General features: G+C 35.1%; 5 protein-coding genes and 2 long non-coding RNA genes across 20 annotated transcripts in view; 4 read left to right on the top strand and 3 right to left on the bottom strand.

Annotated features, from left to right (window-relative positions):
• LOC123889988 overlaps positions 1-3,479 on the top strand; it is a 5,423-nt gene extending 1,944 nt beyond the window's left edge. The window contains exons 3-4 of the mRNA XM_045939527.1: positions 1-1,755; positions 1,855-3,479. The exon at positions 1-1,755 is cut by the window's left edge and continues 503 nt beyond it. Coding sequence (XP_045795483.1) covers positions 1-1,755; positions 1,855-3,479 — 3,380 coding nt within the window. The remainder of the gene's footprint in view (positions 1,756-1,854) is intronic.
• Positions 3,480-11,958: 8,479 nt separating this feature from the next.
• LOC123902602 lies at positions 11,959-12,875 on the top strand. The gene is made up of 2 exons (XR_006807668.1): positions 11,959-12,086; positions 12,381-12,875. It is a non-coding gene; the product is annotated as an uncharacterized LOC123902602 (long non-coding RNA).
• A 7,882-nt stretch (positions 12,876-20,757) lies between these two features.
• On the top strand, positions 20,758-21,730 carry LOC123896615 (transcription repressor OFP12-like). The gene has a single exon (XM_045946988.1). It carries the CDS (start codon positions 20,798-20,800, stop codon positions 21,509-21,511), a length of 714 nt encoding a protein of 237 aa, XP_045802944.1. The 5' UTR covers positions 20,758-20,797; the 3' UTR covers positions 21,512-21,730.
• A 4,301-nt stretch (positions 21,731-26,031) lies between these two features.
• On the bottom strand, positions 26,032-37,184 carry LOC123918469. Of its 3 annotated transcripts, XM_045970548.1 has the most exons (10): positions 36,932-37,130; positions 36,387-36,838; positions 33,894-36,338; positions 33,210-33,351; positions 32,960-33,105; positions 32,487-32,722; positions 31,632-31,718; positions 28,756-28,855; positions 27,910-28,123; positions 26,032-27,789 (listed from the first exon to the last, which is right to left on the bottom strand). In XM_045970548.1, the coding sequence occupies exons 2-10, from the start codon at positions 36,675-36,677 to the stop codon at positions 26,339-26,341; spliced, it is 5,112 nt and encodes a 1,703-aa protein (XP_045826504.1). In that variant the 5' UTR covers positions 36,678-36,838; positions 36,932-37,130; the 3' UTR covers positions 26,032-26,338. The 3 variants fall into 3 exon arrangements, with proteins under 3 accessions (XP_045826504.1, XP_045826490.1, XP_045826496.1); XM_045970534.1 differs by having other exon boundaries at positions 33,894-36,838; positions 36,932-37,184; XM_045970540.1 differs by having other exon boundaries at positions 33,894-36,838; positions 36,937-37,144.
• Positions 37,185-41,763: 4,579 nt separating this feature from the next.
• Positions 41,764-44,043, bottom strand: LOC123902958 (COMPASS-like H3K4 histone methylase component WDR5B). The gene is made up of 2 exons (XM_045952801.1): positions 43,214-44,043; positions 41,764-42,224 (listed from the first exon to the last, which is right to left on the bottom strand). Exons 1-2 carry the CDS (start codon positions 43,871-43,873, stop codon positions 41,934-41,936), a joined length of 951 nt encoding a protein of 316 aa, XP_045808757.1. The 5' UTR covers positions 43,874-44,043; the 3' UTR covers positions 41,764-41,933.
• A 412-nt stretch (positions 44,044-44,455) lies between these two features.
• On the top strand, positions 44,456-47,657 carry LOC123897082. Of its 10 annotated transcripts, none has more exons than XR_006804792.1 (5): positions 44,456-44,777; positions 45,171-45,252; positions 45,370-45,472; positions 45,702-46,763; positions 47,310-47,657. It is a non-coding gene; the product is annotated as an uncharacterized LOC123897082 (long non-coding RNA). The 10 variants fall into 10 exon arrangements; XR_006804821.1 differs by having other exon boundaries at positions 45,370-45,511; XR_006804793.1 differs by adding an exon at positions 45,015-45,060 and having other exon boundaries at positions 45,370-46,763.
• Positions 47,658-50,827: 3,170 nt separating this feature from the next.
• Positions 50,828-56,601, bottom strand: LOC123889776 (protein TIME FOR COFFEE-like). Of its 3 annotated transcripts, XM_045940993.1 has the most exons (13): positions 56,259-56,572; positions 55,857-56,174; positions 55,585-55,724; positions 55,289-55,448; positions 54,883-55,156; positions 54,721-54,781; positions 54,540-54,635; positions 54,222-54,459; positions 54,051-54,117; positions 53,863-53,950; positions 53,326-53,712; positions 51,709-53,208; positions 51,487-51,665 (listed from the first exon to the last, which is right to left on the bottom strand). In XM_045940993.1, the coding sequence occupies exons 1-13, from the start codon at positions 56,344-56,346 to the stop codon at positions 51,633-51,635; spliced, it is 3,450 nt and encodes a 1,149-aa protein (XP_045796949.1). In that variant the 5' UTR covers positions 56,347-56,572; the 3' UTR covers positions 51,487-51,632. The 3 variants fall into 3 exon arrangements, with proteins under 3 accessions (XP_045795560.1, XP_045796213.1, XP_045796949.1); XM_045939604.1 differs by having other exon boundaries at positions 50,828-53,208; positions 56,259-56,601; XM_045940257.1 differs by having other exon boundaries at positions 50,828-53,208; positions 54,222-54,456; positions 56,259-56,570.
• Positions 56,602-72,089: the final 15,488 nt, after the last annotated feature.

The raw sequence follows: 72,089 nt of genomic DNA, 5'->3' as shown, positions 1-72,089 counted from the left end.
AGGTTCAATCTGATCATCACCCTCTTCTTTTTAATTTTGATTCTGATGTTCAAACTTTTCCATCTTCATTTAAGTTTCAAAGTATGTGGATGTCTCATGATGATTGTAAGCGTGTTATATCTGAGCATTGGAAAAAAGATGTTGTTGGTTGTCCAATGTTTATTTTGCAAGCAAAATTGAAATCTTTGAAACCTATTCTTAAATCTTGGAATAAAGATGTTTTTGGTGATGTGAACACCAAAGTGTCAAATGTTGTTGCTAAGGTTGATTCTATTCAACAAATTATTAATGATTCTGGATACACGGATGCTTTAGGTGATGAAGAAAAACTTGCTCAAGTTAGTCTGAATGATGCTTTAAGAGTGCAAGAACATTTTTGGAGAGATAAGTCAAGGTCCAAGTGGTTTGTTGAGGGGGATAGAAACACTGGTTATTTTCATAAGCTCACTAAAATAAGGCATATATCAAATAGAATGATTAGACTCAAGGCAGGGGATAATTACATTGAAGACATTAATGATATTGAAGATCATGTGTTAAATTTTTACAAAGAATTATTTGCTAGTAACAATAATTGTGCTCCTACTGATATTATTGAGCGCACTATACCTCATCTTATAACTATTGCAGATAATGATATGATGACCAAAATTCCTTCTTTTGAAGAAGTTAAACAAGCTGTTTTTACTATGGATGGTTCTTCTTCACCCGGCCCTGATGGTTTTGGGGGATGTTTTTTTCAAAATTATTGGGATATTGTTGGCAGTGATGTTGTGGACTCGGTCACTCAATTCTTCAGTCAAGGTTGGATTTTACCCAATCTGAATTCTAGTCATGTGGCTCTTGTTCCTAAATTTCCAGGTGCGGATACTATTGAAAATTTTAGACCAATCGCGGTGGCAAATTTTCAATTCAAAATTATTACAAAAATTTTGGCGGACAGACTTGCGGTGCTTGCTCCTAAAATTGTTTCAGAACATCAAAGAGGGTTTGTACAAGGAAGACATATTTATGAATGCATTTGTATAGCCTCCGAGGCCATTAACATGTTGGACAAAAAATCTTTCGGGGGTAATATGGCTATGAAAATAGATATTAAAAAGGCTTTTGATACTTTAGATTGGAGTTTCCTTCTCAAAGTACTACAGGCTTTTGGCTTTAATCATAAATTTTGTTCTTGGATTTCCACTATTCTTCATTCTGCAAAATTGTCTCTCTTGGTTAATGGTAAAACTGTTGGCTTTTTCGGCTGTTCTAGAGGAGTCAGACAAGGGGATCCTTTATCCCCTCTTCTTTTTTGTATTGCAAAAGAAGTGTTGAGCAGACATCTTTCTCTTCTTGTGGATGATAACAAGTTAAGTTGCATTACTTCAGGTAGAACTATTCTTCCTAGCCACTCTTTTTTTGCTGATGACTTGATGATTTTTTGTAAAGCTACTAAAAAAAATGCTAGAAACATTCATGATTTGTTGGAAGAATATGGTGCTAACTCGGGCCAGAGGGTTAGTCCTCATAAGAGCAAACTTTATGGAGGCTCTATTAGTCCTACCAGATTAAATACTTTGTCCAATACTCTTGGATTTTCTTTGGGTTCATTGCCTTTTGACTATCTTGGAGTTCCTATCTTTAAAGGGAAGCCTAAAAACATTCATCTTCAGGCTTTAGCAGATAGAGTCAAATCTAAACTAGCTTCTTGGAAGGGTCATTCTTTGTCTATGATGGGAAGAGTTCAACTTGTTAATTCTGTGATTCATGGCATGTTGACTTATAGCTTCAAGGTCTATTCCTGGCCTAAAGGTTTGATTAAGCAGATGGATCGTTGTATTAGAAATTTTATTTGATCTGGTAGTGTAGATAAGAAGAAATTGGTCACTCTATCTTGGGACAGAGTTTGTACTCCTACTTCAGCTGGTGGTCTTGGGTTGAGAAAACTAAAAGACATGAACAAAGCTGGTTGCCTTAAACTTTGTTGGGACTTGATTAAATCTGACAAACAATGGGCTATCACTCTTAAAAGCAGATTTTTTCGTAATTCTAGTCCCATCAATCATGCGATTTCATCATCTATTTGGTCAAGTTTGAAACATGTTTTACATTTGGTTCGTGATCATAGTATTTGGCAAATTGGTAACGGTTTATCTACTTCATTTTGGAATGATAATTGGCTTGGTTACAAATTAAAAGACTTAATTTTGGAGCCACTTCCTAATCCTATTTTGCATCTGGTGAATGTCAAAGTTGCAGAAGTCGTTCATAATCAAGTTTGGGCTTTACCTGAAATTTTTAAACAACAATTTCCTATTATTACTTGCGATATTCATGCTCTTTCTCTCCCATCCATACCGGAACCAGACGAATTAGTTTGGGAAGATTCTATCTCTGGAGAATTGACTTTTAAACTTGCATATTCTTGTGGTATGCAGCCCCCTCAATGTTTAGGTTGGACCAAGTTCATCTGGAAACTTTTTATTCCTCCTTCTAGATCTTTAGTTGCTTGGAGAATTATGCACAATGTTATTGCCACTGATGATAACTTGATCAAAAGAGGCCTCACGATTGTTTCTTATTGCAGTCTTTGTGGAAGTAGTTACGAAACTGTTACTCATTTGTTCTTGCGCTGCCCCTTTATAATGCAGTATTGGAACTGGTTATCTTCTTTGCTAGGCATGCCTCTTGATCTCTCAAATTTTGATTCCCTTCTTGGCATATGTAACAAAGGTTGGAGTCCTCAATTACATGATCTCATTATTGCAGCCATTGTCAATATTTTGTGGAAGGTCTGGAAATGCAGGAACAATGTCAGATTTAATGATATTTATCCCTATTTTTCTCGTGATCTGATCTATGTGAAAAGTCTTATTCATCAAGCAGCTCATTATTCCAAAGGTCACATGTACTCATCTATAAAAGAATTTTCTATCCTCAAGCATTTTGGTGTTGATTGTCATCCTCCCCCTCCGCCATCTATTAAACAAGTCAATTGGATCATGCCTTCTAGTTTTTGGGTGAAGTGCAATACTGATGGAGCCTCTAGAGGTTCTCCAGGTATTTCTTCTTGTGGTGGCATCTTTAGAGACCATCTTGGTACTTTTTTAGGTGCATTTTCGGCTAACATTGATGTTGCAACCTCTCTTTATGCTGAAATTTGCGCTGCAATTTATGCTATTGAATTTGCTTCTGCTAAAGGATGGACCTGTCTTTGGCTTGAATGTGACTCTATCCTCTTAGTTCAAGCTTTCACTAATGTGAATGTGGTCCCTTGGAAGCTGAAGGTTAAATGGAAAAATTGTCTTCATATCGTTAGAAATTTTCGTTTTAGATTTTCTCATATTTATAGAGAAGGAAATACTTGTGCAGACAGATTAGCTAATGCGGGTTTTTTTGTTAATGGGTTAGTCTGGTGGGATCAATTACCAAGTTGCTCTAGAGAGAGTTTCTTTAGAGATAGAGTTGGTTTGTCTAATTATCGCTTTCGCTAATCTTGTTTTGGTGGGTTTGGTTTATGCCCCCCCGCCCTTTCTTTTGTTTTTTCATTCTAATAATACTTTTGGTGATATGGTAGAGGAGTGGTAGTGCATTGAGGTGCCAACATAGTTGGGATGTCGATGAATTACTATGATGCCATGCTCTCCATTTTTGGAAAATAAAAATTCACTAATAATTAGATTAAAATAAAATAGGATAAAAATCCATAATATAAAACATGTACTATAGAATAACTCATAAAATATACCATGACTTAATTAATGAAAATACATCGTTTTTAGAAAGTAAAAACTTATCAAAGTATTTAATTATGATAAGAATACATATTAATAATTATCATGCCAAATTGATTTAACAAAATAAATAAATAAATAGGACATATTAAAATATCGGGATATTACAGCAAGCAATGTTAGCTGAAGTAAAAATTCATAAATTAAAATTATCTTTCATTATAGAAAAAGCGCATGTAGTGCTTACAACGTTATATATCATTACACCAAAACAGAACATAGTGCTTACAAAGAAAATATACTAAGCCTAAAATTAAAAGCATATTTATAGCTCATAAGGAAACAGGCACCTAAAAACATCGAGCAAGTGCTTAGTAAGCACACCTTCTTTCAATATACAACCTCCAAGTCTTCAACATCCTTCTCCAACCCTAAGCCAAGTTTATTTCTTCTATCTTCAAGGCCATCAGTACCTTCAACACATCGGCAAAAATATTTCCCTTTATTTCTCTTTTCCTTTTCTTGAGTAAGGAAAGTTCATTCTCCAAGCGGTAAATTTTGACGCTAATGGCAAATTCTTCCTCTGTGGAGATTGAGAGGTTTGTAGATAACATTGTCACATCTTCCTTGAGGGAGGAGGAATAGTCTCTTATAGAAGATAGGGTAGTACTGAGGGTGTGACTAGTTTCCCAAACATAGTTAATAAAAGGAGCATCAGCAGACAGAAGTCTTCCAAGCGTTTGAGCTTGGTCCAGCAAAGCTAGCAAGTCAGGAGATAGGTGCACGGATATGCCCTATAATTCCTCTATTATTCCGTGAAAAGGTTCAATCGTAGTCATGTGATGGGGTTAGCAACAATGTTTGCGACATAGTTTCGCAATTCACTTCTGTAAGTGGTACGCATTCGGATACGCGGCCTTCAAAGTATTCAGTATGTTAGGGGTATACTTATAATCAGGGACGGAACTAGAAAAAATCATCGAGGGTGGCAAAAATATAACACTTGATAAATAACAACCATAACTAATTTCTACGGTTTAATATTTTTAAGCACGACACTATTTTTTTTTGGTACATAAACACAACATTATTTAAAAATATTTTTTAAAAAGATAGAGCTATATATTATAACCTATAAAAAAATACAGATATCGAACCAGACACGAACACTGACATATCGACACCAAAAATAATTTGACTAAATAAAATAATTCAATGTAATTATAAGTGTCAGTGTTGTGTCGGTATCGGACACGAGGGCACGTCTGATCTAAAGAGTATCCGTGTTTTTCTTAGATTATAACATATTAAAATAATCATGCTTAGAAAATCTAGTAGAATGAAATTAAAGTGTTTGGTAAAGTAGTCTAGTGCCTAAGTAGTTACTTATTTACTTTACTAGTTAGTGGTTATATTAAGAAAAAAAAATTCAAGTAGTCTAGTGGTTAAGTGGGATGAACGAAATTTAAACCTCGACGTCCTACATATATAAGCAATGTTCTACCAACTGAGTTAAGTTCACGAGATTTAAATTAAAATAGTTAACAAATATTATTATTTTATAAGCACACTTGTATATCTTTATAAAAGATTGAGTGAACCAACAAGAAGGGTGGCATGTTCTGATATTAAGAAGATTTGTTGGGTTAGTTGGGACACAATTTGCCTCCTAAAAGATAAAGGTGGTTTGGGTATAAAGAATCTAAATTATTTCAAGCAAGCTTTACTTTGTAAATGGAAGTGGAGAGGTTTGTGTGATCATAATGTTGGAAAAATATTATGACATAGAATTATTTCAAATAATAAAATAAGAGAAATTAATTTTACAGATAAATAGACTTATAATAAAATAAAATATAGAATGATAAGAACTTATCGATTTGACTGAGGCGTGCAAATGCACTGGGCTTAAGAGTATTTCGCCACTACAGGTAAGTTACCCGGTGCAGTTGGTCTCATAGCTAATACCCTTCAGGATACAACAGTCACTTCTTGCTAGCACTGCACGTGAATTAGCAAGGTCTCATAGAACTACTTTCTGGATGCTCAAGGGAACTTGTAGTGTTATTATATTTTTCTGATATAACTGTTGTTGTCTACCTTATTCATTCTATATCATTTCAACCATCGTGTCCCTTATATAATAGGAATTTCTAGGATACCTCTTGCATTCACATGCCAACCAATAAATCTTATTAATATGGATTAATGAGTAATACAACGAATGAAATAGAAACCGCTAACTTGAATAACCAATTATGAAACGTGCATTATTATTAATAATTAAAAATAATGATTCTTAAACTTAAAAAATAAATTACATATAAAATATCCTACAATCCCCCACACTTTATTTTAAAGTTTTAGATTTTAAGTTTTTAAGTGTTCCCAAGAGCGTGAAAAATCAACGCATAAGCACTAGTGTCTTTTGGACTATGAACTAGCACATAGAGCAAATGAAATTTGATCCACTAGAATGTCGGTGAGATTATGACCTCTATGAACCTCATTCCGCATGTGAAACAGTGACTTCATCACTCACATTGATCTTTCGTCCAAAGTTGTTCAACGCGGTGTGGTGCATTTTGGCTTTGCACCTATTCCTGGATTTCGTGAGTGCCTCTAGAAAGTCTGCCCAAGCTTTCATGGAGGCGGCCCCACCTCAACACTCATATAGGTGAATCTATCAAGTGTACACCACAGTCAAGCACACCACTCATTCATGAGCTATAGATTCATTAAGAGAAAAACTCAACCTCCATCGTTGTAGTATACACTATCCTACACCATACTACACCATAGGGATGAACTCAAATAGAAATTGGATAGCGTCTTCTCAAATTGACAAGTGACTTGTTCTTACCCATATGAACATAGCCTTGCGAATTTTCACAATCTATGTTGGGTTACCATCACTTTCAATTTTTGTATTGGACATAAATCTATCCCCCTCGATGTATATATCATCCACTGCTTTCTTGCTCAGTGGGATTATCTCAGGATCCTTTATATATATCACTTAACAGCTGTTTCACAAAATTATACATTGACTAAGACGTCTCTTAGTCAGTATCTCATTTATTTTCGAATATACATCCATGATATATTATCATAGGTTTACTTAGATAAATTCTAAGCAACAATATTCTCACAAAAGGAGAAATTCAATCTATATTTAGATTTATTGGTACCAGTCTACTTGAGAATTTCCAAGTGACAACACCCCCAGATTTGGTAGAATTAATTTTCCAAGAGAATTATTTATCCAAGTCTACTTGAAAGAATTCCAAGCGACAAACCCCCACATTGGAGAAATTAATTCACACAAATATTTTTCATATCAATAAATTTCAATAAACATCATTGTATTATTTCAATACAATGGATAATCCACAATATACCATATTATAGTTTATGGTATTTCTCAAATATTTCATGAGTCACAATCATATTCAAGTCTACTTAGAATATTTCTAAACGACATCTTTTCTATCACATATTCAGGTCATGAAATTTCTCATTAAAATATCTTCTTAATTTGCTTCCAACACTAATCTACAAATTTACATGTTTCGGTGGCAACAAATATTACTGCATCACTTGAATATCAATTAGTGAACAATGTCAATATTGAACTGTTTAATTAACACAACAAAATGTTAACCACCGAGTATAAAAATCAAAGTGTAGAGATATACAACAACTTCACATCAATTTATTTAGTCTATGATTCATGGCGTCTAAGAAAATACCACACAACACATACATATTTGCTTTGGTTATTAGAGTTAAAAGAAAATTAACATCACCATATGTATGATCTGAATTCGTTTATCTAATTCCCTTCATTCATGCCTAACTAGTATACATTTCTCAAGTTATTGTTCTCATACATGCACAAATATCAACTTCAATTCATAGGTTACATGTATACCAAATTCAAAATTCAATGAGATTATAAACCATAACCTCTAACTAATTTAACATGATACTAAAACTCAATATAAAATCCCCACACTTAGAATACAAGTTTTTTTTTTCCATAATCAAGTTAATTACAATCATAGCCTCAAAGTATTTAAGCATCATAGGAACAAAAATTATTCAGTCAAAAATAGTGACGATTGACTAAAGTAAAATTTCCTTAAAACAAAATTTTCGTCCACAAAAAGTATTTCTCCAAACAATGACAATACAATAATTTGCTTTAATAAAAGAATCAAATCACAAGGGAAAGCACAATATTTTCATCCTAAAAAGAACTAATCAAAATTATCATTTTCAATTATAAGATAAATTTAACATGTTCACAAATTCAACACAAAAATCCAGACGTGCCAAATTTTAAGGTTAGAATATATATGTACCTGACTCCTTGTGAATGCTTACAAAGTGAGAAGAATGTAAAACTTACACAAAATTCGATCACCATGCTCCAGTTTCTTTGGTAGGCTTTATAATGAACAATATTTTATAACTATACTCAAACCATGTCTAGCTTCCAATTTAGCCGTGAAGTGAGCAACTTCAAAATTGCTTTCCTTCGGTATCAATCTACCTTATTTCTCAAATTAGAGTTTCTCCTTTTCATCAACAAATAATTCAATTACCAAATCAATAATAAAATTAGTAATAATTCTATGCCAAAGAATTACTCTTAAGATTGTTGGAAAAATATTATGACATAGAATTATTTCAAATAATAAAATAAGAGAAATTAATTTTACAGATAAATAGACTTATAATAAAATAAAATATAGAATGAGAAGAACTTATCGATTTGACTGAGGCGTGCAAATGCACTAGGCTTAAGAGTATTTCGCCACCACAGGTAAGTTACCCGGTGCAGTTGGTCTCATAGCTAATACCCTCCAGGATACAACAGTCACTTCTTGCTAGCACTGCACGTGAATTAGCAAGGTCTCATAGAACTAGTTTTTGGATGCTCAAGAGAACTTGTAGTGTTATTATATTTTTCTGATATAACTCTTGTTGTCTACCTTATTCATTCTATATCATTTCAACCATCGTGTCCCTTATATAATAGGAATTTCTAGGATACCTCTTGCATTCACTTGCCAACCAATAAATCTTATTAATATGGATTAATGAGTAATACAACCAATGAAATAGAAACGGCTAACTTGAATAACCAATTATGAAACGTGCATTATTATTAATAATTAAAAATAATGATTCTTAAACTTAAAAAATAAATTACATATAAAATATCCTACACATAATACCTTATGGACCAAACTATTAGAGCATAGATATGGGAGCTTGGCTGATAATTTTTTGCACTCTAATCTTAGCAATGTCAAAGGTCAATCTTTGTGGTGGCGTGATATTTTGAAGATTGGGGGTATTGAGAATGATGTGTGGTTCATGACTAATGTGAGCAATGACGCAGATAGCAGACGATGGGGGCTTACTCAATCAGGTATTTTTTTCGGTGAATTCAACTTACGAGTTCCTTCACTCTCGCGAAGTTGTTGTGGCTATTGATGAAAATGTAGTGAAAGCTTTACAACAATTATGGTTAAATGATGTTCCATTCAAAGTAAGCATTTTTGGATGGAGGTTATTATTATCAAGACTTCCAACTCGAATGGTCTTGGCAAGAAAATTTATCCTTGTTAATCCACATGAGCTATGTTGCATTTTTTGTTTTGAAGAACAAGAGGAATTATCTCATGTGCTCTTTAATTGCTCTTTTTCTCAAAAGTTGTGGAAGCGGATTTTTAAATGGATGAATGTGGATTTCATCTCTTTTGATGACGGGTGGAAAAAATTTTCCTCTTTTGGAGCTTTATTGAAAAATAAGAAATTTGAAAAAGCTCGTCACGTTATTTGGTTTGCCACCACTTGGTGTATATGGTGTGCATGTAACAATGTGGTTTTTAGAGGAGAAGCTATTAATTGGAAAGCCTTAGAAGACAAGATTATTTATATTTCATGGTTTTGGTTTATAGGTAAAATAGCTAGTAAGTCTTCTCGTGTTTTTTCAGATTGGTGTAAGGATCCTTTAAAATGCATTATTAGCATGTAATGGTTGCTATAAGAATTGTAAGGGTTGGATACCCCTTGTACTCCTTATAATTCAATTTTTACTTATAAAAAAAAAAAACAAGAAGGGTGGCAGACTACTATTTTTTTTTTTAATAATAGGGCAGGCAATATATATGTTACATAGGATAGTATACTACTACTATATGTATGATGGGGTGGTGGCTGCCCCTTTTCTTCACTACCTGGTTACGTCCCTGCATATAATCGATACGGGTACGTTATATTTGGTACGCTATTAATAAAAAATATTATTTAGTTAAATATTTATTTATTATAGAGATGGTTATTCCTTCTTTATAATAAAACGAAGGAAGGTTGAAAGTAGAGCTGTCAAAATGGGCTAGCCCAAATGGGCCAGCCCGCCTAGCTCGATTTTTTTCGGACTCGGGCCTTGAAAATTCTAGCCCGGATTATTTCTGGACTTTTTAGCCCGGCCCGACAAAGCCCGATTAAAATATGGGCTAGCCCGAATGGCCCGAAAAAAGTAAAATTAAAAATAAATATAAATAATTTGTTTTAGATGATTTGAACTTAGTTTGTAATATAAATTATAAAACATCATCCGCTACTTAAGTAGCATATGAGTAAAAATAGGGCACCCAAGAAACTCGTAGGTAGCGGATGAGTAAAAGTAGGACGCGCGAGAAACTCGTACGTAGCGGATGAGTAAAAATAGGGCGCGCGAGAAACTCGTAGGTAGCGGATGAGTAAAAATATGACGCGTGAGAAACTCGTAAGTAGCGTATGCGTAAAAATAGGACGCGAGAAACTCGTAGGTAGTGGATGAGTAAAAATAGGGCGTGCGAGAAACTCGTAGATAGCGGATGAGTAAAAATACGGCGCACGAGAATTATTAATCATATTTATATGGTTGAGTTTGAGCATTAGATGTAAAATAAAAAATCGGGCCGGCCCGAAAGCCCGACAACCCGTACCGGGCCGGGCTCAGGCACTAATTTTGGTAGTCCGTTTTTTATTTGGGTTTTTTAGCCCGGCCCGACGAAGCCTGAAGCCCCACCGGGCCGGCCCGTAGTTGGCCGGGCCGCCCGTTTTGACAGCTCTAGTTGAAAGGGATTGATATAAGTCCCTTGGGAAATGGATAGATGCAGAGGATTACATCCCTCAATTAGAAAGGGGGTTTCGTAAGCCCACGCCTTCGTGAAAGCACCACACCCCATTCTGGGCTTCGTGCTTGGGGTTGTGGATTGGGCTAGATCATAATCTCTATTTGGGCTTAACTCGCCCAAAAGACGAGAGGTTCAATATGCCTGGAGGACTAATATCTTAGCGCTGAGTAGTCAGCCCATGGGATAGAGATGGACCGGGTCACGATTTAAGGGGTCCGGGGAAATAGACCATGTGGGCCGCGTATGAAGGAGAGAGCGAAGCCAACTGCTCCCCGCTCTTATGAGATATTCTCACCATATGATTTAAGTAGGAGGGATAAACATAGGCACCTACAATCATTTGGTTAACCACCACGTTCTACATACTCACACACTCTCAGACTTAGCTTAGAGCATCTACTATTAAGTATTCCTAGAAACAACATATATACAACATAAATATTATTATTTTTTTACAAAAACATAAATAATTTATTATTTATGTCCATTATTTCTTTTTGGGTATTATATATAGTGTTAAAAATATTATAAATTTTATACAACTAATTATTATAAGGTAAATGTTTCTAACGGAGGGTTTAGGATGATAACACTTTACCTACTTGTAATCGACTCTTGAATTCGATTTCATGTTCAAAATCAAATTAAAATTTGTAGTGACTCGTTTTTACGGACAATTACTATAATTGATAAATATATGTGTTGTCACATCTTCAATGCGTTATTTATATGCAACTAATTTTTTTACATCATTTATTATTGTTGTTTGTCTTTCGAAATTTTCTCCTATCTATTACGAAAGGCTAAAATATAAATAATAAACATATAATGCAGTCTAATAAAAAAAATAAAGAACTTTTGATGATCATCTAAAAATTTATGTAAGATATTTACTAAGGTTAAATAAGTGAACTAAAGAGGGATACACGGGACATATTGATTGGATACATATTTGACATTAATTCAAATTTTATAAATGACTTCTTGCAACTCCTAAAAGCTAAAAACTATTTAATTTAAGTTAACAAAGCTTGAATATTTTACTTATAAAGCGATCAAAATCATTCTAATTATTACGAGAAAAACAGAGAAAATATGCCTCAAATTCTCATATTTGTATATGCTTTGATCATCTTTCTCTCTCTAATTCTTGTTGCAACTTATAAGAGTATGTCATTTTTCACATCATTTTCAAATTTATCTAAGAGGAGTGCTAGCAACACACTCTTTAACAAACACGCTCTAACACACACTCTCTTTATTGGTTAAAATTTATATGGGTCCCATAAAAGTTATATGGGTCCACATCTCTTTATAGGACCCAAGTGAATTTCAACCAATAAAAAAGAGTGTGTTGGAGTGTGTTTGTTAAAGAGTGTGTTGCTAGCATTATTCATTTATCTAATGCACAATATTATATCACATTTTAGTAACATTCTCTTTTCCTTATTTGACAATGCAGCTGACGTGCCTTGCAAAACTAACGATGATTGTCCAGAGGCACCTCATCCAATAATTGTGAAGTGCATTAATAGTATTTGTGATATATCGAGGTTACCGTATTAATTAGGTTTAAAATTAATTATGTTAGCTTTTTTATTTTTTGGCTTTCATTATCAGTTGAATCTGATTCGGGGGTCAGTTCTGGCATCAAGTGATTTCAGCCTCCTCCCGATCAGAGTTGCGGGGGATCAAACCGTTTAATCAAATAATTTTATTTGTATTTTGTACTTTAATAATTTTCTTCAAAAATTTTGTAAAGAAAACTTCAAAATTTATATGTTTCTCTAACCTTTACTAGTACATTTTTTATGACAAACTCAAAGTTGTATTATTATATCATCATCATGCAAAGATTCATATCTTCATTTGCTCATAGAAGATTTCACAAACAATGTCACTACTGTATAATTATAATAATATATTTTAATAAATAAATATAATATCTAATTATGTAGATTAATTATTTATTATGTTTCTATATTTAGTATGGAATTAAAAAATCATTGAAAAAAAGATAAAGTTAAATTTTATGCTATAGATTCTTCTAAATAATTTACTATTAAATATATATTTCTTCCCTGTAAAATGGAGAATTTTTATGTTTAGTCCTGAATTTATTTTATATATATATATATATATATATATATATATATATATATATATATATATATAACACAATTTTGTCTTTGTTGTTGAGTCAACATGTATTAATTTTGAATGATTTTTCAGACCTATTTCGAACATTAAAGAAAGCTCATCCGCACAAAATGAGTTCAAAATTTTATTTCTAAGAGTATATAAAGGATAAATGCATACATATTTTAAATGGAGATATTAAGTAGTTTCTCGAATAATAGATTTTTCTAGAGGAGAGAGAAAATAAATGTTGAAAGGTGAAATTTATTTTGTAATAAAAAAATCATTTTTACATGTCGTATCCAAACAAACTAAAAATTATTTTAGTGACTCTTACTAAAAAATTAAAATAAAATAAAACTATAATAAACAAACACAAAATAAATTCCACTTTTGTATAAAATCTATTAAAACTAATTAATCTCTAAATTATTTTACATCAAAATCACTATTTTTTTTAATCTATCTTGTGACATAGTAGATCTTAAAGTGTTGGTGAGCATAACCCAGTTGGTAGAGACATTACATATAATATGCAAGAACCAGGGTTTGAACTCTGATACTCCAACTTATTCACCTTAAAAGGTAAAATTTTAGCCACTAGGCTACTTGACCAAAAGAAACAGTAGATCTCGAATAGGATGTTGACAAATTTAATTTTAAAAAAAAAAATTTCAGCTGATGCAACAATAATAGAAACTAAAATTTCATTTGGCTTAATTACACTTTTGGTCCCTTATGTTTATTTTATGTTTCAAGTTGATCACTTATGTTTTAAAAGTTTCAAGTTTATCATTTATCTTTTCTTCAGTTTTAAAAGATAAGGGACTTTTGGTTCTTCAAATAAAACTTCACCGTCAAGATCAAGAGTAATAGAAATAGTTTGTATTGTTTTATATAATTGAAATAATATGTAGTAAAAAACATAAATTTAAATAATATAATATTTTATTTTTAATACTTACATTATTTAGAAATAAAAATAATAATTTTGGTGCTCCTATAAAAAATGTGTTTTGGACTGTCGCTCAACTCAACCTATTTAAGGATCACTTTTATCTATTAATTAAATTCTTCAATAATTTAATCAAGATATTGAATTCAAATAGTTAATTAAATTAATTGAGCACTCCTCCAATAACCATAAGATTATTTACTGCTTCAAATATGAGTTGATGCAATTTTCAAGGTTACTTTGAATAATTATCACTAGATGATGTGTGGAAAATAGAGCAAAATGTTTCGTCCATTAACTAAATTCTAAAAAATTCTAAATGATTGGTAACTATAATATTGCTTGTCACTGGATACCCTATGAAAATGGAGCTAAATGTTTCATCCATTAACTAAACTCTAAGCAAACCACACCCCCACCATAAGTTTGATTGGACCATTCATATAACTCCCTAAACCCTCAAATTAACTTACATGTGGTATTTTTTTAAGCTTAAATATATTTTAAATTCTTATAAATATTTTAACTTTCAGTTTTAGTTCCTTTAAAGGTTTTTAACGATTTTTAATCCTTCAAAAATTTTCCATCCATTTTTAATCTCGGCTGTCAAATAGCTTTAATGGTAGATGATGTGGCAGTGTCACATTAAGAGTTTTTAATGACCGTGCATTGACTAGACTATGTCACGTAGGATGTAGATCTATTTAATTAAATTTAAAAAACTAAAAGAGTTTATTTTAATTAATTTGTGTTTTATTATAAAAAAAAATTAAAAAAATAAAAAAACTACTTAAAATCAATTGAAATCCAATCTTCTTGCTTGTCACCCAATCTCTAATCATCATAGCTTATGTTTGTTCGAGTGTTTTTCCCTTCCAAACGCGCGTCTCTCTCAAAACACAACTTTTTCATTTTCTATGGTGTTTGGACAAAATCCAAAAGCGAGTATGTGACAGTGCAAACGCGAGTTTAGTCGAAGCTAGAAATCCAAGCTTCTACGTTTGTCAAACGCGATTCCAATTTTAAGGACATAAATGTCTCTATTTTTCCCTTTTATGATTGTTTACTCTCTTTTTTTTGTTGACAAAATTATAACTGTTTTGTTGTGATGTTGGTTTTCTTCCATATTAGAGTTGCTATGGCAAGAATCGTAGAGATCCATTGACACTGCTTCTTCTTGCTGCAAATTTGGGTGTTTGCTACGGTAGCATTCCAAGGTTAGGCAAGATATACGATGGGCTCAATTTGCGGGTCAAAAAAGAAAAGCAGCAATGGGCTCCAAAGTCCAAATGCCCATTGTATATTTTTGTGTGTGTTTGCAATATTAGAAAAAACAATAATACAATATCCTTTAAAAAAAATCTAATATGCATTTTGGATAATAATTGGTAGCTTCTTAAAAAAGAAATTTTCTTTTACATTCGTTGTAGTATATAGATTATTAAGAAAAATTGAAAATTCCTAACACAAACGTAACAAAATTTAATAAGAATTATTAAAATATTATAACTGAGTAATTTTAGTAATTGTTTTTTTTTTTATGAAAAAACGCATTAAAACCTAATTTGGTAATTATGCATCAAAAAGTAATTTTGGTTCAATTTATCCAAACAACATTAAATATCGAGAATTACTTTTACATTAATGTATCCAAATATAAATCAATTCTGTTCAACTCACTTCTAATCAAAATCACTTCTTTCTAACTCAATTCTGTCATCAAAATCAATTATTTTCACCGCTGAATCAAACATATACATATTATGTCACAAAAACAACTCCAATAAAATTGTCAACCTACACACTTTTCCAATTCCAACTCCAACTCCAACGAGGCTTGAATTTTAGTGACAGCAAATGCGCGCAAGTAAAAGTCTAAATGCCTAAGTATAACATCAACGAGGCTTGTTTTTTGTGGTACATACTAATTTGTTATTCCTACGGATATTTTTGGTCACTATATTCTATAGTGACTATATTGGTTTAATTAGTAAAATAGTCCCTTAAAGATATTTTTTGTTTCACATTAGTCTCTTAAAGAAAAAAAAGACCGAATAGGTCCCTTAAAGAAAAAAAAAGTTCGAATAGGTCCCTTAAAGACATCTCCGTTAATCAGTTTGGTCCCTTAAAGACATCTCCGTTAATCAGTTTGGTCCTCGAAAAAATGGACGAAAATGACCAAACTGATTAACGGAGATGTCTTTAAGGGACCTATTCGAAACTTTTTTTCTTTAAGGGACCTATTCGGTCTTTTTTTTCTTTAAGGGACCAATGTGAAACCAAAAATATCTTTAAGGGACCATTATACTAATTAAGCCGACTATATTCTATAGTGACGAACTTTTAATTAGTCGTTGGACAAAATATTACCTTTGGATTTTGACCGAAGGTATAGAGCTTAATGAGAACTTTTAAAAAATTTACCTATGGCTCTTTCGTAGGTATAGATTGCAATAGTGAATATCATTTTGATTTTCCCGCAATTTTGTCTCTATTGATATTATAAAAATTTCTTTCGAATTTTGATTCCTCTAAATTTTCAGTTTTCAATTTTTGTCCTTGCTTTTTTTTTAAAGTTCATGTACCATGTTCTAAATAATTTTTTTTAAAAAAATGTACCATTGTTAAGAACATAAAATACAATTAGTTTAATAATTTAACTATTTTTATACAAAGAAATTTCAGTTGCTGATATGTTTTGTTGGCATGGGAAGAAGAGTTGTTGTACTGCTTTAGCTAATTTTGTTTTGCATATGCTGCTTAATTATGGGATGCATCTCCTTTTAGGAAGGCCATTCATCTGTATTTTTAGGCTATTTGGTTGGTTTGTTGTTTAGGGTATTTGGAAGGAAAGAAATAATCAAGTTTTTGGTAATAGGACTCTACCTCTTGATAGGTTGATGGACAAAATCAAAGTTCAGGCTTAGTGGTGGCAAAAAATAAGAAAAAAAAATTTTATTTTGATTTGAATCATTGGTTCTCTAACCCTTTAGCTTGTGTTGGTTATGTTGGTTTTGTGAGCATAAATATCGGCTGAACAAAGTCGTTCCTACACTGATATATGTCAGAAGCACATGGATATTTGGCTTTTAATTTCGTTCCTACAATATTCAACGTTGTTCTGCATAACAACGTTTCTTTTCTGCCTAGATGAATTAAAAAATAATATAAACTTAAAAAATGAATTAAAACCATATTTATAAAGCTCATTTGTGGGTATCATCTGATGTTTAGTGGGATCTATTTTAAAGTTTTTGATGAGTTGTATGGATATTTGAGAAATATGATTGAGTTGTTTAAATAATTAAAAAATTTAAAATAATATAAAAAATGAAATGAGACCCACTTAAAGAACACATATGAGTTCATGGGAAATGGGATAATGGTGCTCTAATATTGTTCCAGACTTGCTGTACCCTTTAAGCACACCTTGTGATATAGAATTCTAATTCCAAATACAGATATGGAAAAAATTACAGACATTACAAAAATTATGAGTCCAAATTACAATTGTGAATTCAAATATGATGTTTTCTCTCTCCACCTCCCATCAATCTTTTATACCCCAATATTCCAATTTTGTCTTTGTAAAAAAATTCGGTTCGCAGAAACCGAATTTTTACTAGTGCAAATTCAGAATAAATTTCAGTTTTTAAAAATCGAAATTTGTTTTCAAGGCAAAAAAAAACTTCGGTTTCTAAGAACCTAAGTTTTTTCAAGAGCAAAATTAAAAATTCAATAAGGATAAAAGATTCACAAGGAGTGGGAAGAGAATACATCTTCAAATATAGGTCGACCAAAACTTAACGCAAAATATTTAAGCCAAAATTAAAAAGGACAAAATTCCTTTTGTGAGCTCTTCACTTCAGTTTCGTTACCTCCATCTAAAAAGTGTATTAGTCAAGTACATAAGTAAGCAAATATTAATGTAGGGGCCGGTTTTAATAAAGAGAGGAAAATCAATTAAACTTGAGAAAGTAGGGGCCATCTTATACGAAATTGCAGAGTGGGCATTGCCAAATCACAATAATAATATATTGCATGTCATATCATAGGAACATAACAAATTAAATTATAATGGATTTTTTTTGGTACAATTATTATAATGGATTTGATATACGTGTAGTACGGTTTGTTTACATATTTATTTAAAGTATATATAATATATAATATTTCCTTCAAAAAAATAATATATAATATAAAGCCGTGATATAATTAAGTTGCATGGCTAATTAATTCACAATATAATATGTGGTAATCTTCTAGTGAAAAAAAAAAAATAGACACGCTTAGATTTAATATGAAGCCTTCAAGGCAGCTTTAAGTAAAATGAATAAATATGAAGAAAGCGTGCTCATAATCAACATATTTTTATATTATTTGTATTTGACATTTTTGACTTTCTAATATCAGAGGTCGTAGACCTTCTGAAAAGAGTTCTAAGAATATCGATCATGCATATAGTAATGTTGTATCGTCTAGATCTATGAATATAGTATTTCAAAGATTGTGTTGTCCTATACAAAAAAGTTTAACAGCGCAGCTTATTGTTCGTTTACTTTTTAACACGTGTAATTATCTTCTATATATATATATATATATACACATTACGACATGTGGATGCAGAAACAATGAAATCTACCGATACTACTGATAGATACAACTTTTTTTTTTCCAGCAAAGATAGATACAACTTTTTATTGGTGATGAAGGAAATTAATTTCCTTTGGGTTAATATGAAGGACTATTAATTAATCCTTTTTGAGTGGATGAAGGACTAGTGGGTCGAATTTGAGACGAGCCTTTGTTATGATGTTTTTTTATGAACAATGAAACGATATCTATTATGATACATCACTTTCTTGTGTGTTGATTTAATAGATTTGTGCATGAAATGGACCAACCATAAGTATCCCAGTAGACAATAGGATTGTCTTTTCCTATTTGGAATCCTAGCTTCCTTTTGGTGGTTTTCTCACATATATTGATCATTTATTAGACGATGAATTTTTATGTACACATTTTATTTAAATATGTATCGGTATATGAGTGAAGTTAATAAGGTCCAGCAAGTCTGGATACTTCACCAGGCTTGGCCAAAAAAATTGATATTTTTATGAGTTAATTTAGAGCAAAACTAAGATCTTTAGCTTTTAGGGGTTAGTTTATGGTAAATCTGATATTTTTTTGTGGACTTTTATGTCACATGTGAAATTTTGTCCAAACTCTATAATTTTTCTGACTCTACCACTGTCAATATACCGTGGATAATTCTGATATAGGTTCATAAATAGTGTTTAATAATTTTTAGACCTATCAGAATTATTCACCTCGGAAATATACAGATACAAATCAATAAGATGTGTACTTGAATTTCACCTTATTATATTTGTTATTCTATTTACTGTTGCATTTTTTATGTGATATGAAAATAATAGAACTTGAGGATTAATTATGTTGGTTTGGTCTAGTGATTTATTATTTGTTTGTGTTTTGCTTTTTGTTTGATACCTCTTACCCTCTAGTTATTATGGCTATACTAGTACTAGTTTTAATTAAAGAAAGCTTCAAGTTAAAATATGATATTATAATTTACTACATGAAAAAATTGTCACACAAATATTAATTTGGTGTAGTTTCCAATTACTACATAGTATTTATTTTACATGAAGTAGATGACAAAAGATTCTTGAAGCGTGTAGCTACGCTCGCTCCTTAAAACGAAAAGTGAATAATTGGTCCAAGAAACATTGTCCAATTTCAGCACATGCAATTGCAATATAAAATGTATATCTGACTTAATTTCACACAACTACTCCTATAAAATACTATATATGTTTAAGTATCATCAACACATTTTAAAGAAGAGTTTCCATATGACGAGATAGTCTTCTTTTAAATAAAAATAAAAAGACAGAAGTTAATAATTAATATTATTGTTAGTTATTAGTACTATTAGTTTTATTGTTTGTAGGTGATGTAACCAAAAAAGTTTTATTGGAGGTGAAAATCGAACTCCTGACATCTTTACTAGTGTACTCTCTGATTCATTCATCTTTATTCTTATAGATCTCTCATGAGCTAATCATTATTAGTCCAACCATGAACTATCTGCTTTATGACTATAGTTGATTTACTAGAGAAGCTTAAAATATAGAAAACATCTCTACATTAATCGTGCATTAGGTTATAGAGAAATAACTTTTGTACAATAAAATTTTGTTATCAATGTAATTTACATGCATTTTTGAAATATTTGTAATGTGTAGAAAATAAAAAGTATGAGAGAGATGAAAATAAATACATACAATACCACATATACGTTGCCAATATTTCGATATTTAAATAAAAACAAAGCTATATATGCTTCTTAAGTTGTCTATTTTTAGGCAATCCCTTGAGCAATGAGGAATTGAATCATCTTCAATTGTAGAAGTTGGTGTTGTTTATCTAAATCATCGGTTTCTTGTGAGTGAAAATGATAATATTCTTGGTACTTGATAGTGAGAAATTCAGAGTTAAATGGTGATGAAGAATCCTAATTAATTTTTCTTTCGATTTTTTAATTTTGAAGAAATTATTTTAAAAAATGTTAATTTTAAAATTAAAAATCTATTTTGACATGCCACATCACCACCATCTGCAATTTAGCCATATTTTTATTATTTGATGAGGGACTTTTTCTTATGTACATATTTTATTTCAACTATATATTGTCATCATAAAGCAAAGGGCCTCTTGATTGTTGACATCTTCATTTACCAAAGTACATACAATTTACAAACATGTCAAGTACCACAAGAAATCTTAGGAACCTTGGCCTATGCTTTTCAAATTCCATTCCTCAATCAAAATCTCCACCTACAAGTCCCACTCCTACCACTACTAGTGCATCTTCCTCACATCAACATCATCATCAAATTCATGACAAACCTTCTTCATCTACATCTTCCACATCAATTATGATCAAGAACTTCAACTCTCTCTATGACCCTTCCTTAACCTCTTCTAACCACACTTTATGCTCTTCTTCACTCTCTACCACTTTTACCACATCCACTTCTTTCGAAATCGAACCCGAACCTGAGCCAGTGGACTTCGCGGCAGCCTTTGCATCTCAACGCTTCTTCTTCTCCTCCCCCGGAAGCTCCAACTCACTAATCGAATACACAAACAAAAATATCATCCAACATTCTTCAATACCATTGACAGATAAGTCCAATAGTGTTAAGCGTGAAAAGAAAGAGAAGATAGAGAAAGAGGATGTTTTGTTCAACGGAAGTGTGGCAGTACCAACCTATTCTCCCGACCCTTATACAGATTTCAGGAGGTCGATGCAAGAGATGGTGGAGGCGCGGCCCGAGTTGATGGATGTGAAATCAAATTGGAATATCTTGCATGAGTTGCTTCTATGTTACCTTGCTCTAAACCCAAAGAATACTCACAAGTACATTCTTGGTGCTTTTGCGGATCTCCTCGTTACACTCATGTCATTCTAGTCATGATTCTAAATTGCGGTTACGAATACGCTACATATTTTTTATATTGCAAGAAAATGTACCTATTGCATAGACTTCTAAGATTTTATATTGCGGTCACAATTGCAGAGTGTTGTTGTTTAGATTATTTTGTTGTAAATTAAAATGATACCAAAGAATGTAACGTGTATGCCAGATAATGATTTGTCTCATCATCATCAATTAATCTGCTACTTCATTCATCCATGTTCATTTTTTTCTTGATTTGGTTAATTTTAACAAGTGAGTACTTGAGTATAGTACTAAAAATTTTGGTTTCTTTCCTTTGAAGGTGGGCAACATCTAATCAAAGTTTTGGTCCCCTCAGTTCTGCATTCATGGCCTTATTAATATTAATTAATATAATTTGTTAATTATTTTTATATTATTCAATATAAGTATGATATAATCTATATAGCTTTTGTTTTTGCTTTGGACAAAGACATTTCATGAAATTTGGGGCCGTGAGTCACGTTAATTTTAATATTATTTATACATAGGGTATTTTAGATATATGAATTTGATTCGTAAAAGTATTAGTTGTTCGATATATGAAATTATTTTAAGGTGAACAACAAACTCACATGTTCTGATGGTGAAGAGTTGAGATCTTAAATTGTGCTCCTCTCAAGTTGGGGTTTGAATCTCCCTCTTGATATCATTTCTTATGTTAAATTAATAAATTCCTGGACTTTTGTGTTCAGATTAATAAATAAAACGATGTGTTAATAACTTCTTTTTTTAATATTTTTATTGATTTCATTTAATTTTGCAGTGAGGAAATTATACTGAATTTTTTTGAGATAGATCATGAAAGACGCAAAGTAGCAAATAAATTGTATAGCCTATGGTCTCTTTTTAGATCTTGACGACATTCATAATTTAACTACTCATTCATCGTAATATAAATATAATTGTAGTATACAATTTTTAACCAAATTTCACTTACTTTATTTTACCACCAATATTCAATATACTGAATCATCTAATTTAATTTGAGGATCAATTCTGACATGAAGTTATTATAATGCTCTTTCAATCATAGTTGCAATGGATCGAACCGTGATCTTCCGTATTAGGTCAGAGTCAATGACCAACTAACAATTGGTTACACTACAATAGTCAATTTGGCTGATAAGCAAGCCCATGTTTAATTATTAATTAGTAGTTAAAATGTTTTTGACTTGTTGGGCAGTGGAAAGAGGAAATTCATATTGCACCACTAATAAACAAATGGAAGTGATTACTTAATCGTTGTTTGATTGAGCAGAATCGATGCATCCAGACGATGAAAATCATGAGATGCTCAGAGTCAGAAGGAGACAAATGAAAATCAGTAAAATAAGAATTGGCAAAGTGGCAAACAGACATGATCAAGGAATCTCGATTTTCTGCTCCCTTTCATTTTCATTTTCATTTTTTATGTTTTGATCCTTACTACTCCTACCGTCCCAATTTGATTGACACAGTTGACTGTTTTAGCATGTTGATGCATAACTTTGACGATTAATATTTTTAATTGTATAATAGTAAAAATTTTAAAAATTTGATATTTTGAAAATGTTCATCGAGACAAATCAAACAACATCTTATATACTAATATTTATTTTTGTTTATTAGTAGAAAAATAAGGTCAAAGCAACATGTGTGAATAGTGCACAACAGTCAATTGTGTCAATCAAATTAGGACGGAGGGAGTATATTATTTTAATGAGATGATGATGGCTTGGGATAAGCCACATTGAAGATTCACTTGTTTTATAGGTATTTTAATTTTTCTTTTTAGATAGTTTGACTCATTTTACAAAAATTTGAATGACCAGTTTTCTGTATAATACAAAAATATTTTATAGGTAAATATTTTTTTCACCTTCACCAAATTGCATGAGGAAAGATAGACAAATGTTAGTGGGTTAGAGGAAACATGTATGTATGAATTTGATTGGGGTTTCCCCGTTTGTGAGTTAAGGACCGAGATTTTTATTATGGAACAGCCTTAAGCAAAGTTGTCAAACATAAGAAAATGTGTTTTAACAATCAACATGTTTTTATATCGTTTATGTTTAATACTTTTGGCTTCTTAGCACTAGATATTGTGAATCTTCTAGAAAAAGTTCAAAGTGTCATGCATAACAATGTTGTGTCTCATAAATTTGTAGATATAGTTAGTTCCTCTCTGAGCCTGAGATATGGATGATAAGGTCGACGGTGGAAGCCGCCGAGTAAGGACTTTAGTTGGTCGTTGTTGGTGGTTGAACCCCGTTGTGAAGGAGAGGGTGGTACTTATGCACGCTTTAACGATCAAGTCAGTAAGCACCTTAGAGTGGGAGGTATTTAGGGTTAGATATTGCATACTTGAAGTAGCCTTTTGGCAAGCTTTATATAAGGAAAGAATTAGTGTTGTAAAGACCTAAAATATTCTTCTTCCCTCATGTGATTGTGATAGGTGTTGTCTGATGGCAGTGCGGCTTTACCAGACGGTCCATGTGTCCATGTTGAGCGGTGATCATCTCTAATTAGGGTATGTCCATCGTACAGTATGTTTTACTTGTTGCTTATGGGTCGGATGATCCAGTTTAGCGTGTATAATTGGTCCATTGGCCCAGTTCGATACATAGTTCTTAAGATGGTTAATTTTATCATTCAAAAAAGGTTAGTAGCACAACTTATTACTCGCTTGATTTTCATTTCTATGTAATTATCTTAAATATATATAATAAGATGAAAATACATATAAGATTTAAAACTATATTATTATAAAGTAAAACTTAATTAAAATGTCATCAAATTAGAATCCAAATCTCAAAATAAAACTTAACAATACTCCCTCCGTCCCAAAAAGAATGACCCATTTTGAATATATGCACTATTCATATATATTGTTTTGACCATATTTTTCTACTAATAAATAAAAATAAATATTAACATATAAGATGTTGTTAGATTCGTCTCGATGAGTATTTTCAAAATATCAATTTTTTATAATTTTTACTATTATACAATTAAAGATATTAGTCGCCAAAGTTATGTATTGGCATGCGTGTTTCGGTCAACTGGGTCATTCTTTTTGGGACGGAGGGAGTACTTATTAATTTAGTAGACTTACACCACCTACAACTTGAATAGTGTAGGCTTTGATATAAGGCATTGTCTACACATGTAAGACAATATTTACCATGTATGAGTTTATTGATCTAATAATAAAAATAAATTTGTACACGATAAAATTTTATCTCACCTGTACACCATAACATTGTCAGCCAAAAGCATGTGCAACCAGTAAGTTGGACCTCCAATTTATGGGGCCTCCAAATTTTAATTATACAGTATTAGCTAGGCACACTAAGAGCAACAATAAAAAAAATAAAAAAGTCAAAGTCTCAGTTAATTTGTTAATTAAAATATAACTTTTTATGTTAGTTTTTTTTTACAATATTAGTTATAAGAAATTAAGAATGACTATTTTTTATGTCATTGATGTTATTTTATAATTTAAATAGAGGGTAGTTTTTATTTGCATTTCTTTTATTAAAAGTTCATTTCTAATTTAAACAGAGCATCTAAATAATCAAGGACCGGTCCTGCACCATAGACTTGATCGTCATCATATAAAAATACTCCCTCTAGCACAAAATATAAAAACTCATTTATCATTACACGTATACCAATACAAACAAATCCTACAAATATTTTTAATTGTTTATTAGTAAAAATTATAAAAATTTAATATTTTGAAAACGTTCATCGAAACAAATCAAACAATATCATATGTGAGATATGAGCTAAATTTGAGTTGAAACGTGAGCTTGGTGAATGGGCGAAATTTTGTTTTCTGGACGATGGTGAATGGGCGAGGATGATAAAGTATTTTTGCAATTTTAAACAAATATTATCAAATTCTAAAGTTTAGATCTTTTAAACTAATAATTTGTTGTCAAGAAAAAACCATTAATTTAGACATTATATAGTAATATATATTTGAAAATTTGGTGACTCACACACACCAGTGCCCCTACATACTGTCCAACTATTGTATGGTTTAACTTTTATTAGAAAACATAAGAATACTCATTTTCCATGATTTTTCTTTTACTCATCATTTTACACGATGTTGAATTTACACATGTTTTGTATTTCAACTTTTGAACTTTTCCATTTTCGGTTAATCTCTTCAAATCCCAATTCCTAGCCATTTCACTATCCTCTTTAACCCGCCAAAAAATGCTGCAAATTGACTGAATCATATTTCTTTTATTAAGACGTTGAAATACCACGATTCCTTTTAATGAAGTTGTGTATCCCCTAAAATGAGAAAAAATAAATTTTGCTACATAGACACTGAAAATAACTTTAAACGCAAGTCTCAACTTTCAGTTGCATTGCCAGTTAAGGTACAAGCTCATTGCCATCCATGACCCTCAATTAATCATGTCAATTTCTACCACCAAAACAAGTTAATAATGACGAACGAATTCAATGTAATACCTAAAAGGGAGAAACTATAAGCGACAATTGTAAAAAATGGCAATAACCACGTGAGTAACAAAATACACAAGTCTCAAGTCATGGTGTTTTCCTCCCCTAGCTCCTCCGCCCTCCAAAAAAATGGAGCTAACCTCCAAAAATCTTTATCTAAGCATAAGATCACCCTATTCTCTAACAACTTTTTACAGAATACTTTGCTACAAAGACAAATCTCTTCGCATTAAGTAAGGGAGACCACACCTCCTGAATTAATGACCAAGGGCTTACCTGTGACTCTTTCCAAAATGAAGTACTACCACATGAACTACTTCATGTGGTGATACTTCAGCTACCTTGGTTAGCAGGAACTGTCCCGTCAGTACTACCACGTGAAGTACTGTCGGTAGATATACAGTGCAGAGCCACACCTGAAGCAATGTCAGCGTTACTCGGTTCAGTTTGATCAACCTGCAAATCAAGCTCTGCTAGCTCTGAAGACTTCCTTATCCCAGACTTATTATTGGGAAATACTTCAACATCAAACGGAAAAACATCAACTGCACTGGATGCTTTATTCCTCTCATTGACATCATCTGCAATTTTCTCACAATCACCTGAAGATACTGATATGGATTGGCAATCTCCAGGATTTTTGTTTGTCTGGAGATCAATTGTTGGCGCACCAACACTAGAATTGTTTTCACAATTAACAGGCAAATCTTTGGTGATATTCTGAGATTCAAGATACATCGAAGTGTTAGTTGTGAGACCTGCTTCGCCAGAGGCTCTATGACCATTGGGCCTAGAATGGGAACCAGGCTTATCATCAAGAATTACTTCAATATCAGCAGGCTTATCATCAAGGGCTTTATTCGTCTCATTGACACCATCAGCAATTTTCTCACAAATACCTGAAGAAACTAGAATAGATTGGCAACCTCCTGGATTTTTGTTTTTCTGGAGATCAATTGTTTTGGAATTATATAGATCTGCTTCATCAGCATTTGGCACACTAACAGAACTAGAGTTGTTTTCACAATTAGCGGGCAAATCTTTGGTAGTATTCTCTGATTCAACATGCATCATGTTGGTTGTGAGACCTGCTTCACCAGTGGCAGTATCACCATCTAGTCTAGAATGAGAGCCACAACCATTGACAGATTCAGCATATACTTCTGATCCAATACAGCCTGGTTGAGCACAGTCAGTCTTAACTCTCGGTTCAAAACTATCAGAAATCTTGGGTGAATCATGGTTACTTTCAGCCGAATATTTTGATTCCCTAGTCCTAAACTCAATTTTTGAGTCAATAGGAATATTTTCTTCGGAAGAGGGTGCAGATTTTTCATCACTGTTGTTATTTAAACCAACCTCAATTGTTACTTTGACCTCTTTGGAACAATTCTCAGTAACCTCCGACATAGCACCAACGTAATGTTCTTGTGAAGCTTCAGTGTTAATACAAGATGTACTGAGACAGTGTCTTTCCTTATCTTCTACTTGGCAACAAGACTTAGCTACATCCTCACCAGCATTTACGGTGCTTTTGTGGTCCACGCCCAATTTTTCATGAACAGTCTCATATACAGCATGACATGTGACATCTTTTAGGGATATACTATTCTGTATGGTGTCACTAGTAATGGCAGGTGCATTATTCAATGAGTTCTCAAAATGCCGACAACCAGATTCAATAGATATGACTTTTTCAATCTTCGGGCAACAATCAGATACAGATGAGTCTTCCCCATCCAGTTTTGCTACTTTGTATGTAGTAAGATTCTTATGATTAGAAACTGCAAAAAGTTGCATTATGCAAAAAACAAGTTCAAACTTAGAAAAAGGACAACAAGGATGTAGATCTCCAGGCATACATAACCAAATAAAAACCGTGCCAAGCATCTAGGAAAATGTACCTTCAGTAGCAATCAAATTTTCATTTGCAATTTCATGCTTTGATATCTTCTTCTGTAACATATCTACATGTGGAAATACCAACAGATTCATGTTCTTTGTTATTTGCTTGCTTGTTTGTTCAAGTGGCTCAAACCCAAAAACGGAGGTCCAGGTTTCTCTGAGTTCTGATATAGCTGGTATGACCAATAACTCAACATGTAAAGAACTAAGTGCCTGAAAACAGTCAGAGATTGAGTTTTTAAGTGAGCAAAATGAAATATCCAAAGGAAAATAGATAACGTGAAAGTGCAGCACGATTCTTTCCAGTTGTCCTACAATAAGACTAGCTCTTTCCCTCAAATTAAAAACCTAAAACTCCGTTTTACTTTGCCACGTACTACCTTTGGTCCATTTTGAAAGAAACAAAAGACCAAGTCATCAAGACCAAGGAAGAGTATTTAATGGAGTTAATGTTATATTTTTTTCTCAGGCATTTGGCTTGCAGTATTTTGCAGAAAATCTGGTTTTGTGACTGAACTGCTTGCTAAGCTTGGGTATTATTTTTGTTTTCACATTAAATATGAAGAAATTGCTTACAATCTGTGAAAAATTTCTCAGCAATTTTATTTATTGCTTTTTCTATATCGCAAAAACAAACCCAGCCCTAAGTTAACCCGGTGCGGATCATTTTTTTTATAAAATGTGACAAAAGAAAGATAGCCAAAAAACAAAAGTTATAGGCTAAAAGAGCATAATTGCAAAAACAGGAAGAGAAAAAAAATTGAAAAGGGTTATGAATGAGTTCAATAATGACCCAGTTAAATTCTGTAACTAAAACTGAAGAGACATAAAAACACTGAACTTACCCATTCAATGGCATTTAGAAGCCGACGGCACATTCCTTGTCGCCTATACATATAGCGGGTTCCAATAAATGGCATCTCTGCAAGTTGGTTCCCATGGATCCTATTTGATGAATTTAAAAAACTAAAACCATCAGAATAAAAATCACTCTCTTGCATCGATTAAAAGAAAATACTTCACACAGCATGATAGATTACAATCCTGCTAGCTGGGCAGGGAAGTATAGCTATACAAGGAAAATTTTGATTTAGCTATAGCGCAGAAAATTTAGGACAAAGTTCATGATTATGATATCTTATCCTAGATGAGTAAGGAAACTTTATAAAAGGAATATTTCAAAGTACCAAATAAGGTAAACATCCTACCAACAGATATTAGTGATACATTATGAAGGTTTTGCAATAGTAGGAGGTTAGGAACCAAATAATTGAATTCCAAGAATTAAAGAAAGAACACTTTTATTGGGAAAATAAAAAAGAATGAGAAAAATATCTCCACCAAAGGTTCCCTCTTCAACAATAGAGTCGCTAGTCACTACTCTACTCAAAATGTTTACAATACTCAATGATCCTCCTCTCTATCTTCTAACTAAACAAATAGCTAACTAGAAACTTCCCTAACTAATTATTCCTATTCTATATCCTAACAATACACTCCTCCTCAAAACAACCTTGTCCTTGATGTTAAAATCTGCTATAGTCAGCACATGTTCAATGGTTCTAATAGAAAATAAAAAGATAAAATTCTCCTCCAGAATCCCACTATTGGGAGCTTGATGAATCAACTTCAGCTTCAGCCAGATTCATCATCCATTGTTCTATACTTTCTGACCATAGTAGCCAAAGTGCCAAACCAGAGCAATATTTCCCAAACACCTTAGGTGCAATTTTAGCTTGCAAGCGAAACAGGTATACAATCGGCTCAACAAAAAAAAGAATTGTGAAAACTTATACAAGGCCACCAGAACTCTCAGTTGGGTTAAGCTCATTGGGTTTATTGTGATGCCCTTCTCATAGAATGTCTCTCCTTTGTCCTTGCTTCTGCTTCCCAGTTTTTATTCACTGTGATGATGTTCCATCCCCAACTACCATACGTGGAATACTAGTAAACAAGCACAGTAACCACCTCATCACGGGCACATGCACCCAATTTCACACTAAACCCCTGAACCTGTCTCCTAAATCGAATTAGTTAGCAGTGGATAACATATAACCTTTTTTGGATACTTCTTTAATGAACCAAGTAGCTGGGTCAGAACAGTTGGGTTCTAGAAGGCAGCCAAGTAACCATGTGAGTCAAGAATTAATTAAACCTCATGCAAAAATTCTGGAAGGTGGAAAAGGAAAGAGAAACTGTGTAGCTAATTGTAGGGTGAGAGGATTTGTGTGAGTAACAATAAGTTAGGACCCCAATTGTGGGTTCATGCTTCCTAGCCATATGGAAGTTATGTTAGGAAAATAAAAGCGAGAAGAAGGGAAACACTGATGTGGCAAAGATTGGAGGAATTGGTGGCACCTCAACTCTATTCACAATGTTTACACTACTCACTGATCATCCTCTCTATCCTTGTAATCCCCAATGTATACAATTATTCTCCAACCAAATAGACAACTAACTAACTTTCCTAATTGAATAAAAAAAATCCAAACTAATTCTACCTATTCTATATCCTAACATATATAACCAAACTGATGGCTAAATTACTTAGATACGGGCATACGGCCATATATTATATAAGTACAGCAAAAGTTCAAAAACTGGGGCATGGGTACAGAATAATTATATTATATAGAAACAGAAAAAACAAAAATAATTAAGTTAAAGTCACTAGATTGATTACAACCGAAGCCTTTTTCCACTAGATGAAATTGGCTACATATGGATCAAACAACAATATAATGTCCAGTCATGAATTAAGCCCAATGATAGACCATTTAACTCTAAATCATTGTCAATGTTTGGCCTATGGCCTATAGTTTTCTGTGAACTCGCTCTATCATCAACTATTGAGCTATCCTCCATCAAGTATACCTTCTTAACTCTTTAGTGAGTGTGTATTTTAGCAGTGGGAGTAAAGTAAACGCACTGCGACGAAGCTACGAATAGTGGTTTTTCTATTTTCATGTTTAAACACTATCAAACGTACGACAGCGGTAGTAAAACACAAAACCAAACTTACAATTACTGATGCTTCAGGGATCTCCTCCACACATTACCATACCATATTTTGTTAAGAGACATTACTATCTTTTCGCAGTATTTTAGATCAGAAAATCAAATATAATTTTCAGGATTTTCTAATTCAAGTAAAAATATCAAGCACGTTTTTTGAACGGATTGAAGCATGAATTTTGTTTTATTTATTAGCAAACCAAATCTTTTTTTCTGTTTTAATTGAACCAGCTTGTGCTTTATTGATAACAGAGTATTGGATATGTATCAATGAGTGTCCAACAAGAACCAATGCCTGAATATGTACCTAATATGTGTAGGGGGGGCCTTTTAGCAGCACTCATGCATCATTAAATGATGTTTTAACTGTTGATATGCACATGATCAATAGAAGATTCAACTCTAGGTACTCCAATAATTAATCCATTTACAATAATGTAAGGAAAGGTAATATTGATTACATCTTGGCGAGAAATACCTATATCACATTTATTTCTAAAGAATGGTAACTGAAACACGTACTAAAGACATCAAACCTTGCAAAGAATACCTATATCACATTTATTTCCAAAGAATGGTAACTGAAACACCTACTAAAGACATCAAACCAATAAACCCGACCATTTGCAGAGGAAATTGAATATATATATATTGACTGCTTATGCAAACATTTATGAGCAAATCTAAAATTTCAGTGGACAAATACCTGATAGATGCGACACAGATGATCTCATCACCTCTCTCTAGAATTGCAGTAATAAACCCACTATAATTCAGCCGTTTGAAGTTTGACCTAAAAATGATAACAAGCATATAAGCAACGCGTATCATATAAGAATAATAGTTATCTATCCTAACACATTAATTAAGTTTTTGACGCATGAAAGATGAAACTAGGACACCATAATTTTCTTAAATGTTTTCAGATTTGGCAGTAGGCTTAGCCCATCCTTACATTGTAAGATGAGGAATGTCACTCTTTGTCTTTATAAACTATTTTCAAGCCTTATCTCCTCACACCCAACATTATTGAGTTTGGTACATGAATATTATTTTCAGGCGTTATCTCTTCACACCCAACATTGATAGGATCTTATACTATTTTAGGTTTTGGATTGGGTTTCTAACTCATCCTTACATAACGGCCTGTAAGGGGAGGGGCATCACCCTTTATAAACTAATTTCAAACCTTATCACTTTTGAATGTGGGGCTTCAATTTTCCCAATAATATAGCTCTTCATGTCTATTACTATTATACCTCGTGTGTGGAGTGGAGATATGGTGGATGACCTAACAGATAGGCTCCGATATCATGTTAGTTTTACTCTCTTAGGGCTAGCACAATAATGTTGTGCGAGTAGTTTCTGCTATTGGAATGTGGGATCATTTCCTTTTGTTAAGACTCCCACATTAGATAGTGATATGACTTGAATAATTGTTATAAGTGGGAGATGACACTCATTTACCACTTTGAACCAAAAGGAATATCTACAAAGGCAAATGCAGGATCTGGATAATGTTTGTTTGATATGAAGAAAGATAAGAGACATGTGATCTTACCCACAATTATATAGAATACTGCGGATCAGATTGGTCCCACTTCTATGATCAATATATGGCATGAAGCACTCATTCATTATTGATAATGCAACAGCTAGCTTAGAATTACATTCTACCGTCTGAGATTTTGTCAGAGAAACATCAAGGCCAACATCTGACCGCCGAATAAAAGAACAAGAAAATCCATCTTCAATTTCATGTTTAACCCCAAGAAGCATTTCAAGTCTCTCAGATAACTGGAGGTCAAAATAAAAATAAAATAAAAATAAGTTTGATTGTAATGACTAGAATGTCGAAAGGATAAGCAATATATTTATCACCAGGAGTTAACAAACCATTGAAATTGTAGCCTCTATTAGTCTATTTCAAGTAAGAATTTAGCTCAGTTCAACTTACAACTAAAAATAACTTAGCTTCAACCAATTAGATACAGTTATCCAGATTCGAGCAGATGGAAAAAAAATAGATCATACCTCTTGACATTTGTTTCCACAAAATGCATTCCTGGAATCATCGGTCTTATCGCCATTTGCCATCATGGAATCATCGGTCTTATCGCCATTTGCCATCATGGAATCATCGGTCTTATCGCCATTTGCCACAATACAGGATATGTGAACTACAGAAGGTAAAAAAGCCATATTCATTTCTAGCTGGGAAGTAACACAGCTCCTCATGAGAAATAAGTATTTAAATATCAAAAGAATATATTATAGGGCATACATTTTTCCTCACATAAATGGCATGTGAGCAGTGTAGGGATAGTAAAATCATCATTGACAACTGTTTGGTTTGAACTTCCATCAACCAACCCACAAAATTTGCAACAACAATAAATGCAGTGCCAGTCACCAGATGGGAACTTCTGCAAGTTAAAAAACAGATATCTTATTTTCCAGAACAAACATAATTAGGTTGCACAATTTTAAAATTCAGATGTCATAAATAAATCTAAAAACTATGAAAACTATGAAGTATATAAAATAACAATAAGATTTTCCCGTTGATTCTCATGAAATCTTATAGAAGTTCAGAAGTGAAAAGAAAAAAAAAACACAATCAACAAGCATATATATTTTCACCAAGCAAAAAGAAGGAAAAAGGCACAATGTTGAACAAATCCAACAAATTTTTCCCCAAATTTAGCATATATTCCAGCCCTTTTCACTGATAAGACAATTCTTTTTCCAGTGGTGAGACAATTGATACTAAAGGAAAAGGGACAACAAAAGTGTAGTTCATAACAGTCAAAATTAATATCCTAATAAGAAATTTGCAATGAAAGAGTTCTATTTTTTGAAGAAGACAATGAATGAGTTCTTTTTTTTTTTTTGAACGGCCAATGAATGAGTTCTTTTTCCTAAAAAAATTAAAGTAAACCGTGTAGCCATGCATCAAGAGACATACTTTTATATCCAAGCAGCTTTTATGGAATGTTGATGGGCAACCATCACAACAGATCAGGTCTCCACCATCTCCGCATACACCGCATGTATCATCATTTGGATCTTCACCCGCAACATCAACGAAGTGAAAACTTTTAAGTTCAGATTTATCTTGTTTATTCCATGAATCTAGCAGGCATTGTAGGAGTGAAGTTTCTTCCTCCGTATATATATTTTTCAGAGGATCAGATTGTTTGCTTCCTGCATGAGCTCCAAAGTCTGAAATTGTTATGATTTCATTACAACATCCACATTGAATGCCATCTCCTGTGATCTTACCTTGGAAAGCAATTTCCAACTTATCTTGCATATAATGGACCTTCCCATTTTGGAGGATTGTGCCCAGATCAATCATCCAGGCAAGTACAGTTCGTTTTCCACTGTATGGCACATATCCATTAACTTCTGAATCTACCTCCTCTGTAGCATCACGAACCAACAGAGCACATCGAGTCTTGTTGTGTGTTTTATGCCGTTTACGATCCCTGTTAGGTGATGTAACATTCGAGTTGCCCTCCTCAGGAAGTGATCGTTTCCTTTTCTTTTTCCCTTTCACTAACTTACCCTTGCCTGCACCAGAACCTGGTTTTATTTTTTTCTTTTTTCGATTGACTCCATCGACTCTCTTTCCACCCTTTCCTCCAAATGGCACACGTTTAACTTTACTATCTATCCTGGACTTGGTAGCTACTCTAGTTAATGAATTGAAATCTTCCTCCGATATTGGTGTAAATTTGAATCCTGGTCTGTACAACTTACCTTCACCGTCCCCGGCTTCATAATGCTTTTTAAGCCTCTTGTATGCCAAGGTTATTGACCAATGTGTTTTTCCGTCCAGAGCAACATATACTGCATCAATATAATCTCTTCCGTTTCTAGGTCTACGGTCAACAGTCCATCCTGCAGCCGAGAGACATTCCATTATTTTATCCCTCACCAACTTCTTTTCTTCACGGCTTGTACTTTGTTTAGCAACAGGTGCATCCACAGTATTTGATGCCATCCCACCATTCTCAGTTTTCAAAACCTTTCGCAATTTATTTTTCCTTACAGGAGAAAATCCTTTCTTTTTTAACTTTTTACCGGAAGATCTCCTTGAGCGTGTATCATCAACTTCACTTTCACTATCTGTTACAGTTACAACTTTTTTACCGTCTTCACGGCTCACCTTTCCTTTACTATTATGTGCCAGGGTCATGAGATGTTTTTGTTGCTCGGTCTTGGGGGGTCTTCCACGCTTACGCGGTGACTGAACATCCTCTTTTAACTCTGTTTTGGGATGCCTCTCAAGCTTACGCGGTGACTGAACATCCTCTTTTAGCTCTGTTTTGCGAGGCCTCCCAAGCTTACGCGGTGACTGATTATCCTCTTTTAACTCTGTTCTGCAAAGCCTCCTAAGCTTACGCGGTGGCTGATCATCTAATTCATCTTTCTCTTTTATCTCTGTTTTCCGAGGCCTCCCAAGCTTCCGTGGTGGCTGATCATCTAATTGGTCTTTCTCTTTTATTTCTGTTTTGGGAGGCCTCCCACGCTTCCGTTTCAATTTCTTCTTGCCCTTCCCTCCCATTTTCAACATAACCCTATCATTCTTTTTACCATCAGTTAAAACTTCATCAGCTTCTTCAAGCTCCTTCTTGACTTGTATCATCTCCAACTGACCATGTTCTCCATCATTCTCAGAAGGTATGCAATCATGCCCTCCATTATAAGCTCTTTTGTCATCTCCCCTCTTTAACCTGGACCGCAATATACGACCCCCACTCAACCCTTCATTCTCCTTCTCAGCTACTGCAATACTATGCCCATCTTTTAAACAACTCCTAGGGCTACTGTTCTCATTCTCATCTATGTTAACATTTACACTCAAATCCAGGTTTAAATCAAAATCAAATTTTGTTTTCAAGGCGCAATCAACAACGCCTGCACATTCAACTTCGCCCTTCTTCTCAATCGACGAGGTAGGTTCCACTAAAACCTCATCACCCAAAACTAAAGCCTCAACTTCACCCTTCTTCTCAATAGATGAGGTAGATTCCACTAAACTCTCATCACCCGAAACTAAAGCCCCAGTTTCACCATTCTTCTCAATTGATGAAGTAGGTTCCACTAAACCCTCATCACCTGAAAATAAAGCCTCAACTTCACCCTTCTTCTCAATTGATAAGGTAGCCTCCACTAAACCCTCATCACCCAAAACTAAAGCCTCAGTTTCACCCTTCTTCTCAATCAATGAAGTAGGCTCCACTAAACCCTCATCACCCGAAACTAATGCCTCAGTTTCACCCTTCTCAATCAATGAAGTAGGCTCCACTAAACCCTCATCGCCCGAAACTAATGCCTCAGTTTCTCCCTTCTTCTCAATCAATGAAGTAGGCTCCACAAAACCCTCGTCACCGGAAACTAATGCCTCAGATTCACCCTTCTTCTCAATCAATGAGGTAGGTTCCACAAAAACCTCATCACCTGAAAATAAAGCCTCAACTACGGCCTTCGTACGTTCCACCAAACCCTCATCACCCGAAACTAATGACTCAGTTTCACCCTTCTTCTCAATCAATGAGGTAGGTTCCACTAAATCATCATCACCTGAAAATAGAGCCTCGACTACGGCCTTCTTACGTTCCACCAAACCCTCATCACCCGAAACCAAAACCTCATTCTTCACACGAACCCTTTTCTTATGAACAACTTCTCCTTGAACAGAACCCTTCCCAGACCGAGTCTGAGATCTCAACCCTTCTCTCATTTTTCAGAAAACCCTAACTCTACAAACACCTTAAAACTGAACTAAACCAAAATAGAAAAAACAAAACCCCCATTCAGTTCTTAACCGAAAAACCTTACAGTTACAGTGCAGATGAAGAAAATTCCATTGCAAGATTTACAACAAACTCACCAACAAAATCTCTGTAACAAAAAACAAAAACAGTTTAAGAAAATCAAACAAAAATTATCAGATCAAAATCAAACACAGAAAAAATATTATAAAATGTTTCGTACCTTACCAATGTGATAACGATCGGAGAGAAATTTTCGAAACCTAGAAGTTGGTGCGATGAATCAGAGTATTTTGAGGAGCATTGTTCCAAGATTGTGTTAGGTTTTAGAGCGAGAAAATGAAAAGACAAAGGGAAAATGAAGAGACAGAAAAACGGGGTTTAGAGACTGAAGAAAGAAAAGAAAACAACGCTGTGGAGAAAAAAACTGTGTTCTGATTTTTATACTGCGAGATTTCTTCGTCTTTTCATTTCCTTTTCTTTCATTTTTGACTGAATTATTATTATTCTTTTTGTTTTTTACTGAATTTTTTTTCTTTTTTGGTAAATTACTTAAACAAATATTCATTAATAATCTAAGATTGAGCACTAAATCTTTAACATGTGTCGAAAAAAAGAGTGAATCTATAACCTTTTTTTTTTAAACTGAACAGACAATTATTGATAGCTTTAGTTTGAATTTGAATTATGAATTAAAATATTTATTAACTTTAGTTAAGACAAAAAATATTCTATAAAAAGTTGAGGCATTGAATATTTCAATGTTTTATGGATTTTCAATAGTAAAAAGTAGGATTAAATATATATTTTAATTTATGATATGGAATATCACTCTTTTAATTAGTTTTTATTTTAAATTTAAAATCTTTATATTTAAGAAAATGGTGTGTAGTCTTCTTGATAGATTAATTACTCCCTTCGTTACTTTTTATTTGTCGTCTTAGATTTATGCACATATGTCAATGCACGACTTTGATCACTAATATTTTTAATTATTTTTTATAAAAAAATTATGAAAATTTTATATTTTGAAAATACTCGTCGAGACAAATTGAATAATATTTTATATGTTAATATTTATTTTCGTATACTAGTAGAAGATTACGTTCAAAGTAGATTATATGAATAGTGCGCGAGATTCTCAAATGACAAATAAAAAGAAATGAATGGAGTAATTAATTATGATTAGGTGTCTATTGTAAAAAGATAACAAAATGAGAATCCAAAATCTATTTATTAATTTTAAATTCGATATTCATTTATAAATTCATTCAATAGAAATTTATAATTACTTATCCAATTTCTTTTGAAAATCCATCCAAATTTTGATAGGATAGTCGGAAATTAGTATATATATAGCAAAGAACATTATGTTCGAAGAAGCTTCAATGTCAAACTCATTATGAATCCTTATCAATTGAGTATTGTTGTAAGCATTGTTGAGATTTGAGTAATATGCAAGAAATACATGATCTAAGCATCCACGTTAAGTACAATTTGGATGTCATAAGAGGAGTGTTCAAAAATTAAGTTGTGTTTTGAAAACCATTTCATTGGTGACAATTTTTGTCATGATTAATATTAAAGTAATCCACCAATTCTAACATATTTCGAGAATGGCATTGGACACTCACAATTTTATATGGCTATCCAAAATTACTAAAATACGATAAACACATAGATTACTAAATATTATTACATAATTTATATAATCAATCCACTTTTTCAGAGTGTATCATGGTCATTTTAATGATTTATGAGTAACACATGAAAAAATGGAAATATCAATCATCAAATTGATCAATTGCATGCTCTCTAAACAGTTATTCATTTGATCTTAAATATAATTACAGAGTCATTTGTATTTGATTGAAATTTAAATTAAATACATGTGACTTTTTTTATATTTAAGAAATGAAGTAGAACATGTGAACATGAGTTTGACAATTACATAGATGAAACAATTTCAAAGCAAGTTGTTTCTAAGAAAGAAATTTAACGTTATAAATTTAACATGTATATTTAGACTAAACAAGTGTTAAATGCTGGTAAAAATTGCTTCCAATGACAGATTTTAAAGAAGTTTTATTAAATTTATAAATTAATTGTTAGATGAAATTTTAACAGAAAAAATGAAATGGATATATACCTTTTCTAAACATATTTTTAACACTGAAATAGAAAAAGAAGAGTAATTGAGACAAATCGATTAGTTAAAAGAGAAGTTTCTTGTAAAACAAAATGGTGAAGCAAGAGCAAGACCAGAGGTGGGAATATGCTAGGCGGCCTACATGGCCTTAAGGTTTAGCCTGCATAGGTTCAGATCAGACCAACTTATTTATTTAAATAGAGCAGACCAATATTTTTTTATAAGCGAATTAGTTAAATAGGTCAGGCTGCAGGCCATTAAAAAAGCCTTTTAACCTAGGTCGGCCTATTTAAGTCAATATGAATAATATTTTTATTACTATTATTATTTATATATTAAAATTTGTACTTCGATTAAATTATAAATTTATTAACTTTTTCAGTAGTTTAAGTTTATTAATCTACATTAGTTTTTCACATATATAAATGTATTGTTATAAACTAGAGTTGAAATGTGATAACATATATAGTCAAAGTCTCTAAAATATCATGTTAAATATCAAAAGGACATTGGTTTATTAGTTCATAAGTATATTTAAAAATAAATATAATTATTTTATTTAAATATGTTTATGTGAAATAGACTTTTAAACAGACTAACAAGTCACATAGACTTTCAAAATGCCAGACTTAGGCCTAAAATATAAGCATATGATAGGCCACAAACCAGGCTCGGACCTTCTTTTTTTGACAGGTCAGACTTAGGTTTGACAAAGCCTAGCTCGGTCTAGCCTATTCTCAGCTCTAAGCAAGACTAACAAAGTTAGATGCATTGGAAAATTTTCTCACATTCATTATTTGTATACATCAATATACTATATTTTATGTTTGTTTAATTGCTATAAATATGATGTAGTTTGGGTTATCCAATATATATATGATGTAGGTTGGCGTCCAAAAAAAGGCATGGATGACCGGTTAAACAACTAATTTAACAAATCATATTTAATGTTTAATATATTACCTTTTTCAAAAAATATTTAATACATGTAAATGAAGGAATATGTATGATTTATTAATATTATAATATTAATTTTTAATAAACTTATATAACTGTTTAATTGCTATCAATATGATTTGCTTAAGGTTGCGCTCAAATAACTTCAACCAAGTTGTTCCTCTAAATCATGAATCCTTTGAGCTTGATGCTGAATCTGGGCATTAAGTTGTTGAACTTTAGCTTGATTTCCAACTTGATCAACAACATGTTTGTTCTGGGCCGAGCATCGAGCTCGAGCATCAGAGGGTGTCGAACAAACACGATCCGAGCAAGACTCCAACGGTCTGATACTCTTACGTATCGTAACGGCCGTAAACCGGAATGATGAGCATTTACTGCACATCAAGGCCCTCAAGCCGTTTTCCGGCAGCCACTTGATGGCCATTAATGCCGTCAAGGGTCTTGGCCCAGCGCTGGGGGCTATATATATGTGACTCCACTTCATTTGCAAGGTACGCATTATTTAGCTAAGAAAACCTTCACAAACACAAACTGACTTGAGCGTCGGAGTGCCTGCAGGTACACAACCCCCCTCCGCTTCAACAGGGGTCTCAACGCTCTCAACCACCGTAAACGCCGGCGAAGTCGCACCCTCCTGGTCAACACGATCAATGTTCATCTTGAATCGCCAATATGTCATGCTGAAGCTGGTTGATCACTCCATTTTATTCTTAAATAAATGCTTGCAGTGCAGCGATCTGATTCTGAGCTTCATGAAGCTCAGCCTGCAACAGTTCGTTATTCTGTGTCGCATCCAAGAACATTCCATGATAACGAGAGATTGTTAGTTTAAAATGAAATCAAAATTTTTGTGTATATTGATAATTACAAGAGACAACAATCAATTAAGACACCAATGTTATTTTTGGAATTAAACATGACATTTTAGAATATTTAATAATAATAAAAAATAGGCCTCCTTAGTCTGTGTGTTTTTGTCAAACCGTTCCTTATATATAGGACCGGAGGGAGTATAAAATTTGTTTATCACAATTTTCATATATTAAATATCACTATTGAAGACCAAACAATGAATTCCTCCAAGTCGTAAGGATTTTGGTCCCCTTAAACATCTGGTCAGGGGTTCGATTCCTTACTTATGTGTATGGAGAAAATTCGGTTGGAAGGGAATATTCCACCTTGTGTGTCCCACAGGTTCTCCGACAAAGATTAATCATCGCTAACGGTAATAAAAACTTCGTACCAATATCATAGTACAAAAACAAATATGACTCTTGAAGTCATACATATCAATCACCAACAAGACTACCATTTACATTCATAACATCACCAACCAATTATAAAATTCAATTTTGAAAATTTAAATTTTAATATTAATAAATCATACATAATAATTCCTTAATTATCAATATGACTTTTTATTCATTGTAAAGATACACTCTTCATTTTTATTTGTTATATTTAATATTTATTTGAAAGTAGACATGAAAACTACAAAGCACCTGGAAACTTTGTTGTTACTTGTAATGCAGTCCTCCATACATTTCTAATTTTAATCACTATATGGTCCTTCCTTAGCCAATAGTTTTGAAATTTTCTCTCCCCAATATTACGCTTTTGTTCCTGGTCAAAAATTCCGAAATTTTTTTACCATTCTAAAACGCGGGCATAATTTTATTTTTCGAAACTTAGATTCAGGGGCAAAAGTAGAAGTTAGGCACATAAATAGTTGAGGGAAAGGGAAATGTTCATAGTTTTCATTAATTTGAATAAATTTGGATCTGTTAGCTATTATTTTTGTCACTGGTTTTATTTCATGCCACTACAACAACCCTCAAAACAAAAGACTTCTTGAATTCATTTTTAACCTCAGCTTTTGCAGATCTTTGGGTCTGACAGACCATCCGAATGCAATGTCCATAACTTCAAATTTTCTAAAATCATAATTATAGACCCAAAATTGCAAATAATCTAATTATTAATGTATAGTCTAATAACAATTGCTCTATCACGGCGAACTTTTACATCACCATATGATATTCGCATCCCTATAATGCATCGGACTCTAAAAAGAGAGCATTCAACTCTTAAAAACTCGAGACATTTTTGCTATTATTCAAGAATCCTGTACCCAAATCCTCACAGTTTTATCAGCATCAAGGCCAGCAGAAGCAATTTTGTTCTCTATTGGATGGCATGTAACAGATATAACCGTATCTGTATGACCTTCGAGTTTTTGAATCATGTTTTTCCCTTGAAGATCCCACAAATACACACAACGATCTTCTGAACCACTGACAATGTATTTCCCATTTGTTACAGAAAATGTGGAAGTTATGCAGTACACTCTATTCACATGTCCCGAATACATTTTCAAAAACCTCCCAGCAGCATAGTTCCATAATTTCTGCACCAAGGAATTTCATATTCAAGAAAATTATCAAAGAAAACCGCCAGCAATCAACCAAACTAACACTACATTAGCCACTAAAAATTAAACAACAAAAATAGAGAAAACCATCACATTAACCGCAACAAAACCTCAAACAGATCATATTTTCCGATGTTTCAATCCACATAAGGACCACAAAACTCGTAGTGATTACATATACATGTTTGAAAGAGATCCTTTAGATTTACACTCAGGTTTCATATACTTGCTTCCGAGTTTGAATTAGTAAGTTTTCATTTGGCCTTTTTTCTATATTTTTTAAGCAAATAAACTCTAAAATAATGCAAAAGTGAATAATGCCAAACAACTATGCCAAAACTATCTTATTATCAAATTAGATGTGTAACTATATTTACACTAAACAAAATTTACCCCTCAAATAAAATTTTCAAGCTTACATTATGCAATAACACTGGCATGTACTTTTGGAAGAGATTATGAGAATAACTTGTGAAATATCCAGCGCCCATAAAAACTTGTGAGAATAACTTACCCTAATTCTCTATGAGAATAACTTATGAGAATAACTTATGAATAACTTACCCTAATTCTCTATTCAATTGAAGAAAGAACTTACACAAAAGCACTTCTACATCAAGAGCTTAATTAAGTTGTTAATGAAAACATCATATCAATCGATTCCTTATCTAAATACTTCCATGAATTCCATTCAAAACATGCCGGTACACTAATAATTAATCTCAGTTATTTTTCACTTTGTAAGCACATTCCAAAAAAATTCTAAATTTCTGCAATCTACCTGAACTAAAAATCACAAACTAAGCCAAAAAAGGTAAAACATACATAAAATTTCAAAACCCCTTAAACAACAAAAATAACTATGAGCATGATTGATTATGAAACTGTAGTAGTATAAATATGAGAAAGAAACAACATAATGAAGAAAAGAAAGAAAGAAAAGAAAAAAAAGAGAAGAAACTCACAAGGGTATCATTGAGAGTAGCAACGAGTATGAATTTTCCATTAGGGGAGAATTTGGCGAAGGAAACAGCAGGAACCTTATCATCAATGAGAGTTTTCAACGGAGCACCGGAATTTGTATCCCAAATCTTACAAGAACCATCATGACTACCAGAAACGATGAGAGAACCGTCGCGATTGAAGTGAACGGAGGTAACAGGCATAGTATGAGCTTTAATAGCATGAATACACTTCCCAGTTTTCACTTCCCAAACTCTAACGGTTTCATCGAACGAACCAGAAACGATGAAATTGGACTGAGGATCAAAATTGACGCAGAAAACAACGTGTGTGTGGCCACGGAGAGTTTTGACACAGTCACCGCTGTTGGCGTCCCAAATGCGGAGGGTACGGTCGTCGGAGGCGGAGCAGATGTAGTGGGAATCGGATGACCAGGCAATATCGGAGATACCTTCGGAGTGGCCGGTGAGACGGTGGAGGAGAGAGAGGGTGGTGGAGGACCAAATAATTAGGGTTTTGTCGAGGGAACCGGAGGCGAGGAGTTTACCGTCGTTGGAGAATTTGACGGAGGAAACAGCGCGAGTGTGTGCCGTTAGGGTTTTGAGGTGACGGTACGGTTTGAATGGTTGGTTGCCGTTGCTGCTAGTCGTACTCGTCGCCATTGATTCACTTCGTCTTCTCCGTCTCCCTCGTCTTTTTTTCTTTTTTTTTTGCTTTCTTTGGTTTTTCAATTGAATGTCTAATTTCCACCGAAATTCTGAAGTCCAAACAGAGGACTTTGTGTGTTATATAGGGTTGCCTCTATCTTCGGCTACTATATTCTCCGATTTTAAAGAAACTCCAACAACAAATATTATTATTGTATACTAGTATTATAATTCACACTATAATAATATATATTTAACTCACCAAAAAAAATATATAAATATTTATCTAAATATATATATATATATATATATATTTAGATAAATATTTAATTAAGAAAAAATTTAATAAATATTAGACAGTTTGATTTGATTTTTTTTTGACACACAGTTTGATTTGATTGATCTTACCATCACTAGTGGAAAATACACATTTTAAATCAGGGATTTTAAATCAGGTACAGAAAAGCCGATTTAAACACAAAACGCGGTGGCAATTTTGTAAATAAGGGACCAATTCTCAATTGATGTAGTCAATTTAAATCGGCCTAAACGATTTAAACTTTAGTTATTAATTTATAATATTTTTTTTAATTTTTAATAAAAGAAAAAAACTGTATTGAAATTTGAAACCCTAGCGTGCCTCTTTTCCTTCACACTCCCTCCTCACGATGCTCTACAGCGCCTCCCTCTTCATCTCCGCCACCATAAGCCTCCATCTTCTCCTCCTTGATTAGGCATCGAGACTCTATTTTCCCCTATAGCCTCTTACCATTCATGACCTTTTTCCCTTTTTGCAACAGCCCCGGCGTTCGTTTTTCACATCACAAGTGAGAACCAGTCACCACACACAATCTCTATATCGTCCCTCACCGTTATCTTCTTACAGCCTTCTCTTCCGTTGTGGCATCTCACTTCTCAGGTTCGCTATTTTATCCTCGAACCCTACGAAATTGTGTTATGCTATTTTCTTTTGTTTTTTCCTAAGATCTAAAGTCGATTTTCATCCTTGAAACCTATAATTGCTTCTGTTGTGTTCGGATCTATGGTTTATTTCCCCTTTCTTTCTTGTTAATTTGACAGTTGAAGTTCATTCATAGAACCTCTAATTCATGTTAAACTGATGCTAATTTGAAAATATGTCTAATGCTTAGTGCAGATTTATTGTTGATTGCTCTCTAATCAAATGATTCAATCTTAAGATTGTATATGTGAAGAAAAAATGAAACTTGAGAGGTGATTTTATCCAATTTTTGTTGATTTGGTTGGATTCTTATTTGACAATTCTTATTGTTTTGTTTATGTTGTTTTGTAGCTACTGAACAAATAAAGGGGACAACAAATGAATGAGGTTTTAACCATTAACAATAGTTATATCCTTTAAGTTGTATGATAAGGTAATTTTCTGCTGAATTGGAACTGGATTTTTCGATAATTTACAGTGTTTTAAGGTTTGCTTAGACCTATTTTGGGTTTAGCTGATGTTGTAGTTCAAGTTTGTTGAACTGGTGCAGGTTTGTGTTTTGTTTTGGTTTGTGGGTTGCTGTTCTGTAGTAGAATTTTCTGGTTTTGGGGTACGGCAGCTGCAGATGAGTCGGATTACTAGTCTCGTATCAGGTGTTTCTCTCATTCCTCCCGATTCATTACTTCGGAGTGGTAGTATTTTAGCTCAAAGTACTGGTTTTTAACTTTTATTATAATTCTTTTGCTCACATATTTTGATTGAACTAGCATCAGAAAACTACTATTTTTTATTTGAGATATGGAATATTGGTTAAGAATGAATCTTTTATGTTCTAATGTTAAATGGTAATCAGTGCATAATTCTTGTTATTTTATACCTTAGGTTGGTTTCAATTCTTTGCTTTTGATCCATACCTTCAACCTCTTCTATGACATCTTTGTCATTGACACACAATCAGACACTACTCAGTTATAATGCTATTGTTTATTTACGATTTCTGAAGAACTTGAAAGTACATGAGTATATAGGACAATTGTTTTAGTCCACTTTTTCTAAGGATTCTGCAAAACCTTTCATCTGTCAATGTCCATTAACTGCTATAAAATTGGCTGGCTAGTACTTCCAATTCCTCTATACCTCCATGGGCTATAGGGTAAGTAAGTTATGTTCTTTTTCTTGTGTTGATTTTAATGTTAGAGGTTTTAGTTAAGCATATGTGATAACTTGAATCAGTTTAAATTAACGTTAAGAAGCTACATCTAGAGGGAAGATTAAATCAAATAGTAGATAAAGATCTAATTTGAAAGTGACTTAGCTGAATTGGAAGAAATGGTACACGTTGCATTCTTGTGTACACATTTTAGGTGACTTTGTTGATTATGTGGAATTGCATATCCCTGACTCTTAAGCATCAATTGTAAATATTATAGTATGTGACCAAACCTTCTAAATTAGTAATTGTCCTTTTTACCTTTTTTTTTTCCCTACAATGTTGAACTGTGTGTTTGATTTTGATGAAGGGTGGTGGAAAGGTACAGTGGTCCTATGAAAACTTCCTAATTTTTCTTATCGTTTATCTTTTGTTTGGTTTGTGGTGTATTATAGGCATGCTTATGCAACAACTTTTCTTCTTTTGTTTAAATGAGAATAGGTTGCAGGTGACAGCATAAACTTACTGAGGATTCAATTGATGTACTTCATGGGATATTTGGTTGGTAGAGGAGTGGAGTTAAAGCCATTACTTTATTATTTATTATTTTCCTCTGCAGGAGTAACTGGACTGATTACCTTTGGTATTTAATTTAGATTTGAATCCCTTGAATAGAGTTGATGCATGTAGAAGTTTATTGGGTAGATGAAAAAGGGAAAAGGACTGTTGCGTGAACGTCAAACGTTGAAACTTGCTCTGAAAGATGAAAAAGGGCAAAGGCTGTAAGATTGATTGTAAGTATTCTGATCTATGAAACTAAAATTGACTTGTGGTTCTGCTTTATCGATTTGATTAAAATTATGAAATTGAAACAGATCTATGTGAACATAACTGCAATGTGAAATTAATGGATTAGTTTTTAATGTGTTCATAATTAAAACCTTTACTAGAAAAAACCAGCATAATTTGTATTGGTTAATACACCAATCTACTAAGGATGCTAATAGATTTAACCAACAAAATCAGTTTGGTTAATACACAATCTACTAAGCAAAATTCACCAAAATCTGTTTGTTAGTTCTAGATTAATTTTGTGCATGCCATTCATATGGTATTGGAATAAAAATCACATGCTTTCACTTGTTATTAGAATTATGTGCTTTTAATTTGTATTACTTGCAGTTTAGTAATAGAATAGAAATCATTTGGTTTCACTTGTTCTTTAAATTATGTGTTTTCACTTGGTATAGTCTGTACTTTGACACGTGCAATGTATGGGCTAGTTAATTGTGTTCTTTAATGATGATACAATATTCTAATATTATTTAATATTTATTTAGGTATTTGGAGATTCAACACCATTTCACGAGGACGAAGTTTCGAATGTTCAAGAAAGTTTAGCAAATTCGATTCTTGAATTTATATGAAGTAGCCTAAGATTGTTTAGATTTAATTTGGTTAGGCGTGTTTTGGTAGTAGTCTAAGATTGTGTAGCTTTGCTTAGGCTTGTTTGTGCTTTTGTTTGGAGCATAAGATTGTTTAGTTTTAGTAGGAGATATTTAGATCCGATGGTACTTTCGGAATAGTATTTCATGAATATTTTGTAACTTAATTTAAGTACAATTTGGTGGTATGATATTTGGTTTTATGATATTTTTTATTGAAGGTAGTGATGAAGTTTCGATTTATTTATAATTTGGTGGTGTGTATATATATATATGTGTGTGTGTGTGTGTGTGTGCGCGCGCGCGCGCGGGGCGCGCAATATTGTAGGAGAATCTGGGATTAAAAAAGAAAGAAATAGTATATGTTTTTAAATCGGTTGAACTGACTTAAAATAAGTTACTGAGTTAGTTAAACCGATTTAAATTTGATATTTTAAATCGGGTACACCCGATTTAAAAAGGTAACAGATTTTTTGAATTTTTTTAAATTGGTCTAACCGATTTAAATAAAACTAAATAAATCGTGCTACCCGATTTAAAAACTTTTTTTAAATCGGATTGACAACTGATTTAAAACAAAAAAACTTACTAAATCGATCGATTTTAAATCGGTTGTTGAACCGATTTAAAAAGCCTCCAGGAACCGATTTAAAAAGTGTTTTTTCCACTAGTGCATATGTATAAAATCTAAACTATGAAAATAAGTATTAAAATAATTAATATACAAGCATGCAAACAAACAATTGAGGTTCGGTCCTCTTTTGTAAAAAAATAAGTCATACTTGGTCATTAAAACATTTCAAGTTCAAATGATGCATTAAACGTTGAACAGACCTTGAAATCATCAATAAATGTCTATGAACTTATACTTGTAGAAATAAATCAAGAAATCAACATTCTAAAAACCTAACAAATCAAGAACAACAAAAAATCAAGAAATAAATATTCAACAATAACAATAAAATAACAAAACCACAACAACAATGTCAACATATCAAGAATTCAACGATCAAAATCTGAATTCGTAAATCAACAACCAACATCACAATAAATAAATAAAAATTAGAAATCAATTATCTCACAATAAATCAACCTCGCAATCAGAATTCATAAATTAATAAGCTCACAAGAAATCAACAACCAACCACACAATACATCAAATCAAGAAGATAATCTGTTGTCGAACTTGAAGTGAGTCGATGATTAAGGTCTACAGTAAGAGAGAAGAGTTGGAAGGCACAATGAGGTGAGACATGAGAGAGAACTTGTTGACCACCAGCGCGGAAATGAGGTGTGACAGAGAGATGAGTTTGTGGCCAAGGCGGTATAATAAAGACATAAGTTTGAGGCGCCGTCGAGGTTGAGACTCTCAATAGAGAGAGAGAGAAGATAATTGTTGAGAAGGTAGGGTTTTTAAGTTTTTTGTAATTGATTAGTACTCGCTTCGGTCATTTTATAAGAGACAATTCACATTTCTTGATATATATAGTCTAGATACACAAATTATTCAATGAATCTAGAAAGGTGAATTGTCTCTTATAAAAGGCATCAGATGAAGCATATAGTAAGGGTGTAACTGTAATTTCCCCTGTTATTTATTTTAATGGGGTGGTTGTCCAATCCATATGGAGTTTCGTCCCTATCTACAATTAACTAATATAGCACGTGACTTGTAGACATGATTGTAAGGACGGATGCACGCTATAGCAAATGGGGGCTCAAGCCTTCACCAAAAAATATATTTTTTCTTTAATATTAGTAAATTATTGTTCTTTTTAAGCCTCCATGACTATGTCTATTATCCACACTCACCATAAATTTATCTTCTTATTTTTAACTAAATTTTCATTACTCTAACTTTTCAATTTTCACGCACATTCTCTCTTAAATTAAATTTACTCTTCTCTCTCAATTCATCAAAGCATCAACTTCTTCTCTCCCAAAATTTTCAAAATTAAAATTACTTACGATACATGATATCAACAATGTTACAAGATAGATCGAACAAATTAACCATCTTATCTATTGAAAATGAAATGTTAGAATTTATTGAGTTTTGAGTATAAAACTTTGATAAGTGACTTTGCAGTTCAAAAGGTTGGAAGATAAATATAAAAAATTAATAATGTACGTATAATATCAAAAAAAATTAATTTTTTTTTTGTCTTAAGCCCCAAAATTTCTATAGACGTCCCTGCTTGTATACATCCATATTGTCATTGTAAAAACTATCAACAACTCGTTTAGAATCTGAGTAAAAAAATCGCAAGCTTCACATTCTTCCACTGAACACAAAGAAGAGAAGCATTATGTATGTCTTAACAAAATTTCCATTATCATCTCCCACAAACATTCTCATGCCAAATTGCCAATAGGATTTTGTTCAGTAGAGAAAGAAGCGTCATTGTTTAGTTGCATTTGAACCTTTATGTGGATGGTTTCCACCACAATGCATTGTTGCTGCTCACATCAACAATCTCCCACAATTTCATATTACAACATCTCCAAAAACTCTCTACAATAACATAGCTACACAAGTGTGATGAAGGAAATTTTCAAAGCCTTGAAAGAATGGAAAATGAGGTGCTCAAAACTATCAGAAGATTCCGATAGATTATTCAGCAATCCATATAACCAATGTTGCCCGTCTACCTTGGAACATTTGAAGAAACTATGCCAGTTATTTTAACCTCCTGATTACAACAAACACTTGTCATCACGCAAGCAACTCTTTTGCTGCTTGTTTGTTGTTGTCAGCGTAATTTACGACAGTTCACACCTCAGAAAATTCTTAACCAGCGTCAGAACTTGAAAACTCCAGATTAAATTCCATCTGCGCTGCCGAGTTAGACTGTCAATATCAACAAGTGAACTTCAGGGTATTCTTCATGGCTTGCCTATAGCTTGAGGCTGTGGTATCCAGAAATTTTTGTTAAAATTTCATCTTCTGAATGGTGGTTGTTTCGATGCTCATTTGCAAGCACTAAAAGGACCAGGGAGGAATTATACATTGAAAGCATGTCTTCCAAGAAGCCAATCAAAGTAGCTCATGGATTAATTCCCCTAATTGTATTCATCTTTCTCTACTCACTGATGTAACTCTGGTGGCTTTTCTAAAGCTTTTTACTTGTTTGTTCTTGCCTTTCATAAAAAAAAGTTAAGCTACAAATGAACTTAACCCCCGAAAAAAGTGACAGCTGATAAGAACAACTAAACAGAAAAATCCAAAAATACCCATAGAAAACTAAAAGTTGAGACATCTGTATAACATTGAAATTAAACTGCCCGTAAACAGTGAACTATGCTTTCAGGATATTGAGATTGCGTTAAATAAAGAATCATGCAACATGAAAGCAAAAAGCAAAGAAATGAACCAGACATTCACATAATTGTGCTTGTAGGAGAAGTAAAAATGAAAGAAATAATTGCAGCTTTTTCATTAATGAATTAATATAGTAAGTACATCTCATGTGGGAGACAAAAAAAAAAATCATATATACATATTAATAGAATACCTTTTCTATGTTAAATTAATTAGACCCCACTATAATGTTGAAGCTTACAAGAAGCTAACCAACCAAGAAATATGACATTATAACGAGAGGTCCCTACTTTTTCAAAATTTCAGGCCCAATAGATTCCAACTTCCTTTCATTATCCACCGTTTCTGTCAATTCCCACCAGCAAGCAACTGTGGTATCATACGTCGGTCCTATCACCTCATTAAATTTCAATCGAGTGTACCCCACATTGTCATTGCTACCTAAGTAAAAGAACGACAAGTGAAACTCTAGGACCTGGCTGCTATGAGAAAACCTGTGTACCTTCCATGAGTGTGTGATATAAGCTACATGGACTTTTTCCTTCAAATTTACATGTGACCTTGATGAATGTGGAGAACCACCACAAGGACGGTAACATACCCAACAACTGCAGTTTGAACATGAAGCAGTAGCAACAACAACCTCAAGAATATTCTGATTACAAAAGATTATGCGTGGAATTGGAGACAATTTATACTGCCTTGTTACAGGATACAATTTGATTTCTATTAATTCAGCTCAGATAGATGGCTGAGACCTGAGCTTAATATTGATGGAACATTTCTCCCACAAACTGGGGAAGATTTTTGGCTACTCCCAGCAGAAGAATTCTCAGGTTGTTGCAACTGTGAAATGTTCGCTGACGAATCGATTTTCCAACCTTCCGAATTTGGCTTCAAGTTTCCCCCATTAAATGGAGGTCCTGCAGCTTTTGTACACAAATGCTGGCTGTTATTGAGTTGATGTTGCACTTCAGGTGGCAGAGAAGTTGTGTAATCTCCCCCAAAAGAAATTTGCATATGACCCTGTGAAAACCTTCCTTTCTCCGAAACATTTTTGGTGGTTGGAGTCTTGGATGTTATACTAGATGTGTGATGAACATGAGAACCTGTGGTTCTTCCCGTAATCTTAGAATGAGAAGTTTGGTTAGAACTTTTGCATTGAGAATGACTTTGTAACAAAACGGGGACGTTGTTTGCAAACTTTGTGGCAGAAGCGGTATTGGTGGATGAAGCTTTATTTCGATTAGCCGTGGAATGTTGATGCTGTTGCACACCATGTTGTTTCTGAAGCTGAAGCAATTGGGATGACTGTTGAGAACTTGAAGTATTACTGGAAAAAGGCATGGTTGTTATCACAGTTGAAGCAACGGAGTGACTAGGCCAACATCCATTTGAATGAGATAGCACAAAGTTAATATTCTTTGACGAATTATCAAAAACAAGGGTGGTTGGCCCATTAGTTGACGACTTACCATGAGTGGTTTTCTTTTCATCATCTTGGTGGGAGGAATTCCCTCCTCTCTTTTCTACAGTAATTGAACAAGTCTTCTGCTGAACATTATGAGGTGCACTTGCGGTTTGATATCCTTGCCGTGCAACATCAGGAAGGCTTTGAATTACCAGTGGGTTCTGTTTCATGGATGAGAAGTTAAGGTTTGAAGGAAGATTGGTTCCATTAAATGAAGCAAATGATACTGCAAATGCTTGAGATGGTACAACTTCAACTCCACCCTTTGAAACCTGTTGCTGCTTGTCACCAAAGTTTCCACTGTTGCCACCAACAATATCGGATGTTGCACATGGCTTGAAAGAAAAGTTCACTGGCTGAACTGGAATTGTGTAGTTCTGCCCTTGCAAATTCTTTAGGGGGTAAGATGTTAAATTAGCAACAGATGTTACATTCTTTTCATTCACCTCAGTCTCTTGCTTGTGAGGGCGTGACTGTAGAGTCTGTTGCTTTTGTGACTGTCGTTCCGCAGATGTGGAGTTCAAGATATTATTACCATTTAGTTGCGCACCATGCGACTGCATATGAGAAGATGAACTACTTGATGTCTGTGCAGTAAGATAACTTGGTTGCACACCGAGTAAATGTGGGTGCTGTTGTGGATGCTGAAGAGGATGGAATATTTGAGAAGAGTGCAAAGGCCCACCGAGTATATGTGTTGTTTGTGCAGAGCTTGCACCTCTGATTGCTGCAGTTGCTCCAAGAGAATTAGTTGAAATGGGGAACGAATACCCGTTATTGTGAACTATTGTCGCATAAGGAGAATTATTGGCTGAAAATTGAGGGTAGCTAAAGCTCATTGCAGTAGCAGCAGCTGGCAAAGTTGAGGAGGTACAAGGAGATCCGGCAACTGAACTCTGGGACCTATTATATGAGGATGCATTGTTAGGAGAATTCACACCTCCTGCCTGATTAGTAGCTGCTGCAACTGATGCTTGAGAAAATAGGAAAGCAGGACCATGCTGCATTCAAAATTATAGCACATTACTTTAGAAAAAGACCCATCTGAGCATATGTAAAATGGATATTAACACCTTATTTTTCAACTGTATAGAAGCAATAAAATGATAAGACCATACCACTAGATTCCCAGTTGATCCGGGCTGTGGACCCTGTTGTAGCACAAACTGCATCTTATGTACTGGATTGACATAATTAGAACCTTTAGTTGCAGTGAGATTATGATCACCTGTGGCAGCCAACCCTTTCTCTTGTGTACCATTTTGGTCAGAACTCTGGTCAGAACTCGGCAAGTGTTTCTGAGATTGCTTGTTAACGACCATACTTTCTGCTGAGATAAGACAGTTGACATTGTTGGTTTTTGTGGCACAAAGTGAACCAGAGCCAATAATTGCTGGCAAGAGGGGGTTCATCTTTGTGAACTTCTGGTGTAGGATGTTACGAGCAATGCGATAATGGGTTGCACATCTCTTCGGTTGTGATTCAGAGAGAGCAAAATCCACATGCTGCATGTTTGAATTATGAAGGAATTATTAACCATACTGTTACATGTAGATAGGTGTAGGATACTAGTATATCAGATTATTGGTACTAGCGAGAATAAAGGACTCAGATGATCACAGGTAGAAGAACAAAATTGCGAGAAATTATAATACCTGTGTGGTTGTTGATGATCCTGTAGTTTTACTTGTCTTCACAGCTGTCTGCAAGGGCGGCGTGTATCTGCCAATCATAATCATTGACCTGAGCAAAGTCACATTAAAGATATGAACATTATTAGGTAAGTTTAGAGAGGTTAAGAATGAAGAAAAAGCATATTCTTCAAAATATGACGATCTAATACCCAATAGGAGAGAGACTGCTTGGCGGTCCTGATACAACTGCTGATAGAGGCGCTGAACTGGAATGATCTGAATAAGGAAAGAAACATAAGAGACTTCTACACAATCAACAAATATCAAAATCAGAGTTGTCACTCATCCTGTATTATTAAAATCAAAATTGAAAAACTTACCAATTTTCTCCATTTTGGGATTTGACAATGCAGTAGGTTGTTCCTTATACCTATCCTGCTCTTCTAATTTATTGTTTATCTTTATGTCATTGTTTGGCATCTCCAAATAATGTTTTAGCACATCCAACTTATCCTTAAACACGGCCATCTTGGCCGTGTCTTCAATTTCTTCAGGAACTTTCTCTACTGTGACTAGCATTTCCACCTTGTCTTCAACCTTGATACTAGCTTTGCTCTTCTGCATCAGAAGTTCTAAGTTGGAATACAGAAAAACGGGACAGTAAAAAAAATGCAAGATTTATAGTCAAACCTACTCACCATTTCTAAGTCCGGAGCCAATTTTTTTATTTCTGATGTCAAATTACCCCGTGACAAGTCATTCCCTTTTGGGGACAACATCGTAGGAGGAGGAGCCTGTTAGAAAAAGGCACTCTTCAGCTATTTGACAGTAAAAAACAAAGGGAAATGTAATTGGAATGTGAATAAGAAGGATCCTCACCATCAAATCAATGTCAAACTTGCCTACTCTCTGGGTTTTATCTTCCGGAACAATAGACATCCTAATAAATTGAAACCCAGGAAAATAAGGTCTTAGATCAGCTATCCAATATAAGTGTATTCAAGAGCAATACAATAAAAATTATTATTCATTGGTGCTCACTCTCTAGTAGATGCAGAATCCTGTTTATCAGCTTCCAAATTGGAACATGATTGCAACCCCCATGTGGTGGATAAAGGCCTACCATCTGCTGAATCACCACCAAATCCAGCACCGGAATTCACTTTGTCTTCGCCAATGTCCTCTTTAGGAACCTCTGATGATCCCTTTTCATGACAAGTAGCATTACCATGATGACTGCCCACACCCGCAGGTTTCTCACCCTGAACTCTAGCCAACTCTTCAGTTGAATTGCAGTCTTTCGATTTATTCTTTTCTGGTGATAAAAAATGCCATTGAAAATTTAAAATCGGTCAAAACACACACACACACACACACACAGATATAAACAAACAAACAAACAAACAAACAAAGAATAACGAGAAAAACTCCAAAAATTCAAACTCACCAGCATCTGTAGAGGTGTTATGATTAATGGTTGGTTCAACTTTTTGTGATGAAGAGTCATGGTTCTTGGAAGTCCTCAAACCGTACAGAAGCTCTGCTATCTCAATCTCCATCTCTGATGAAGACAATTCCGATGTCTTCCCAACTTCACCAGTCGCTTTCTGCAAATAACATACAAATGAAAATTGAAAATTCAGTCCTTCAAATTCAAACATGTTAAATAAAGTTCTAATTCAAACATTGAAAAAAGTTCTAATTCAAACATATTAAAAAAACAAAAAAAAAACTTGAGCAGACCATATTCTGCTGAACAGAAACACTCTTAGAAGGCGACGCCGACGGCTCAATGCTTCGTCTCCCTGGGGAATTCACCCGGAAAATCTGCTTCTCCCCGCCGCCGCCGGAGATCCAACTTTCTTGCGTCCTTTTCACTGAAGCTGCGGAAAAACACAAACACAATAAAAGTATAAAACTCAGTCTACTGAGAAAAAAAAAAAAAACAAAGTTGAATAGAGTGAAAAAAGAAAAACAATGAAATATACGAAAAACCGCATTTGAATTATATCAACCTGAACGAGCCTTCCTTGGAACTACGACACCGATCATCTCGTCGGTTCTCTTCAACGGCGGAGATTTAGCCGGCGTAAATTTCCGGCGATGATTTTGATCGGAGACAAACGACGTCGTATTTGGCAAACAGATCCGCGATAAACCAGCATCTCGAGCATGATCGTCCAGTTCATTTCCGAACCTCTCTTCAGTGCTTCGTTCTCCTTCGTCTCCGTAAGAGTGAGAGCTTCTTCTCCTCTTACTCCTATTCAACGAATCTCTATCGTGATTCCTTCCTCTCTTACTCGGTACTTCCTTCAACTCCACTGTTTCTTCCTCTGTCAGAGATGAAAAATTTATCTGTATAAAAAACCACAAATAGACGTAAAGAGAAAACAGAAGAGAATCGTTCAAATACATACCGGAAGAATCTCTGAGAGTAATATTTCGATGTTTTCGTTTGAGAAATCCATTGATTGAAGCTATGGATGATCTTCTAGTTTTATCCATGAGATTCTGAATTCTTCTCTCATGTAATCAAAATCAGTGCGAATTAGTTTCCGATAGAAATGGCGGTTTGTTACCGGAAAATCACCGTCTACGGTGGTTGTTTAATTTGGTAGGGATGAGACAGAGGCTTTGTGAAAGGAGTACTACGGCACTTGTTCTGTGTCTCTCTCATTCTGATTGTGGCCTTTTTATTTTAGTTTGATTACGTTTGCTTTATTCATGGGGGGAATTATTAAATGCATGATTGTATTTAATGATAATCTGATCTTCGCTTTTTTAATAAGTAGGCAAATGTTAACATGTGCACCTAAGACACATGTTAAGAATACAAATATAGAAATATTTTCTTGAAACATGTGTATTATATCTTTTAAGCATTAAATTCGTTTATAATATTAAATGCAAATTTCTAATTATAGAAACCTTAACATGTGCCCTATATGCACATGTTAACAGCACCCTAATAAGTATTCTCCATTAAAAAATTAAAGATGGTGGCGTGTAAGGTTTGAATATTTTTTTTTTTCGATAAGAGGTTGGACACTTTATTAAAAAAATATTAAGTATATAAATTTTTATGATAAAATTACTTTTTTTTTAATAAAAAATTGATTAATTAATCGTTAGTTGGTTTAATGGTGATTGACGTTGAACTTAGTAGGAAGGACCACGATTATATCACACGCAATTGTGATCAAAAGGAGACAACCACTTGATGTCGGAACTGACCCTCAAACCAGATTTAACTGGTGGTAAAAAAATGATTACGTCAATAAACAAATGATAAAATTAATTTTCTAAGAATTTTTTTTATTAAATGGAGGGTCAAAGCCAAAATAAGAATTTACAAATTAATTGGTCAATTGGAATTTTTATTTTTTTTAATGAGTTTAATTATTGTGCATTGTCGGTGTAAAAATTCTTTACACATGCATCCAATGATACGTTGCCACATCATTTAATGAATATGACACATCATGTGTTTTTAAATACCATACATGATGTGTCGGTATATTATTTGATGCATGTGTAAAATAACTTTACACTAACGATGCATATAAATTAAATTCTTTTTTAATATATAAAGGAAAATAAGAGAAGAATAAAGGCATGACTACATAGAAATAGACTCCACTAAATCCTTATCAAGAAGAATACTAATATAAGGATGAATTGAATCTAGCATAACAAGCGTGAAACCAACATCATGACCTCTAAACGCAAGGGCAACAACACAATAGTTTAATTCACGGTGGATGTGAATGACATAGATTGTCAAACTTTTGAGATGGATAAGAGAGATAACCTCATGGAGAGAGGTTAAAGATGAATGATGGAAGTAAACTGATTGTTGATCATATTGACGACATGAGTTTAATTAGTTTTTAGGATGACGTGAGTCAATTGCATTTCTCTAGCAATTTGATAACCAAATATAATACTGCATAACTCGGTAAGCAAAGCATTTCCTATTCCAAGAGTACGTAAAAAAAACTTCACAAAGTGACTATGGTTATCTCTAATGAGGCCGCTACAAGCCGAAGTTCCATTTATGTAAGAGCCATCAGTGTTTATTTTAACAAAATCAATAGAAAGTTTTATTCATTGAGTATTGCGTCTAGATATATTCTCATCACTGGATGCAAAAGAAAATTTTATCTCTTTCTCAATCTTATAAGCCATATTAACCACCTTGGAAGTAATGTAATTCTCAAGTTCAGTCTCTTTAGGAAAAACTAGTAGGTTATTTCTTTCTTTCCAGATAGTCCAAACTGAAACACCAAAGAAAGTAAGTTAATCATTGTTGCTAGTGTCAATGTTCTTTGTTGTGATGTTCTAAGTCATTAAGTAACAAATATGTGTTGATCCTCTACTTAACTATATTAATTCTTAATTTTAATTTATTACTAAATGTTTCACAATAATAAACTTGTATTTTGATCTAAGTTAATCAATCCTAGATTCAAGCATATATCATGAAATCATAAGAACTAAAGATGCATAAAACCACATAATCATATCACATGAATAACATTAAACTTTTATTGAACTTCACATGATTCCAATAATACAACCATAATCATAGATTTACATATCCTAAAAGAGTATAGAAATGTAAACCTGAGGAGCACAACAACCAAAGGTAAATCTATCAACCGCCAAGGCCAGGGGTGTCGTGCCTCCGATTGTCAAAATTGTAACAGGAAATGGCTTGTGAGGTATTAGTGTTGGCGCAATCCGTATTTGGATGATGACAACCCTAAAGAATAAAGCAATTCTTCCTTTATGGATAATACTAGGATAGTACAATTTTTGCACATAGGAGATGCCAACTATCTTGTCGTTTAGTGACATAATATTCTCATTGTTTTGCCTGCACGGAGCTTTGACCCACAAGTTTACTTTTGTGGATAACCTGTCACGCAAGAGACTCCAGACCAAAATAGAAACTTTCAAGGGAACCTATTTGTGTCAAATAATTTCTTCAGCTGCATCCAAAATGACATGCTGCTGAGAAGTCAAGAGATGATATGCACCACGAATAGTGTAACCTGTAATCGGATCAAGCTGCCACTGGCACATATCTGAATGTTGTGCCTGAACCATATCGAGCCACTAAAACCCTGAACCACAAACCCTCTTTATCCATCAACATCCTCTAACACCATTTACCTATAAGAGCAATATTAAACTCACTTCAACTACCTAACTCCCAACCCGCCATACTCTTTACGTAAGCATATAGTTTTCCAACTGTTCAAAGAGATTTTCCTAAAATCTTCACCACCACCACCCAAAAAAAAAAAATTAAAAAAGATTGAATAGAAGAGATAATATACGAGGGTGAGGGAGCTTTGAAGAGGAAAAAACTTAAATTGATTACCACCCTTAAATTTCAAATCATATCAAAATTAGACTTTATAAAACCTAATTTGGTGTAGCATACTTTCATCCCTAATAAGGCCCTTTATTTTTTTTTACTTGAATGATTCTTTTTTTTGTTGAAACTTGCATGAAATATTGAATATCTGAAACAATTTGTAAATATGTATTTTTTTCATGGTTGCTCTTTGCCCCTAAATTAATTAGAATTCCTCCGTCTCTTCCTATTTATTAGGAGATATTTTTCAATAGTATAAATTTTACCAAAAAATAATTTTTATAGTGTATTTTCTTACGTGAACAATAATATTTCTTTTTAAAGCAAAACATATCTATTTTAGAAAAATGAAAAAACACACATACAAACGTATCTTAATTAATTAGTTATATAAAACAATGTTGCTCAATTGACAAAAATACCTTTTCCCTTTTCCATGGCTTTGGCTATAGTTAAATCCTCGGTGAAAAAATTTTGTATCCCTTAATTGAACAAGAGAAAAGGGTATTATTTTATTTTATCACAAAAGGAGTACAAATCAAAGCAAATATATTATTCTGACACTAAGAAAAGCAAGCTCCACAGTATTTTATTTTATATTTTAAACAAAGAAAGCAAATAGTACGCGTCTTTGAAAACTTTATTTATTATTTAAATATAGTAATGCATGAACAAGTTATATATCTTAATTAAGGTATTATAAAAAAAAAGTTTTATATCTTAGCCAATTCTAACATAAACAAGTCCTTCAAGTTAAACAAATCATTCAATTATAAAATTGAAAAAAGAATTAACAAAAGCATCCTTCATTGGCTTTTCAATATTTTTTATTTGAATTTTAATATGATATATGAAACGTCAGTAAAGGGATCTACCCCACCTCCACTTGTCTTGTACTATTGTATATAAAATAATATTATTATTACTAATGCTCCATGATTAAGATAAAATAATCAAGTTCCGTAAAAAAGAAATAAAATAATCAAGTTTATACGATTTGGTCATTGATTAATTAATGGTTCAATCACCTGCACATGACCAATCGTGACTTGAATCTTAATATAATACTTCTTTTTAAAACTGGTTGATTGAGCTTATTCTATATAGTATATATAATATATATTTTGACCTATAAGCTTAGTTATATGTTTGTCTATATATTACTATTAATGAACATGCACAACTGATGATAAGATTAATAAAGTATAAATATATTAGTGGGTTAAGACAAACCCACTCATTTAATTTAAATATAAAATATAAAATTAAAGAAACCGAAGCTTTTGTTGATTAAATAAATTTGTTGCATTCAACTTGTCTTCATAGGCAGTAGTAATATTATTAAGGCTTAAATATGTCATTAGTCCCTGCACTTGTATCATATTTTGGTATTAGTCCTTGTACTTTTTTTTGTTTGGTTTTGGTCTTTGCACTTTAAAAAAGATTTGCTTTAGGTCCCTGACGTTAGTCAACTGTTAAAAAAAATGTGAAAAGTAACGAAGTGCCATGTGGCAAAATCATTTCATGCCACGTGGCACAGTAAAAGGGTTATTTTTTAAATGCAAATAAATAAAATAATTAAAGGGGCGATGGTGAAGAGTGAAGACATAAAACACAGCAAGTTTTTTTTTTCTTTCCTTTTTAATCTTACTGTTACACTTACACTTGTTATTATTTTTTTTATAAGATGTTATTATTATTATTATTAAATACTAACGGTCAGCTAGGGCGTGTTTCACGTCTGTCTGTGTTTATTATGCAAACTTATGTAAAAATAAGAGTTTAAAGAATACGCACCGTCAGTATAAATTAATTTTACATTGACAACCAATAAGAATAAATCATTCTTCCACATCATATTAAGAAAGTGGGGTTTAGTAGGGTGATTGGCGGAAAACATGATTGGTATTGGTTGACAGTATAAAATTATTTTACACTTTTACAATGTCAGTGCATATTCTTTTTTCTCAAATAATAATTATAATAACTAGCGGGCCATGCTTTATGTCAAAAAAAAAAGATATGTTTTATGCTGTGAAGCCCCGATACTCTAAAAATGGTGAAGTATCATGTCCGATACGTACTCGATATCGATACTCGTCTGATACTATGATATTATGAAGTGTAACAAAAATTAGATAATAATAATATTAATTTCTGATACTTCTTCAATACTATAAAGTACTTTCCCGATATAATGTAATAAACATAATCAATTTAATTATTTTATTTAATTGAAAATAAAAAATAATCCTTTTACAGTGCCACATGGCATGAAATGATTGGGCCACATGGCACTCGGTTACTGTTCACGTTTTTTTTAACAGTTGGCTAACGGTAGGGACCTAAAGCAAATCTTTTTTTAAAGTGCAATGACCAAAATCAAACAAAATAAAGTGTAAGGACCAATACCAAAATATGATACAAGTGCAGGGACTGATGACATATTTAAGCCTATTATTAATTTAATTATCCGTGAAGCCATCATTCACACTTTTCATTTCGGAGCATCGTTGTGTTTAGGTTATGGTATTGAAAATGCCATTTATTTGATTTGGATGACATGTTATTGATCGGTTTGAAAGGAAACATAACAATCGTACTTTTAAGAGTAAGACTTTGTCTAAGAATCAATCGATGAGAAGTATTAAAATAGTTTTGATAATGGCTTAAAATTAGGAAAAAAAAACTTTAGTTTTGATTGCCATCGGTGATGGACAAATTTTGTTGTTTGTTTGAGTATCTTATAGCTGATTTTTAGTATGCAGGATAAGGATGATAGTCTCTCGGAGGATTTCTATCTTTTATGCTCTTGATCTTGGTGCGAAGAAATTGTTGCATTATTTTTCTTCAAAAATCAGGATGTTTTGTGACATATGGCTAGAGATTCTTCATAGATTCTACTATCTTCTTTCATCCCTTGAGCTTGTATGTTACTAGCCTTGTGATCCGATTTGGATTAAACTCACTATATTCTCATTAGGCATTTCTTGTGCTTATTTATTGTTATTTTTTTGGCTTATTCAAACAAATGTGAATAATCTTAAATGAGGAGGGATCCGTTGACTCTACGAGTAAGTCTTCATTGACTTATTCCGCTTAATAACTCGATATCGGCATTATATTTCTTCGATCCAACCGTTGAATTCAAAGATCTTATTGAGCAGATCAACTCCACAAAATTTTATATAAATTCAAAAAATGTAGTTATGTATTTAGACTATTGAAATTCAACGGTTTTTTTAAAAGTTTGTCGTACGTTCAATTGAAGATATCAGAAAAAGTATCAATCGATTTTGAATTTTTTAAAAAATTTGTAGAGTTGATCTACTCAATGAGATTTTTGAATTCAACGGTTGAATTGAAGAAATATAATGCCGATATCGAGTTATTAAGCGGAGTAAGTCAATGAAGACTTACTCCTAGAATCAACGAATCCCTCCTCATTTTAAATTATATATATTATTTTCTCTCATACTTTTCGAAGTATTTTTAATGTAATTTCTCGTTATATTATTATACTATTTGATCGTGCTGACCAGAATGATGCGACTTCGCCGGCGTTTGCGGTGGTTGAGAGCGTTTGAGACCCCTGTTGGAGCGGAGGGGGGTTGTGTACCTGCAGGCACTCCGACGCTCAAGTCAGTATGTGTGTAAGGTTTTCTTAGCTATAAAATGCGTACCTTGCAAATGAAGTGGAGATGCATATATATAGCCCCCAGCGCTGGGCTAAGGCCCTTGATGGCATTAATGGTCATCAAGTGGCTGCCGGAAAACGGCTAAGGAGCCATGATGTGCAGTTAATGCTCATCATTCCGGTTTACGGCCGTTACAATACGCAAGGGTATCTGACCGTTAGGACGTGCTCGGATGGTATGCGTGTTCGACACCCACTGATGCTCGAGCTCTAAGCTCGGCCCAGAACAGGAGCCCCCCAAGTCGTTATGCTCGTAGGCGAGGGTAATGACTTGAAGCTTTATCGATTCATCTCGATTTACCGAACGTAACAGATCCGAGCTGGGCGGCTGAATTTTCGCAGCGTCCCTGTGGTCAAAGTCAAGCTTTGGAAAGGGAAAATCGTTTATTCCAAATGGTCAATCCTAGGTTTCTGCAGCCGCCTCTCGCATTTATGGGATGTCAGGTGTGGTGACTGGTCCTTTGGGCGGCAAGTTTTGCTATAAATACTTGCTTATGCTTTGGCTTCCCATATCCTGAGTTTGAAGGCTAGCGATGGATAATAGGGATTCCAAGAAGGTTGTTGCTGATGGCTCTGAGTCTCGAAGAGGAAAAAAGAGAGCGGAGGTTCCTAAGCCTGCGCCGGCTCGTTCTCAAAAGGGGAAAGAAGCCAAGGTGATGTTCCCTTCCTCGGATACTTCTGATACCTCAAGTTCCGACGAATCGGCGGATTTCATTGGGGCAATCGAGGAGTTCCTGAGGGCTCGTCAATCTCCCCACCTCTATCCTCCCGGCCCTGCCTCTGGTGAAGGAGGGTCCCAGGTTGGGAAAGAGGCTAAGATATGGCCAGAGGAGGTGCTGTGGACTGATTCGGATTCCGCAATTAGCTGAGGTTCCGAGCACGAGGATTAGGTGCTCGGTTCCCCTTGTAATCTTCTTCCCTTTGTAATGGACTATCATTAATAAAATAATTCTCCTTTGAATTTTCCGAGCATAGTTTATTTGCACTCATGCTTTATGTATGCCTTTAATTTAAATGATGTCGAGGATTTTCCGATTGATCCCGAGCAGACTTTTCGATCAAAAACCGTACTCCCTTTTCGAGCATGTTTTCAATTTTACAAATTTGTCGAGGATCACGGTGTTCTTATTCGGTTGCTGCGGCCTTCCCCGTATTTTTAGCAAAGAAATAAGGGGAATGGAATCCGAGGATCTTGCATTTGCCTTTTTTGGTTGCGATTTTCTCGGGATGTGGTGTCTTGGATTTCGCGAGATTTGCGCGAGCAGACGGGTGTGACTTGAAAGGACGAGTCGCTTCGTTTCCTTTCGCCACGTGTAAAGGCTATGAAATAGCACTCGAGTGGCTATTCTCTGAGATTTGAACTTCGAGGTCGTTTTGGACCGTTGGATTTTCGCGCCTTTTCGTTTCTCCTGAGATCAAATCTGGGCCACTTGATCGTGATTGATCCGGACCGTTGGATCGATCCTGTGGTTCAGATGGAAGCGGCGCGAATTTTCCTGTACGGATGCGTTGGCCTATATATAGGAGGGAGGTTTTTTCGTTTGAAACTTTTCAGTTTCTTACTCATTTTCTCCATCGTTAGCCTTTCCTTTTCAAGCTTCCTCTGGTGGTTTTGCTCCTCCGGCGTTTTTCTACTACAAACTCCTTACTCCTATCTTCATTTAACCAACAAGTAAGTGTTTCATCCTTTTAATCTTTGAAGATTTTGTTTGGATTTTACTTTAGATTGTTGTAGATAGTTCACGCGGTAGGGGGTTGTAGTGTGTGTTTTTCATGTAGCTTGGGTAGTCTTTTTGGAGGTTGTAGATGGTGATTAGCACCCTTTTCGCCCCAAAAGAAGGGTTTTTCGCGGTTTCTAGGCGAAAAATCGCTTGTTTTCACCAACTGACGGTTGGGTTTTATCTTAGAACAGTGTCGAGCACCACATGCGTTTCGTGCTCGGTTGTTTACATGAATTTCGCGTTCGGAGAGATTATTTGTCACCTTTAGTTTCCGCGTAATCTTTTGTTTGAGATCCTCGCCCTTTCGCTTGATTTGGCGGTGGAAGGGTGGATTTGAATGTCGAATTCATTTTTCCTTCCTCTGCTTTTTCAGGTTTTCTAGATGGCTGAGGGATCTCAAAGTGACTTCGCGTTCGTAGATCAACAGCCTTCCTCATCGATTCGCATCCGAGCCGACGTTTCATGGGTGGCGGATGAACCCCGAGAGACGGAGTCAGTTTATCAGGATTGCGAGAGCGACATCCCAGAGACGATGTGCACGGATATTCAGACTCCTCCTACCGAAGACTTCGAGGTGCGGATTCCCACTGCTCGCCACAGGATCTGCGGCAATTGGGCTTGGGGGACGATCCCCATGTACGAGATTGCTTTTAAGCATCTGGGAATTCGACTGCCCTTCACCGATCTGGAAGTGTCCATCTTTCGGCATCTTCGGTTAGCCCATTCTCAACTGCACCCGAACTCGTTGGCCTTTATCAAGGCTTTCGAAAAGACTGCTGAGTATTTGGGTCTGGGCCCCACCTTGCCTTTATTTTTCTATCATTTTGGCCTTCAACGGAGCTGTCCTCGGGGGGAACAGGCAAAAGGGAAGCTCGCGAAGGGTGCTCCAGTACCGGGCATCAAACATGGATGGGTTTCTTTGAGGCAACGGAGACGCCTCTTTGATATGTTTGACGAGTCAGTCCGGGGGTTCAAGTCCGTGTTCTATGGAGTTAGGCCAATCACGACGAAAGGTTGGAACAATTTCGTTCGTAGGGGAAATCGAATTGATGAGCTTGGACAGGAAGTGCTTGACGAGCAGGGTCTCCCTATAGAGGAGGATTTTGCTAGATTCCCGTTCTATTGGCGCAGGGATCATTATTCCATGTCGACCAAAGAATTTGTGTTTACGCTGGGAGCGTTATCAGCTGAGGAGAGAGCTGACTATAAAAAATTATTAGAGTTTGTGGAGGGCTTGCCTCCTTTCCTTCTGAGTGACTCGAATGGCGAGCCTTTGCTTGGGGAAGATGGTTGAAGGTTGACCTGCCCGAAGGTGATCGCCACGAAAGAGTTGCTCGCCTGCGATACCTCGGAAAAATTGGCCGCTTTTTGGAGTATGCTCGCAGCTTTCTTTTACTTACTTTTTAACTGTTTTTGCTTCTTTTACTTGCTCGCATTTTTACTTGTTCGCCTTCTGTTTTGCTAACCGTTGCTCTGATTTGCGTAGGTACAATGACCAGTGGATCTGCCGCTCTCCGCAAAGCTCGTGCCGCCAAGAACAAGAGGGAGGCGAGCAGTGCTGCTACAACTTCTTCTGCCCCTCAGTCTCCCACAGCTTCCAACGTGGATCGCTCGAAGAGGACTCGACTGGAGGAGGAAACCTCTTCTCGACAGGATCATGTGATCGTGGATCTTTCTGGCCAGGATGATCCTCCTCTTCCCGGTCCCCACAAGTTGACTGCCGGTGTTCCCGCCGATGATTTTGTCCTCCCTCCACTTTATGCTCATAGCGAGCTACTGACCGGAGCTACCAAAGTGAAGATTAATCCTGCGGATGAAGCCATCCTATCGGATATGGGTCCCGAGGTTCTCCGTGCCGAGATAGCTGCCCAATCCATGGCTCTACTCAAATTGATCGAGGTGTCGACTTTTTTGAATGGTCGGGAGTGCAAGTATTTGGAGGAGAGGGACGAAGCTCGCAAGGAGTTGCCTTTGTTGCAGCGGAGGTTGGCAGAATCCGAGGCCTCCTGCGAGGTGTTCAGGGAGGAGCGCAAGACCCTCTCGGCCAATCTCAAGGAAGCGGAGGATAGGCTCAAGACGGTGTCCGAGGAGAGGGATAGTGCCGTGCAGAAGGTTGATGAGCAGAAGGATTTGATTGGCGAGCTGGAAGGGAAATTGGAGAGGCTCCAAGTCACCGGGGTTGTTGAAGATCGGGAAAAGGAGCTCGATCCTCAAGGGGAGTATGCTTCCTCCTCTCGTGCTGATTTGATCGCCAAGATCCAGGAGCTTGAGTCCAACATGGTGGCTGCTGCAGCTTTTAGTTTCAACAACGCAGTGGCTCAGCTCAGGATTCTCAACCCCGGTTTGAACGAGGAGGGTTTAGATGAGGAGAAGGAGGTGAGAGATGGAGCTATTGTCACCCCTCCTGATGATGAAGTGTAAATTTATTTTTTCTTCTTTGTTTCGCTCGGGCACTTGCCCTTTTTGATGTAACCGACAATTATGGCCCTTCGGAGTCTTTAACTATCAGTACTTTGATTTATTCTCTTGCCTTTTTACCTTTATCTCATATCTAGACTTAGGCTTTGTATGGCGATGTTTTCAATTTCCTCTGAGTGTCGAATCGGCCGTTCGTATGCTTCACCGTTTTTAGGTTCGTGCCTTGATTATTTTTTCGTAGCGACGACCTGTATTCCTGTGCTCGACTAGCTTTGAGGTTTTTAACTTAATAAATTCCCAAACATTCTATGCGCCGAGCTATGTAATTCTTCGCGCTAGTGTGTGTCTGGACGGTGGTCATCGTTATGATAGCTGGTACCATTGATGCCGAGCTTAGAAGGTGTGGGGAACCGTTCTAAGTGTTTGGAGATGTTAATCCAAACTATCAACGAGGAGAGGGGCTGTTGTTAAGCTTTCCTCCTCGGGGTGTGAACATCCCATCGCGAGCTGGGGTTCTACCGGACGTGTACTACGATGATGGTGTTCCGTGGTCTAGAACTATCCTCGCCAACATCATCGAGTTCCAAATGTCTCGACTTTGTTTTCTATTTTAAGATTCATGCCCGTACCTAAGCACTCCTCCGTTGTATAGGCGTGCTTCTCGTGGGCGAAGGCACAGCCTTCGTCGAGGGGTGACTTTGAGCTCCCCTCAACTGTAGTATTGTTTGAGCTTTTCGGCGTTCCAAGGTCGAGGGATTTCTTTTCCGTAAAGATCTTCCAAATAATAGGCACCGTTTTCGGTTTTGGCTCGAACACGATAAGGTCCCTCCCAGTTTGCCGCGAGTTTACCCTCGCGAGAATCTTTTTGGTTGCGTCGGAGTACTAGTGTTCCGACGTCGAATTCTCGCTTGATGACCTTTTTGTCATGCCGTTTTGCTATTTTTTGTTTTAAAGTAGCTTCTCGGAGGGCTGCGCCGTCTCGGAGTTCTTCCAAGAGGTCGAGCTCCTCTCTGAGCATTTCGTGATTATCTTCCCCTTCAAGGGGTACTTCCGTTCGGAAGGAGGATGCTCCGGTTTCTACTGGAATTACGGCCTCTGTTCCGTACGTCAGTCGGAAGGGCGTTTCTCCCGTTGTAGAGTGTGGAGTGGTTCGGTAGGACCAGAGTACGCTGTGTAGTTCTTCTGTCCATTTTCCCTTTGCTTCATCCAACCTTCGTTTGAGTCCTCGTAATATAACCCTGTTCGCAGCTTCGGCTTGGCCGTTCGTTTGGGGGTGTTCGACAGAGGTGAAATGTTGGGTTGTACCTATCTTTGCCATAAATTCTCGCACTTTCTTGTCCGTGAATTGAGTCCCGTTATCTGTAACGACAACTTGAGGGATCCCAAACCTTGCAAGTATATTGCGTTTGAAGAATCGCAATACATTGAATGTTGTGATGTGGGCGAGAGGTTCGGCTTCGATCCATTTTGTGAAGTAGTCGACAGCTACTATTAAGTATTTATTTTGTCCTGCTGCCGTTGGAAATGGTCCTAAGAGGTCCATCCCCCACCAAGAAAACGGCCATGGGGACGATAGCGTTTTTAGCTCGTTTGGAGGGGCCAAGTGCATGTCTCCGTGACGTTGGCATTTGTCGCATTTTTTGACATGCTCCTTTGCGTCTGCTTGCATGGTAGGCCAATAGAATCCTGCTCGCAAGGCCTTTCTGGCCAAGGAGCGTCCACCGATGTGTTGACCGTTTATTCCTTCGTGGATCTCGCCGAGGATCGAGGCTACCTCGCTTTCCTCGACACACCTTAGTAGAGGGATGGCAAATCCTCGGCGGTACATTTTTCCATTTAGGATTACGTATGCGCAGGCTCTCCTTTTTACCTTAGCCGCCTCCTTCTTATCAAGTGGGAGGTTTCCAGTGTTCAGAAATTCGAACACGGGTGTCATCCAGCTGTTGGTGTCGATCTCGCATATCAGGAATACCTCGGTGGGTTTCACTATGCTTGGTTTGGATAGCGTTTCCTGAATAAGCGATTGATTTCCGCCTTTCTTTTTCTTAGTGCTTGCGAGCTTTGATAAGATATCTGCTCTTGCATTGTGTTCGCGAGGAACGTGCTTGATTTCGGTTTGTCTGAATTTGGTTAACTTTTCTTTGATCAAGTTTAAATATTCCGTGAGTCGCTCGTCTTTTGTTTGGTATTCCCCGGTTATTTGTGATGCGACGAGCTGTGAGTCCGTGAATATTTTAATTTCCTCGGCTTCCATATCCTGAGCCAACCTTAATCCTGCCAAGAAAGCTTCGTATTCGGCTTGGTTGTTTGTGGTTGGAAAGGCGAGCTCGAGTGAAACTTCTATGAGCGCTCCTTCACCGCTTTCGAGTATGATACCTGCACCACTCCCTTGTGGATTCGAGGACCCATCTACGAAGATGGTCCATTTGTTTTTGTCCGGGGTAGATGGTGTGGTCATCTCGGCTATGAAGTCTGCTAGCACTTGGGCTTTTAAAGCCTTTCTGCTTTCGAAAAAGATTTCGAATTCGGACAACTCGAGCGACCATTTTAGCATTCGTCCTGTCATATCCGGCCTCGCAAGGAGTTGCTTAATTGGTTGATCTGTTCGAACCACGATGGAATGAGCTAAGAAATAGTGTCTCAGCTTCCTCGCGGCCATGACTACTGCTAAGGCCGTTTTTTCAATCTGTAAGTATCGGAGTTCTGGTCCTTGCAGAGCCTTACTCACGAAATAGACGGGTTTTTGCCCTTGCTCGGTTTCTCTTATGAGAACGGCGCTGATGGCCTCCGATGCTACGGCGAGATAAAGATACAAGGTTTCCCCTTCGTTGGGTCGTGTTAGGACTGGAGGTTCGGATAGTGCCCGTTTTAAGTGTTGTAGCGCATCCTCGCATTCTTTTGTCCATTCAAATGCGGATTCTTTTCTAAGTAATTTGAATAAAGGTAGCGCGTGTTGAGCAGATTTTGCGACAAAACGAGATAAGGCCGTGAGCATCCCGTTTAATGATTGGATTGATTTCTTTGAGTCCGGCGTAGGGAATTCAAAGAATGCTCTGCATTTATCGGGGTTGGCTTCGATTCCTCTTTCGGTTAAGTAAAACCCGAGGAATTTCCCAGCTTTTACGCCGAACGTGCATTTTTCAGGATTGAATCTCATGTTATACTTTCTCGCTTGGTCGAATACTCTTTTTAGATGGGCTGTATGATCGACTTCCTCTTCGGATTTGACGATCATATCATCCATGTAGACTTCGAGCATGTCACCGATTTCATTATTGAAGACTTTGTTCATCATCCTTTGGTATGTGGCGCCTGCGTTTTTAAGCCCGAAAGGCATTACGTTGTAATAATAATTACCGGATTCGGTCATAAACGCTGTTTTCTTTTTATCGATTTCAGCCATTTTTATTTGATTATAACCCGAGTACGCATCCATAAACGATAGTAATTTAAATCCTGATGAATTATCTACTAATTTGTCTATGTTAGGTAAAGGGTAAGCGTCTTTAGGGCAAGCCCTATTAAGATCGGTATAATCAACACACATGCGCCATTTTCCATTCGATTTCTTAACAAGTACAACATTGGATAGCCAGGCGGTATACCTAGCTTCCGAAATGAAATTTGCCTCGAGGAGGTCTTTTACAGCTTTTTCAGCAGCCTCCGCTTTTTCGGGAGACTGCTTCCTACGCCGCTGAACAACGGCACTAGCCCTAGGATCTAAAGTCAACTGGTGACAGGCGACCTCAGGGTCGATACCAGGCATCTCTGCAGCGCTCCAGGCGAACAGTTCAGCATTATCCTTAAGGCAGGCGATCAGTTGCTTTTTGACCAAGTCGGGGAGCCCAGTTCCAATCTTGATCCCTTTGAGGGGGTCTTCGCCCAAGGGCACCAGTTCGAAATCTCTGTCCGGGATGGGGCGGTAGATTTTCTTTTCAGCATCGGTGAGGTCCTTTTGTTTTTCTTCTTGATGCTCCTTTTTTGTGAGTCGAGCATCTATGTCGACGGAACCTCCAATAGTGTTTACCCCCGGATTTTTCTTTTCAGTTTTCTTGGGGGTTGCCACGGTGCTCAGATTTTTTGCCGCGGCCTCGAAACATCTCCTCGCAGCAGCTATATCGCCGTTGATGGTGGCGACCTGGCCGTCCGGTGTGTAGTATTTCAGCTTTAGGTGAACGGTGGACGACACAGCAAACAGCTCCGCTAAGGTAGTTCTGCCGATGATGCAGTTGTACAGCGAGGGACAGTCGACGACCATGAATTGCGTCCTCACGGATTTCATAGTCCTTTCCTCGCCGAAGGTGACGATGAGGTCCACGTATCCCCAAGGTTTGGTAGTCGACCCGTTGAACCCCTGAAGGTCGGGTCCTACATATGGAACCAAGTTCTTCTCCGACAGCTGTAGAGTTTTGAATAGCCCCGAGTACATTACGTCGCACGAGCTCCCCTGATCTACGAGGATGCGGTGGACGTCGAAGTTCGCCATACGAGCCCTTACCAGTAGCGGAATCTGATAGTTTTGTGAGCCCCCAGGAACTTCTGATTTGTAGAAGGCCAGCGGGTCGGAGTCTCCCTCAGGTTTGGTGACGGTGATGGGAGTCACTGAGCAAACGTTTTCCAGCTCCTCGAACTTTCTTTTTACCGATCCGAGGGTGATTTTGTTTAGCCCTCCACCTGTTATCACCAGTGCTTTTGGGAAATTTTCCCATGAGCCATTCAGGTGGGCGTTGAAATGCCTCATGAGCGCTCCCTCGTCTGACCCCGGGGATGGGAGTGGAATTTCAGGTGCGGAGATGGCAAGCGCCTGAGGGGCGATGCCTCTGTTTTCCTGCTCAGGAACATCAATGGCCATTGCGACCTCTTGAGGCTCCCGCCTTGGTTGTTGTTGTTGTTGTTGTTGTGCTTGTTCGTCGTTCTGAACATATCTTCGGGCATAACCCTTTTGTATCAGAATCTCGATGGCATCTTTTAAGTGGACACAGTCCTCAGTGACGTGTCCATGGCTTTTATGATAGCGACAAAATTT

The sequence above is a fragment of the Trifolium pratense genome, linkage group LG1 (genome assembly GCF_020283565.1).
Source record: "Trifolium pratense cultivar HEN17-A07 linkage group LG1, ARS_RC_1.1, whole genome shotgun sequence".
Lineage (NCBI taxonomy): Eukaryota > Viridiplantae > Streptophyta > Magnoliopsida > Fabales > Fabaceae > Trifolium > Trifolium pratense.
Note: the sequence above shows the minus strand (reverse complement) of the source record. Positions and strands in the feature narration are given on the sequence as shown.

Bases quoted from the DNA above. Each gene is read 5' to 3' on its own strand.
- LOC123896615 (XM_045946988.1), top strand. From the start codon at position 20,798: ATGTCAAGTACCACAAGAAATCTTAGGAACCTTGGCCTATGCTTTTCA.
- LOC123918469 (XM_045970534.1), bottom strand. From the start codon at position 36,677: ATGAGAGAAGGGTTGAGATCTCAGACTCGGTCTGGGAAGGGTTCTGTT. The intron at 31,719-32,486 runs GTAAGATCACAT...TATCATTTTTAG, and splicing joins AGTATTCTATATAATTGTGG to GTCAAACTTCAAACGGCTGA. The intron at 27,790-27,909 runs GTACATTTTCCT...AACTTTTTGCAG, and splicing joins AAATTTGATTGCTACTGAAG to TTTCTAATCATAAGAATCTT.
- LOC123902958 (XM_045952801.1), bottom strand. From the start codon at position 43,873: ATGGCGACGAGTACGACTAGCAGCAACGGCAACCAACCATTCAAACCG. The intron at 42,225-43,213 runs GTGAGTTTCTTC...TCCTTGGTGCAG, and splicing joins CTACTCTCAATGATACCCTT to AAATTATGGAACTATGCTGC.
- LOC123889776 (XM_045939604.1), bottom strand. From the start codon at position 56,346: ATGGATAAAACTAGAAGATCATCCATAGCTTCAATCAATGGATTTCTC. The intron at 55,157-55,288 runs GTGAGTTTGAAT...TTTTATCACCAG, and splicing joins TAACACCTCTACAGATGCTG to AAAAGAATAAATCGAAAGAC. The intron at 53,951-54,050 runs GTATTAGATCGT...GACTTTGCTCAG, and splicing joins AGCAGTCTCTCTCCTATTGG to GTCAATGATTATGATTGGCA.